Raw genomic sequence first — 72,089 nt, 5'->3', positions numbered from 1 at the left:
GACCGCTATAGCTAGGTTGGGATTTGTGAGCCACACTAAGCGAGAGGTAGACTTTGAGATCACGTTGGAAGTTTAGGGTACAGCTCTGTACCAAGCAACTAGAAGGGTCCTGCAGCGGGAACTGAGTACCGGCCGTCGTTTCTCGAGCGATTTGTATAAGATCCGATCATAGGAGAATTAGGCGGAGTGGAGGCTCTCGAGTGACTTATACGCACTTGGAGCTAGCGTCTAACTGAATTTTGAAGTTTTTCTCTTTTTATTACTCACGCACACTGCTAATCTTATGTAAATAAATGCATATAAAACCTCGTCGTTTCCCTACATCAAATCCAAAGGCCTGGAGTTCATCAATTCGGCCACCATCTCTGAGAACTGCAACAGGAGCGCACTTCGAGCCTCCTGTCAAATCAACCGGAGCCCGGGCAATCGGGTTTCTGATCAACACCAGATTTCGCGGAAACGAACATCCTTCAATCTTTACTGGTGTTGTTTGCCGTATTTGGCACAAGAAATCACCAGGCCACAGCCAAGGGCAGCAAGCAGAAGCAAGCCCGCCTTCATCGCCACCAGCCGAGCGAAGCGTGGACTGGAGAGGCCCAACCAAGCATCCCACGGGGCCAGCGATGAGGCAGCCGGCCACTGAATGTGCGGGTGAGTGGGATTGCTTGCACTTCGTCGTGGCGCGGTAGGCTGAGTCTTAGGGTTCCGGGTATTCACGAGGAACGTGCTGGTGGACAGGGTGAAAGAAGACGGAAAGTGTCAGACATGCGGCGCCACCTCGAGCAGGTACGATGGCAGAAGGGGTAGCCCAAGAGGAATCCGTGGCTCTCATTCTTTGACGAATACAACTAGAATTTCAAAAACTGAAGCTGCAAATGGAGGAGCGGGAAAAAAGAGAGGCGCACGAATCGAAGGAGCATATGCAAAAACTTCGCATCGAATTTGAACAGCGGTTGCGAAAGTGCGATTTGGAGCTGGAGGGGAGAAGGCAAAGCACTGCAGGCTCAGACGCCGGTGAGCAGAAACGAAGGGGCATAGACCCAGCCAGTCGTATAATGACAGCGATGTTGAATTGTGCTGGCTAATGTTCCGGAGTTGAACTTGGCCATGCCCAATTAAGCACTCGTGACTCCCTACACGAGGCTAACGTCTCCGCCGGGGTCGAACGCATGGAAACGGAAGCGAGCATGGGCAGCGTTCAAACCAACGCGTGCGCTGACATCAGATATTTGAAGTGTAACCCTGTTGCTCCAGCGGAAGTGGGCCAAATTGTCTTACCCCTAGAACCTGAGCTAGAACAGGCTGACCCCACTCGCCTGACTGGATTCTCAATTCCAGCGTTTGGACCGGAAGAGGAGGGAGGTGTCTGGGAGGAAAGCCGTAGGGCGAACGGCGCACTAAATCCCTTTCACAATTCGCAGGCGAGAGCGGGCTCTAAGTTAACTATTCACGCCCCCCTTGAACGGTCTGAGGAAAAGCAAGAGTTAAGGGTGGATAAGGGAGCTGAAAAGGTAGACCTGGTTGAGCCTGCAGAAAAGAGAAGAGAAAGTGAGAGAGAAAGCGAGAAGGCGCAGGGGAAAGAGCTGCGTGTGCTCAAATTCGTTGGACATTTCGAGCGCCAAAGGTCGCTTAAATTTTCCCCCAATTTTACGGCAACAGGAGCCGCCATTTGGAAGCTCTTACGTAGCATCAGGTCACTTCTGCGAAGGCTGCAGTTGCCAATGTGTGATGCAAGCGTGCCCACCAACTGGTTAATTTGCATCGTCTTCTCAGCCAGCCATAGTTAGGTCTATGTTATCATTTCTTCGTCATTGTGTCTGATTTTTTATTGGCCGCCAAGAGTTATGTGCTTTCAGTAGAGAAAAATAAGCCAACCTTTAATACTGGGGCTAGTAAACATCATAAAACGCCAAATTGAGTAAAACAAACAAAATCACTTACTCAACCTTAAGCACGTTACCGAAAGTGAAAGCCAATAAGAAGAGACTGTTGAAGAATTCACAGTTAACGATTAATTAATCAAGTATAGAATTGGGCATTTGGATAGGGTCCCAGCATCCACTGCATTGAAAAAAGTTGGGAGGAATTGACGTCATGTTTAATGAGCCCATAGACAGTGTTGCCTACTTTTCTACGGCTGCAGCGGCCAAATCTACCTAAATGCCACAGACAATTATTTACGGTGCTTAACTGTGTCTGCCTCTGGACAGTGACAACACAGGGCAGCCGCTACGGAGTCATAGTCGTGCTTCAGCATATGCTGCAGCGTTTATTCTACAGCCGTCCCCTTTGTGGTCTAATGATGCTTTAAAGGCAAGATCTGATGGGTAATTATTGGCCTCGTCATGAGAATGGTTGCCGGTCTCTTGTGGCAATATCTTCTGTATGCCACGCAGAGGTTTACCATGCTTATCGGTCTGCTAGGGAAAATATGTGTGTTGGGAGCGTCCCAAGCTTTGCCGTGTACGACCGGCAATACGGCACGAAACAGTAAGGCATCTTGCGAACCACTGCAGCCACTTGTCCAGATGAAATTAAATGCTTTGCAGCTGCGACGTAGCGCAAAACGACCGCCGTGCTGTACACTGCTCCCGTCGTATTCCGTTTTGCGAGCCGCCCGTACCGCGAAGATGTAAACAAACTGGAAACAGCAGAGGAGAATAGGAAAGTGTGCTGGACTTAGTGAGCTCATCGACATGGCCGGTGCGGCTCAACAAACGTGATGTAAGGGTCTGTCCTGCCAGTTTTGCTCCTTCTGTCCATGGCCTTCTCCAGGCCGCCACTTCATTTTCCGCATAGAGTTTTCAAGAAGCTTGAGAAGCGAAAGCTCTAAAAACAAAAACAAAACAAAGTGGTTTCCAAATTACACGCCCAAGTGAGACTCTTGAAACCGGTACTCTCCGGCGTTTCTGAAATCCGTTCGATTAGCCAGTTTGCCGGAGCAACGGAGCGTGTGCGCAGGCATGTGGGCGGGATGCTCTTTTGGTGTACCATGGCCGCGCTACGTAAGTACGCTGCATATGTCGGTGGTGTTGGCCAGTTCCCTCTAGAGGAGCTCAGAAATCAGTGCATGTCGTAAATGGGGCAATACTAACAAAATTCGCTTCACTTCTGAACGATACAGCATTCGGGGGTATAGCCCACGGTAGGTCTGAGTTCTCCAGTCTACGGTTCGGCGAGTGTTTACAAGAAAAGTTAAGCGTGGAGAAGGAGACGCAATATTTCTGTGTACTAAGTGATCGTAAATCAGCGCACTCAACCATTGAGATCTTGTGCTGACGTGAACTGAATCAAATGTGTATCTGTCACACAGAAACTGATACCGAAAGTATTTTATTGGCAACGGCTTTATCGCAGTAACATGAAGTAGTTATATACACTCCCCTCATTGCTTTCTCTTCATTGCCACACATGGTTGTCGCCTATATAGGTGCATTATTCTTCAACTCGCAAGCTAGAATCACCGATAAACCGTGTGTAAACTTGATTTATTGGTGTTTGGAAAATTTTCTACACTGCATTCACCATTTTTCGCTACAGCGTTCATTGTTCAACGAGAGATTCCGGAGAACAAATGCTGACTGACGCTGACGCGCTTGCCAGTTCTCGGTGGCGTGGTATTGCTAATAGCACCACCTGCTTGCGCGCCCAGTCCAGAATAATTCGACCCTTGGACCGGCGCGTACAAGCATCTTACAGTACAACAACGAGCCAGGCAAGCTCCAAGGTGTGGGGAAAGCACCCCGCTTTTGAGTGTCTCCTTGGCGCGAGGGTCTTCATTCCATTCCTTGATTCCAAGCCCTGCTGATATGCTTATCTGGTGCATGTTACAGGCGACAACCTAGAGCAAGCGAAATGTATCAACTTATAAACTACCGGTAATGCCCAGTTGACGACAAAATCTGATGTCAAGCGCTCTGTTTCACAGAACGAATACTGGTTTGAATTGTTTATTCGGGCATTGTCTAGTCACGTAGCACTTTGTTTGGGCGTCACTGCTTTATTTGGTGCGGACGCTGCAAAGCGCGGATAGTACATGTAAAGCAGAGCTTTATACCTCTTCCAGCCAACGATTTTGTTTTGTACGCCAGATTAAACTTCTAATCATGCTGAAATAAAACTACTGGCACTTCGAGGGGCCAAGCCTGCGGACGAACAGCCTGGGGACGAACAGACGAACGGAAGAACACGTGGAGACAAGGGACATAGACGGTGCTTTTGATTCAGAGGACACCTTTGGAGGCGACATATGAAACCAGAGGGAGGAGGATGTCGTAAGTGGCAAGATGGAGTAGCCACGCGTTCAGCCCTCTTATCACCCTGCGAACGACGGTCTTTCGTTTCTTTCTGCCTGCGGCGGCGTCCGCAGCTCTAGCCCAGCCGTGGCCGACGCTACTACGTTCGCAACGCCGCACGCGTGAATCCCAGGTATAGTCGGTGCAAGCGTAACTCTGCATCGGCGTTTCTCACGTCAAGGAGTTGTGCTCGCCTGCCACCAATGGCGTCTCGCCATTAGCGGGACGTCACTGACCAACGTTTGGAAGGAGAACAAATTCTAATATGGCCGCGCTCGCTGGCCAACCGCCGCTCTGCCACCGCGGCGTCCAGTGTCAACGACGTTAACGGAACCCAAGCGCTGTACATGAGTTGTGTTACGATCGTGCTGTAGAGCATCAAGAACGCGTTTCTTCAGTGATCGTCGTTTGTTCCGTGCGAATCTTTCTGGTCGTGACTGGTACATCAGGAAATTTTGGTGACCTGCGTTTGTGCGCAACATCGTCACCGATCAACCGAGAAAATTGAGGCAGCTCTATTTCTGGAGTGATGTTGGGAAATTCATTTGCGTGGCGCAGCCTTTCTTAGAGAATATAACGAGTGCTTCTTCCATGAGAGTAGCGGTGATAAGTTGCAAGTGTTCTTTTTTCGTGCTGGGCACTTAGGCTGCGCCCTACGTTGAGAGCTAGGCAACGTTTACATCGAATGCATAAGAAAAGCTGCTAAATGAAAGTCAAAAGCTATATTCAGAGGAAAGTATGAAAACACATTTCGGTAACATTACGCTATTAGAACCCTGTTCTTTATGAAAAACCCACCACCCGGTTCAAATTAAGGATGCCTAAATATAAGGTGGTGATATTCAGAGGGTTGTAGGATGAATGTTTCGGTAACATTAGCTATCAAAAGCCGGTTCTCTATTAAAGACCGAACACCCGATTCAAATTAAGTCATTTACCATGATAAATCCCTAATTACCCAATACTTGTCAAACTGGCAATTGTGTGAAAATGTAACAATCATACACAAGTTGAAGCTGTATACGCAAGTAGGCACACTACCATAACCTGTGGTAAGCCTGTGTGGCTCAGAATCATGTTGCCTTTACAGAAAGAAACGTCAGAGAAGTGGAAAATCCATTAGGCCTCCGTTCTTTTCAGAACACGCTTTAAGCGTCTTAATTTTCAAGCACGTGGGAATAACGAGGTTTTGGTCAGTGATGAGACATTTAGGCAGATGAACCTTTGCTTTAAAATTGGGCCTTGCTTTTCTGCTTGGCTTGTGACCACAACAAACAAGTGGTAAATGCGTAGGTTCCGTCTTATTTGCCGTGATAAATAATTTTGTTGTACAGGTGCTTGAGGCCTGAGTAATAAATTAATAGCCCTCCATCACTACGTTGTTTATGTTCAAACATATCTGTTTTCCTCATGAAGTGGCTGATAGATATAATGAGTGAACACAGGTCCGCGTGCACAGAAAGGGAATAACGGCGATGTCAACAGAACAAAGGTCAGCCAATTTTCGGATTTCTCAGCAGGATGACAACTTGCACTAAGGTCGCAGAATGACTGTTTTTATATATTTGTTACCTAAAACTCTTCCAACGAGACCTAACACCTGTTGTTCTGGCGTAAGTTGTGCCCTAAAATTATATAAGCTACAATGAGCTTACGAAATTATATGAGCTCGCGAATTGTCTGTGGCTGCTGTAAAATACTATTTTTGTTTAAAATTTCGAATTTGAGATTTCCACAAAACCTGTCTCACAAAAAACAGCGCGGAAGACCAAAATGTAACCTGAAAAAAAAGTAGTACAGGTACAACTTCAAAACAGACCTTTTAAAATCACCTATATTCTAGATGAGGAAAACGTCATTCCCTCCGCTGACTCTAGCGAGCCAATCCCGCACTTTTTGAGAGCAACACCGTCCTGTAAGTAGAAGGATAAAAACGTTGGCCACCATTTGATTCAGAAAGTTGAGTGAAGAGCAAACCTTTCTCAAGGCCTTCGCTGGGGCAAAGTTCCAGGGCAGTGCAGGCAGCTCTGGCTCTGCCCGTCGACTGTTGCACGGAGCCATCCGTGTACACCTGCAGAAGTACGGCAGCCTCGTCCTGTAGCAAGGCGGCTATCTCTTGGTCGGTGGCCTGGGGTGGAGTGGACCTCATGCCACGGACCCCCGGCAATGTGGTTGCGATGCGTAGAGCCTGCCCCTTGCCTTGTGGTGGTGGCTCTAGGCGGGACCGATGCGCCAGCTCGATATGGCTCTCGTAGGTACTAAGCAGCATGCCGATACGAGAGTTGGGCCGGCTGCGGTAGCGCTGGAGGAGTACCGCACCGTCCAATGTGACCTGCAGGCGGTGGATGTGGTGGAGCCCCACTTGCAGGGCCCGCATCTGGATAGGCCAGGAACCTTCCTCCGTGTACGTCGCCGCCACTGGGGATGTGCTCGGAAGGCCCAGGCAAAGGCGGATAGCCCGGCGCTGATTCACCTCCAGCTCCTCCCACCGGCGCGGCTTGAGTTGCACCAGAGGCAGAGCATTGAGGACAGCGGACGACACCATCCCGTGGAACCCCCGGAGGGCCACGGTGTGTGTGCTGCCCTGACCACGCGCCAACAACCTCCGCACGCCCTGGTGGACCCTCATTGTGCGTTGCCAGATCGCCTTCACAGCAGGTATCCAGGACAACTGGCAGTCTACCAGGAGCCCCAGATACTTAGCCGTGGTGGACCACGGAAGGGACTGGCCATTCAAGGTGAGCGGTGGTGTCGACTTGCATGCCCTGCTGCCCCTCGGGTGGAAGACCAAGGCCTGTGTTGTCGACTCGGACAGCTGCAGGCCATGGCTTGTCAGGGAGGCGGCAACTCCCCACAGCGCCCCCTGTAGGCACGCCTTCACCTTGTAGAGTAGTCTCGTTGGTCCGTGTGCCCTGATGGCGATGTCGTCAGCATAGACTGCCATCTCCACTGGAAACGCAACCCCAGCCGGGATGCAGTCCGGGAGTGGAGCTAGGACGACGTTGAAGAGGAATGGGCTGAGCACACTTCCCTGGAGAACCCCAGAGCTGAAGTCTCGTGGTCTGGTGGTTGCTCAGCCAAACTTGATTCGGAGGTTCCGGTTGGCAGGAACCCCTTCACATAACTCTGGAGGTGCACCCCAACTCCCATGCTGTCGAGGGCATCCCGGATGGCCATGTGGGGCACGGAGTCCAAGGCCGACCTCATGTCCAGCAGCACCAAGAAGGCCACCTCGATATCATGGCGGGCCTGCTCCAGCATAGACACCGCAACCACCAGCTAGTCCGCCGTGCCGCGGTGGCGCCTGAAGCCACTTTGCTGATCCTGGGAGACGCCCCGACGATCCGCAACCCACTGAAGGCGGGCCGGGACCATGCTCTCCGTTAGCTTCCCCGCTGCGGACGTCAGGGAAACCGGCCGGTACGATGCAGGCGCGGTGGGCGGCTTACCGACCTTCAGCATCGGCCTCAAAAATGCGACCCGCCAAGAAGGTGGATGGCTTCCTTCCCTCCACACCCGGTTGATGAGCTGCAGAAGTGGCTCCAGCTCGGTGACGCCCAGGTTCCAGAGAATCTTATACGCCAAGCCGTCAATGCCAGGGGCGTTTCGCCAATTGGGGATTCGATCCAGGGCTGCCGGAAGCTCTCTGAATGTGAAGTCGGCACCGCAAATGGCCACCACTTGCGGGTCCTGGGGGGACTCCGGCCATAGGTGTAGGTGAGCCGAAGTTGCAAGTGATGCCTGGGTGACCGGGTCGGCTAGCCGCTCTGCAAAGCCCTCCTCAGTGATGCCCAAAGAAATGGCGGAGGCCAGCAGAGGTTGCCGGTTGGTGATAGCCGGCTTAATCAAGGCCCGGAAGGCTCTCCAGGCTTTGGCTGGATCCCTACGTGTATCCATGGAGGAGCAGAGCGACTCCCAGCTCTGCCTCCGCCGCTGCTTAGCTCTCCTTCTGCACTGTGCATCCTGCCGGTACGCCGTCCAGTCTTCCGGACGCCTGCTCCGGATGGCGCGCCGTTGCAGCTGATTGCACCAGGCCCGGAGTCTCAGTAGCTCCAGTTCAGGCAGTGCGTGCAGAGGTGAACCTCCCCCCGTACCATGGCCTTGTTGGCGCTCCGCAAGACAGCTGTCAGGAAATCAGCTTCTGGGTCATCCATATACTTTGCCACCTCCTTGCGGTAGTTGACACAGTTGGTGACGGCGTAAACCCTGGTGCATGATCACCTGCGGTCGCTTCTGGGAGTGACCAGAATTGCGTAGGGGTCCGATCCCCAGGTGGTCGTAGTGGTTTTCCAGGTGTAGGCACACCGCTGTGACAACACTGTAACGTCATTATGGGATAGTTGAACCGTGCCAGCGGGGCCAGGGCGTGTGAGGGTGCGGCTGCTTGTATTGGCCACGAGCAGGCCACAGGCTCTGGCAGAATCCAGCAGCTCTCACTCCTGCGGGTGCTGCGGGGGCTGCCCCAGGCTGGGTTGTGCGCGGTAAAATCCCCGCACACGACAACGTCCTGGCCCAGGCGGGCCCGGAGCCGCCCCACTGTTGCGGCATCCCAGGGCCGCGTTGGACAAACGTCGACGCTGGCCACAGTGGTGTCCGTGGAGCCCATGAGCACAGTGACGGCGCCGCATTCCATGGGGCTATCCACGACCGAGCTCAGGACAACTGGAGCACTGTTGAGCCCGGCCCTATCGTAGACAGCTTGCTGGGACTTGCCTGGTGGGTGGCAGGCGTCTTGGCTCAGATGGCTGGGGCAGGAGCGCAGGGTGCAGCTGGTTGTACTGGCGTGGCACACGTCCCCCGGCTGGCGCAGGAAGCTGCTACAGAGTTTGGTCTCCTGTAGCGCCAGCACATCGTAGTGCTCCCAAAGCAGCTGCTCTGCCAGCTCGGCATGGCGTGGCCCCAGGTGATTGCAGTTCCACTGCAGGATGCGTGGCTGCTGGCCTGTCCTTCAGGGTCTGTTAGCCATGCTTGGGGGCGGGGGGTGGCTCAGATGTGCTAGGGCGGCAGTGGCCGCCTGGCGTGCGGGGTCATAAGCAGGCAGACGACCCACCAGGCTGTGCACCAGGGCCAGCAGGGCGGCGCCAGCTGGCCTGGACGGGTTGCAACTGAGGTCGGGGGCAGTTCCTCCACCACTGTCTGTGCGGAGGGCTGGGAACATGGGCGCCCGGCTGGCTAGAGTTGCTGCTGTTGGCGCCCCTGGGTAGCTGCAGGTTGCTGCTGCGCACATCCGGGGGTGGCAAGAGGCTGCTGTAGCTGGCGGCTGGCCTGCTGCTGCCAGGAGCGTCACCTCGCTACCTCCGCATAGCTTATTCGCTGCTGAGTGCGGACCGACGCTGCCGCCTCAGCTCGGGTCACTGGTTGCGGTGCGCGTGGTATAGCTTTGACAATCCTACGTTCGTGCTGTCATGGGGGCAGCTGGGGTCCGAAATCAGAAGCAGAAATCAGAAATATGATTATTACGTAAAAAACTGACACAGAAAATGGGTAAAGAGTCATTTGAATCCTTAGCCGACATGGCTAGTCATGAATTCATAACAGATAAACTACAATAAGCAAATAAACAATCCAAAGAAATTTGTACAATAATTACATATAATGTGAGCTAGGTAAATATATTTAGCTATGTGTTATAAGGGTGAGGTGTAATGTTCTCTTAAAGAACGAGTGTTATTTTGTTTTGTTTTTATATTCACTGGCACATTGTTCCATAGTCTGGCACTTAGGTAAGAAATAATGCGGCTACCAGACACATTATACATTTTTGGTAAATCAAGATCACATCTGTGGGCATGTCTGGTGTTTCGCGTAGGTTCAATTAAAACGGATGATCGATTGGATTTATTTAGTGGTCTTTGAACTAGTAATGTTGTTTTGTAGTCTCTTGCTACGTTAAATGGCATAATGTTAAGTTCTGAAAAGATTGGGGACGACGGCGCGGTGGTTGGGGCGCACGTCATTATTCTCATCGCCCTTTTTTGAAGTTTCACAATAACGAAGCAGTATGAAGGGAATTTATATTCCCAAGACTCTATACAATAACTAAGATGGCAGTGAAAAATGCTAAAGTATATAATTCTTAGTGTTTTAGCGTCAAAGTGTTTGCGCGCTTGAAGTAATGTATAGCATCCAAATGACAACTTTTTGCTCAGCTCTCTTATGGGAGGCGCCCAGTGCACTGACTTCTCTAAAGTTATTCCCAAATATTTATATTCCTCAACTTTACTAGGGGCTGTATTTTCTATGTATAACTTGCAGTCGTCTGTTAGTTGTTTTCAGTTAGAGCAGAAGACTATAAATTTTGTTTTTTGTAATATTTAGAACTAATTTATTACTGTTAAAAAAGTTTATATCTCACGTAATTCCAAATTTGCTAGAGTTTTGGCTTCTTTTAGATGGATATGACAGACGAGGGTCGGTGACTGGTAGGTGGTCGTAGGGTCGGTGATGAGAGAGTAGGTGACTGGGTGGGAGCCACGGCAGTTGGTGCAGCGGAGAGTAGAGGCAGGGAATTGCTGTGCGGTGTGGCCTCCACCGCAGCGAGCACACCTCTGTTTGTTCCTGCAGCAGGCAGTCACGTGGTCCAGGCGATCACAGCGCCCACACTGCGTGGTCCGCGGCCGATATCACCGCACAGTCAGCAGCAACTTGTACACAGCCACAAACAGAGGAGGGCAAGGGGCAGCAAACGTGAGCACCACAGACCCATCAGCCTTTCGTGCGACACCACTAACCGCTACCTCGCAGTCAATGTTCGCCTGTATCTCCTCGACGGTGAGTCGAAGGTCTACGCCAAATACACGTCCCCGGCTAGCTCGTCCGTCTCAGCGTCGACCGCAACCACATTCAGTCGGGTATTCACCTTCACGTTTGAGACACCAGGAGTTGCGGAGAGCTCATGAGCGATGGCCTCCTTCGATGCAGGGAGGAAGGTGGCAGCTCGGTTCGCCGGACGGAACAGGCAGGTGCCTGCGGCCGGCTACACGATCGGGAGCCGCGCGGCCAGTTTCCTCGCCTTCCTATGCCTCGCCTTGCACTGTTGGAGGGTTCACGGGCCCTCACGTTGCTCGGGACGAAGTTCCGAGGCCGAGCAGCCACCAGAAGGGACGCCACAGGTAGCTCTCCCAATGGGAAGCGACCCGCTAGGCGGTTTGTTTTTGTCCTGAGCGCCGCCATCTTGTGCGGTGACCGGAGGGGAGGCAGCAGCGGTGGTGCGAGTGGCGACCGAAGGCGCGCGGCCGTTCTTGGTTCCACTGGGCCAGTGTGTGGAGGCCAGTGGAAGAGAGGCGAGGAGGGTCGACGATGAGCCTTGAGGGCTTCCTCCTGCAGCACCACCCGAATAATTGACGTGGGGTAGCGCCGTAGCGGATGGCTCAAACTGGATGCACTGTGCAGCCACGCCGTGGCTTGCAGCGTTGGCTGGCTGAGGCACGCTCTTCGTGATCTGGCTCCGTTGGCTCGTGCCCGCAACCGTTTCAACAGTCAGGAGAGGAGAAAGCACTTCATGTGGGGCGATAGTCTCATGCGTGGACACCGCAGTTGACCCGGGTGCCGTGGCCTGGCTTGCATGTCGCTTGCGTGTGCGCTTGTGACGTGGAATAATGCGCGGATGGAGGGAGCGGTGCTAGCCAGTTGGAAATGTCGCGCGATGATTTTAAAACTGCACAGTTCATGGAACGCTGGTCACCATTAACATAAAATGATTACCGCTTTAGAAATGCACAAGTTCATGAAATGTACAGCCACGCCTTGCAGACGTACGATAAATACGAACAGTTAGGAACTCAACAAATAAAAACGGTAAAACAAATCGCAAATATAAAATATTTCTAGCAATCACATAAATTTATTAGGGGTGCAGTTCCACCACACAATATGGCACAATCCCCTCAAACTGCAAGGGCCATGGCCTTTCTGCAATTAGAGACCGTCGCACGCATAACACTCTGTCCATATTACAAATAAAATACAGAATCAAGAACACTAAAGGATCAGTGCAGTGGCTGCTAGGCTCCTCTTGTAATTACACACAAAACTGACCAAGTGCAGGGGTTAAAAAAAGCCAAAACACAGCGTGAATCACCGAACCGCAACATAGCGGCACGTCGGTCAACGTGCGCCGCTTCGGGATCTCCTCGGGCGGGGCACACCAGCGCCACGCGCAGCGGTTAACATGTTTGGCTTCAAGGGGGCCGTAGGGAGCAGCCGCCGCTTTTTCCGCTGCCCAAGTATTCTAGTTCACTGTAGTGATGTGGCTTCGTTGGCTCGTGCCCGTAACTGTTTCAACAGGCAGGAGAGGAGGAAACACTTCATGTGGGGCGATAGTCTCGTGCGTGGACACCGCAGTTAACGCGGGCGCCGTGGCCTGGCTTGCATGTCGTTGGCGCGTGCACTTGTGACGTGGTTTAAGGCGCGGAGGGAGGGAGCAGTGCTGGCCAGTTGGAACTGTCCACGTCACTGACGTCATCACCCGCACCGCATGTGTCATCCTCAGCCTTGCCACAGCTATACCTCGTGCGCTTACGTAGCTGGGTCAAATCCATTTCTAATTCATAAACGTCTTCCTGGGTATGATGAGGGCTCAAAATACACGCGTTTGTAGTAGAGGCGCTCAGGGACGCAGCCATACCATCGAGGGCATGCTCAGAGGCGGGCGTCTGTTGGGCGGTGGGGCAAGTGCGTGGCAGGTGGCTGGTGGCTGGAAGCCAGCCCCCAGTATTGTTCCTCCACGGTGATAGTCCCGCGAAAAGGCCGCTGCACGTTCCTGTTCCGTGATGATGCGGTCACAGGACTGGACGAGTAGCTGGAGGCTGTGTTCGGAGTCGGTGCAATGCAGTTTGGGGTGGATGTAACAGCTAAACTTGGCTTCCGAGTCGGGAGCCGGTGTGCAGTGCTTGTGCATGCCTTGCCCCCTGGCGGGAATTCCTGACCACTTCTTCTGCCTTCCACTTACCACTTCGACTGGTAGATATTCCTCTTAAAACATCTGCCCATTGACTACACCCCCGCAAGATACTTGAAAGCAACGAAGCCCCTAAGCGTTGGAACGAAAACTTGTGAAGCAGGCACCCCGCATTATGACAACCGAGTAGACGTCCCCGTATAAATATAATTCTCTGCCCCCAGGCTGTCTATACCGCATACCGTCCAGGGGATAATTTACTGTGCCAAATTGAAGCAGTGGCTTTAGTCAAGTACCTTCTTTTCCACGCACCACAATACCGCACACAACATAACCAACTCTACCCCGCAGTGTGTTTCCGACCCCCTTAACTCTTCTATGTTCTCAGCTAGCAAGAATACTGCTTACATAGACATAATCATACGCTCAGGCTTGTCCCGATTTGAGAGTGAAATAGGCCACAGTGGTCGATATACACGTTAATAGGTAAATAAAATGCACTGAGTGGTTGCAGAAGCAGCTGCAACGTGTATCGAAGACGCAGCCTGATTTCTGGCATTTTTTGTCAGTGAAATAAACATTTTCCTTCTTTGCAAAAATATTTTCCAAATACTTTTTCTGCAACCCTTCCTATATACTGGAATGTAACGCTGTAGTATAAAAGCCGATATACACACCAAGAGATGGATTTAAAATTAAGAATATTTTCAGAGAAGAAATGAGGCTACATAACAAGCATGATTGCGTTTCTCTTTAACACCATTCTATCTGAATGGGCCACCATTTTTCATAGCGTTTTGTAGTGGTGCTTGTGAAACCAACTCCTCCGCTTTCGGGGGTTTGAGCCTTTTGCCACATTCTATGTAGAGACATCAGCAATGCTAACTGGTATCATTATTCTGCGGACGCCCGTTTACATGTACACTACCAAAAAGATTCCTGATTTGCGGCAATGTATTTGATATGTTAACACAAACGATGGTTCTTTTTTCAAACAAGGCTACCAAATGTCGTGAGTAGGTTTTTGGTGCATCTAGGTTATTCAGTAAAGGTCTCATGAGAGAAAACGTAACTGCTCTACGAGTGCTCCGCAAGAAGTTTGGCCCTAATTTTCTTCGAGCAAACCTGTACAGGAACGCTAAGATATTTGACGTATTTGGACAAGGTAAATTGCAAACTTTACAAAACTCATTGCGATGGTTAAAAGCAGTAAAAGTATGACAAAATAAATGATCAGGTTAAGTCAGGTCACAAGCTCGGGAATTGAGCTCGAAATTTTATGGAGACATAGCAATCAGGGAAAGGACAAAAACGTCCACGCAGGCGAAGTTGTGAACATAAAAGTAATGAAAAGAAAACTGCAGGTGGAAGCTAGTTTTAATGCACATATTTAACGCACGAAGACAGCGTTGTTCGTTTACGCATTTTTGGTTACGGTACTTCAGCAACCAAACCACTACGTTCTGTGTCAAAAACTACAGGTAATCTCTTTGAGCATCATTTATATAACAGAGTTAGGTAACTAGCTTTGCCACTGTTTATACACACCCCTTCTCGCCTCCTTGCCATTTTGAGAAGAAGGACGGTGAAGATATTTAGCAAGGAGAAGAAAGTCTAAGAATTTTTTTTTGTGGAGGAACAGCGGAAACATACCATGTGTTTGGCAATCCAAAAAAAAGCAATATGATAATACGCTGCAGATTGTGCTGATTCGCCAACGTCTCTCATGATATCGCGGTGGTTGTAATTTGTGTTTGTGAATCTCTGAGTGGTGTAAATTGCATCACGGTAAATGGAGATTACACTTTGGATTGTAAATAACATGAACTCAAACGTTTTCTTGTATTGGTAGCTCGCAAAATCACCCTTTTCAGTAGTATAAACTGCTCCCGATGTAAACATGACCCAACACAAAGGTATGAAAGCCGTGATTGAAAGTAAAAACGTGAAGAAAATGTCCGGAGCTCAAAGCTGGCGAGGGTGTATTTTCCTTACTGGACTGGTAATGTCGCTTCTGAAATTGGGCTCCCGCGACGCCTATAAGGTTTTCTGGAGACATTCTGAGGATAAAACTGAAATCAACTCGGTTGTCTGGGCACAGACCCGTAAAGTTTGGCCTTTGAGGATCATGGCGGTGCTTGTGAGTTGGAGTGTTTACAGTCAGTTATTTATGAGAGCAGAGTAGGTAGCATAGACTCTATTTGAGAGGAGTGTTTTGTAGGCGTAAATACCACTTCCGCTATTTGTTGCTTACGCAAAACCAGGTGCCAAACAATTATTTTTATTTTGTCAGCATCGATGACATGACCTAGACCAAGAGTATTTTTTATGCGCTAATGTAATTAATAACCACACACCAGGGCTGGCTAGGTAAGGGAAGAAAGAAAAAGTAATTTCTGGGTGTGGCAGGCATAAATACGAAAGCGTGCGAAAAAAGTGAAAATTGAAATGGGCACTTTACTACAAATTAAGGATGGAACTCGTCCTTTAAATATCACGCAAAATTTGGAAGGTGTGACTAAAAACTGACGTTCATTTGAGGAACCTACGCACACGAATAAGAATGTCGGATCAAAGGTAAATAAACTTTTATCGCAAAGTTCGAATAAAAATACCTGAAATAGGAGAGAGACCTTTCTTTAATTGCTCCTGTGTAGACACGCATATAAACTTTTCTGAGCCTTTAAAGAAATACCTGACCTTCTAAACTTTGGTCTATTAACCAGTGGTTTCTAAGAGGCATTGGCCGGACGACGGTTCAGGCGGGATGATTGTTTGCGCGATCCGAGAACACCTAAAGATTGCCTGGCTACCCGCAAAAAAAAATGCGGTAGTAGACATGTATTTGTAGACATTTATACATGTACTGACATGTGCGGTCGTAGACACGTAGACAAGGCGTGCTCAGTCGTTTGAGGAATGTAGCCCAAGAACTCCCTCCGGCCCCCAAGCGTGCGAAGTTTGGCAGCAGGAATTAAGTTACGGATCCTAGACGTAGGTGCCCATTATTCCAAGAGGGATTTTCACTGTAGCATATCTGGTTTCAAATAAACCTGGCTGTGAAGTTTCAATGGTGAAATTGTGCTTGGTGTAGTAGATGATACTTTGAACAGTGACAAGTAGTGCGTGGATAAATACTATACATACCTATGCAAGTTGAAAAACGGAATCTCCTTGCGATGAAGCTACCAGCTCCAAGCGTTTAGCACACAATAGAATCATAGGTCGGTGAACGACACTCGTTTTACAAAATCAACACCGGCCAGCACCTCCGTTACCATTAAGTGAATCTAGTGTTGGTTTAAGTAGCACCCGCGACATCGCCCTGCTAGTCGCGTTTATAGCCCTTGTACTGCGATGAACGGATACCTGGATTATTTAGTTACAAGTACAACCCGTGGTGCACACGGCCAGAATGTAATTGCCGCATGCCACAGCACCGTTTCTTTAGGAACCTTTCTTTGGATGACTAGCCGGGGTCCTTACTCCTTGTGCTGAAATTCGGTCCGGTCAAAGAGCACTTGTTACGAGATGGCTCTTGGTATCCAGTATTAGTCCTGGAGTTACAGTGCCTGGTGTCATCACGAAGGCAATGATTGAAGGATAGGGTATTTGAACGCTCATTCGCTTTTACAGTTTTATATCCGGGGTACAGAGGATACGATATCCGCCAGGTATAGATTTTAAGGCATATAAATAAATGGCACCATAAGCAAAAAGAAGGGTTGTGGTTGGGGACGACGTCTCAGAGAGAACGACCCTTCCCAAGCTTTTAATATTATTTACAAGACAACCTAATTGTTGCAAACGGCCTAATTGAAAATAAATGCACCTCCTTCGTTTTTTAAAGCGCCAACAAAAACCATACCGCACGCAGTCCAAATTAATAGGAAGGAAAGGACAGCTCCCGGCAGGTTCTGCTGCTGGCGCATATGTGTTTTTTTAATTCAATCAGCGGAACAAAAAATACTGCTGTTTTTCATCCTTCTGTATCTTAGGCTCACAATTTGATTTTCAATAAGTGAGGGTTGCCTAGCACCTGGCGGTTCCTATCACATGATATACTAGGCGGTGACCAGAGGTGCCATTGTATGCAGGTACATTGAGGATGATGGGAACTTAACCTACTGAAAAGCAAACGAACAAAGAAAGCAAAGCAAACGAACAAAGAATACATGTCTAAAGATCTAGATGAGCACAACCACCAGACGACATTTGAATCCACCAGAAAGTACTCATGCGCATCGCAGCACAAAGCTTCTGAAGGGGCATGATAACAACACACTTTAAGCATACGTGGCCTCAAGCGTTGAAAAAGATTTTAAAGTATTTATCAATTAAAAGATGTGTCCTGATATTCTGAAACATCCCATAGGTTTCCAGGTCTTCGATCTAAAAAGCGGTCATTTTCTGTCTACAACCTGTAGGAGTCTTGTGAGTATTGGTAAATATTTGTAGGGAAAACTAAAGTGGCACGGTGTGTCGCTTTCAAGTACGTAGAAGCTGCGGCGCTAACCACCTTCATAACAAGGATTGGTGAAAGGGTAAATTGATTGCAGTGATTTACTGCATCAGGTTGCCTGTTGTTTGCTTGAGAGAATGCCTTGTGTTGAGCACCGACTCGGCCATTCAAGTCTATGTAGATATAAATATCGATGCTATTAAGGCGACATTTCTGGTGTGGGTGTCGGTGGAAGCGTGTGGGTCTTAAAACAATTTGTCGCTTTTCGCAAACTGTTCTTCGACGCGGGATCGGTGGTACGAAAGTTGCTATGAACAAATTGAAAGTGAAGATAGTGCATTACGCAAGGAAGAATAATTCGGTAGCCGTTTAACACTGGGACTGCGGTTCCAACACTATTTTATGAACACCGCACCACACGGGATGGTAAACTGTATGATATGAAAATAGAATAGAGTAGCCAGGCAAGTTATCCCTATATGTGTAACAGCAGAGACAGGGCTACGTATGTTGTTCCTATGATAAATGCTGCCACCAACGGTATCCATGACTGCCATTTACGTATTGGTGTGTAAGACGCCTTTATATGTAAAACTGGACTTCGAAGTGAGCTCTCCTTTTTCGGTGGGTGGAAATAGTGGCAAAATGCCATGCCTGGAAAGATAAACCAAACCTTTATTAGTCCGAACCAATACTGTTAAAGAGGAGTGGAAGTCTTTGGTTCACCGTTTCGCCAGGTATTCCAGCCACGTTCACCATTTCAGTCAGATATTGCTCCTTGTATCGACAGCTGAAAATTTCACTATTGTACTGTGCCTAAGCTGGCGCCTCAATCAATCTAAATATGATTTATTTTTTGCCACTCTTGAGCATGGTACACACCATTGGATTGGTACCACGCCGAGATGTAGAGTGATTGTGTTCCGTGTGGTCTCCAGGGGTGTGGGGCCATGTTTTCGTGTTGGAACATGTTACGGTAAAAACAATGTTTTTTTAAGGCCGAAGCTGAAGTTAGCAAAAAAAGAAAAATGTTGATCAGTTCGGTCGTCAGTCTCCAGCACGGCGCTGCTAAGAAATTTTCTGGTGCCCACTGAAACCCTTTTGTTGCTGAATAAAAAGCCGTACTTGAGATAGCCCATATTTTCCAGGTTTACTTTATTTTAGGCTAGGGCATGGATTCCCGCTTTTATATATACATTACATAATGCTCCCCTCGGCGCTCCGAATATGCCAGAAATTGATTACTCGAGTAACATCCGATGTGGAGCTGCCGTTTATTATAACCTAAAAACGTCGTGTACAATATTAAGGTGAAAACGTAATTGCGCTGTTAAGCGGAAGCACAGGGCTCATTGTCGGCGTGATTGACTAAAAAATAGTTTAACTGAGGGTTAATATCCGGTATCTTATAAAACGCGAGTTCAGTAGGCGCACCGGAGGCCATCAACTTTGGCAGCAGTCAAACACATTTTTCTGCGTGAATCCTTTCTGGCTTCCTATGTGCAACAAAACCCAGGTTACTGCATACGTTGAGGCCCACCCGAGTCATTTTTTCAAGCTAGTACCAAACAGTTACAAGCACGTTTATTATTTACGGATATTTAGAGCCCACACAAACGAATAAAACACAAAAGTATAGAAGAAAACAATTTCCCTTATAAATGTGTACCCACGCCTTAAAATAACAAAAAAGGGGTTATTTCAAGGCAATAACCAAGAGGCCTAAAAAGAAACAGGTGTTGACGGGAGTAATTAGAGGATAAAAGCACATCACTGGAGTTCCCCTAAGTATCTTGAGCGTGCTCCTGGGAAAAACCAGAATAATGTATATTTGATTAGTGTATGTGGGTTCCGTATACAGTGACTAAACTTCGCAGTCATGATAACCGTAAAAAAAAACGAAACTTTCTGATTAGTATAAAGACAATTGTAATGAGAGGACTTTCCCATCATAACAAACCTTGTAGTATTTGATGGATGCCTAAGTACAGTGATGGACTTGCAATAGTAGAGTGAGCAGAGGCTGTGGAAATCGTATAAGTGAAAAGTACACATAAAGGGAAGACGCAAGGAAACACAGATTGCCACACTGTGAGGAAATATTTTATCATCCCTTCCTATACAAAGCTGATAAAACTGCGAAATATAAGAGTTCCTCTACCTCACACTGAAAGTGCATCCAAATAATCGTCAAACCTTCAATGCCCGACATTTCAAAAGTAGAAGTAACTCACATGGCGATGTTTCAAACCCTCAGAAAACCCATCTCCGAACAATTTCAATGCATAGCGATATCTAGTTTACAACATAATGCTATGCTATTCTAATCTTTTTTCTTGATAAATGCTTGTTTAGTCTCAATTAGAACCGTTCCGGTTTTCTGGTTTCGAATGAACCATTATGACACAATATACACTGTTCTGCCCAGGGACCTTAGCAGACCATTTGGTCCACCAAGCGGAATTTCGGGAAACGAAGTAGGTGTTTTTCAGAATTTCATGGGACCCTAAGATGGCTTTTGCTTTAAAACACAGGCACCTTCAGTACCAAAACTCACATTAGCCGATGTAATTACAAGCGTTATAATCTCAAGATTACTCAGCGCACATGTAACACTCAAATGAACAAGCGAGTGTTTCAACAGAAAATGGCGCAACCACTACCACTATACGTCTATAAACGAAGGATCGCAAAGCTTGAAAAAGGTACTGCTTTCAAAATACCTAGCTGAATTGTCGGAATTTCACTTCTTCCGAGTGATTGTATTCACCAGGACTTGTGGAAATAGCAAGCACCTCTTTTTATTGCAAAATAATGGTGGCCAAGAGACAATCCTGAGTCGGAATATAATTTTTGTAGCACTTAGAATCAATCTCCTTGGTCTTCCCGCAAAAAAGTCGGAATGCCTTGCGGGTTTACGTTTCAATTAAATAAAGCAACCGCATAATTTTTGCACGAATGCAAAAAATGGCCACTTTCCTGCAATACCGTAAACAAATTCACACATGACCCAGCAGGCTTATAAATCTAAAAAGTATAAGTGACGTCAACCTCTGTTTACATGTTTCGTGTTTCTATTCTCAGCAAATTGGTTTCGCTTTGACAGCTTAGAGCATTCAAACAAAGTGTCAAAGTACGTTTATCTGGCAGGCACATGTCTTAGCTAATACAGATCAGTGACGTAACTTTCAAATTTAGAAAAAAAATTTATGACTGCCTGTTGACAATGGTCTTTAGCAAATAGGGGAGGGGGTAATGACACAAGCCACACAAATGAGCAAGTTCCATTTATACGTTTAAATTTTAGCGACATGAAGTCCACTTACTCATGGTCAATCTGAATCAATTCAGGCGTGACTTTGAGTGAGCGTGAGCTTGAAGCGCGCGTGACACGAGTGTGCCATCATGACTTTGAGCACGAGTGAGTTCTAGCCATGCTGAGTCCGAGTGAGCTTGAGCCGTATTAGCTTGTGTGAGGTTGAGCCCTATTGATCCCCATTAAGTTTCAGAACAACTGAGTTGGAGTAATTTCCATCAGAAGTGCCATCCGACTTAGTTTGAGTGTGCCTGAGCCCTAGTAAGTTTGAGCCCAAGTGATCACGACCGAGTTCCCGTTCACCCGGCCTTTTTCTATCGTTATGTATGTTGCAGTTATAGCGAGCATCAGTGTTACCGGTTGAGTTCTTGTCTTGTTTGCGGTGGTTACGGGCCCTGCAGACATTACCCAATTTCTTTTGAACGCGCATTTATGTTTTTAGATTATTGGTGTTTTTGGTTTGCTAAATTATTCCGTCCATTTTGAACGGCTAGTGAACAGGTGGTGTTTGTAATTGTGGTGAGAGAGAGTTCGGAATAACTGAACGGCAGAAATAGTAGGCGGCTCATTTGTAGTTACATCTAGCTTCTTCCAGGTGTTTTTTTTTCGCTATTATTGTTGAAGGGTAGATGAACCGAGTTGCAATTTTAAATTGTTTTCGGATTTACTTAACCAAGAGTTGCCGTAACCTTTTTAAAGGCGGGATTAGTAAGGTGCACTCATTCGGTCAGTGGCCAGGCCCTCCCGCCCACGCATGGGAAAGGAAAGTCCCCGCCGCTCGGTCTAGCGGCAAAGCAATTCCGACTCTAGGCTGTGGCCGTCGACAATTCGCTGCGGCGCGTTCGGGAGACGGCTTGTCTGGATACAGGAATGCCACAAGAATAATCCCTTTTAAGAAAGCAGACGGCCCCACCAAATAAAAAAAATTGTTGACGTAGCGGACAACAAAGGGGTAATTATCGTCATCTGCGCTCAACCCGAAGGCTGCTTTTCCACGAGATCCCATTGTTGCATGCCGCAGTCGGAACGGCTAGGTTTGGGCAGCCGCCGCGTTTCACCCCCACCCCTCTGAGTCGCGTGTACTTGCCACCGCGGCGTGCTTGCTCGCGCGCGTGCCGGCTTTTGACACGAAGGGGGTCGTACCTTATTGAATATTCCGCAGATGGCTGAGTGACAGCTGTCTACGGGAGTTTGGGCCCTCCCTAATTAACATGAGTACGGAAGCTAGAGGGGCGCGCCCGAGAGAGAGTAATACCGAGGTGTTATAAGGCTGAACTTGCCAGTTACAATTCGTTCTTGTCTGAGCTCTGAACTGGGCAGTTCCCGGCGAGACAAGGAGTCTCGACCGCTAAAGCTAGGTTGCGATTTGTGAGCCACACTAAGCGAGAGGTAGACTTTGAGATAACGTCGGAAGTTTAGGGTACAGCTCTGTACCAAGCAACTAGACGGGTCCTGCGGCGGGAACTGAGTCCCGGCCGTCGTTTCTCGAGCGCTTTGTGTACGATCCGGTTTTAGGAGAGTTAGTCGGAGCGGAGGCTCTCGAGTGAGGGACGTATAGGCACTTCGAGGTAGCGTCTAAGTGAAGTTTGAAGTTTTTCTCTTTTTATTACTCACGTCAACTGCTACTCTAATGTAAATAGTTGTATATAAAAGCTCGTCATTTACCTACATCAAATCCAAACGCCCGGAGTTTATCAATTTGGGCACCATCTCTGAGAACTGCAACAGCAGCGCACGGCGAGCCTCCTGTCAAATCAACCGGAGCCCGGGAGATTGGGTTCCTGATCAACACGAGACTTCGCGGAAATTAACATCCTTCAATCTTTACTGGTGCAGTTGGCAGTATTTGGCATAAGAAATCACCAGGCCACAGCCAAGGGCAGCAAGCGGAAGCAAGCCCGCCTTCATCGCCACTAGCCGAGCTTCGCGCGGAGTGGAGAGGCCGAACCAAGCCATCGCCTGGGGCCAGCGATGCAGCAGCCGACCACTGAATGTGCGGGTGAGTGGGATTGTTTGCGCTTCGTTGTGGCGATGTAGGCTGAGTCTTAAGGTTCCGGCTATTCACGAGGAACGTGCTGGTGGACAGGGTGAAATGAGACGGAAAGTGTCAGACACAATAGGCGCCACCTCGAGCAGGTACGATGGCAGAAGGGGTTGCCCAAGCGGAATCCGCGGCGATCATTCTTTGACGAATAGAACTAGAATTTCAAAAACTGGAGCTTGAAACGGAGGAGACGAGAGAGAAGAGAGGTGCACGAATCGAAGGAGCGAATGCAAAAACTTCGTATCGAATCTGAACAGCGGTTGCGAAGGTTCGATTTGGAGCTGAAGCGGACAAAGCAAAGCACTGCAGTGTCGGACGCCGGCGAGCAGAAGCAACGGGGCAACGACCCAGCAAAGTTGAATAACGACAGCGAAGTTGAATTGCGGCGGCCAATGTTTCGGAGTTGAACTTGGCCATGCCAAATTAAGCAGCCGTGTCTGCCTACACGAGGCTAGCGTCGCCCCCGGGGTCGAACGCACGGAATCGGAAGCGAGCATGGAGAGCGTTGAAGCCAACGCGTGCGCTGAAATCAGATAATTGAAGGGTAACCCTGTTGCTCCAGCGGATGTGGGCCAAATTGCGTTACCCCTAGAACCTGAGCTAGAACAAGCTGATCCCACTCGCCTGACTAGAATCCCAATTCCAGCGTTTGGACAGGAGGGGGAGGCAGGTGTCTTGGAGGAAAGCCGTTGGGCAAAAGGAGCACTAAATCCCTTTCACAATTCGAGCTCTAAGTTAACATTTCAGGCCCACCTTCAACAACTGAGGAAAAGCAGGGGCTAAGGGCGTATAAGGAAGCTGAGAACGTAGACCGGGTTGAGCTTGCAGAAAAGAGAAGAGAAAGTGAGAGAGAAAGCGAGAAGACGCTGCATAAAGAGCTGCGTCTGCTTCAAATTCGTGAGACATTTCGAGCGCAGAAGGTCGCTTAAATTTTTAACCAATTTTACGGCAACAGGAGCCGCCATTTGGAAGCTCTTACGTAGCATCAGGTGACTTCTGCGCATGCTGCAGTTACCAATGTGTGATGCAAGCGTCCCCACCAACTGTTTCATTTGCGTCGTCTTCTCAGCCAGCCACAGTTAGGGCTATGTTATCATTTCCTCTTGATTTTGTCTGATTTTTTATAGGCCGCCAAGAATTATGTGCTTTAGGCAGAGAAAAATAAGGCAACCTTTAATACTGGGGCTAGTAAATAGTAAACCTCAGAAAACGCCAAATTGAGAAAAACAAACAAAACCGCTTTGTCAACCTTAAGCACGTGACCGAAATTAAAAGCCAATAAGGAGAGACGGTTGAAGAATTCAGAGTTGCGGTTAGTTTAATCTGTATAGAATTGGGCCCTTGGAGAGGCCCCTAGCATCCACTGCATTGCAAAAGGTTGGGAGGAATTGACGTCATTTTTAATGAGCCCATGGATAGTGTTGCCTACTTTTTTACGGCTGCAGCGGCCAAATCTATCTAAATGCCACAGACAATTGTTTATGGTGCTTACCTCTGTCTGCCTCTCCACAGTGGCAACAGAGGGCAGCCTCTACGGTGTCGTTGTCGTACTAAAGCTGTTGCTGCAGAGTTTATTCTACAGCCGTCCCCTTTGTGGTGTAATTTTGCGTCAAAGGCAAGATCTGATGGGTAATTATTGGCGTCGTCATGAGAATAGTTGCCTTCTCTTGTGTCATTCCTTCCTCCAATTCAAACATATCCTGTCGTGGAGGGCGAAATGACTCCATCTCCTTCCTGTAACAGCACTGAGATGACGACAAGGACATACAAACGTCTCGGCCTGCACCAAAGACGGTGAACGAACAGCGCTTCATGCTGGGGCGGGGCAAAAAGTAAGCAGCCCGCCGTGTCATTGGCCCAAATAATACCTGAGTGTGCGCACGAACATTGGAAGTTCGTAAGGTACTTGAAATCGCTACAGGCTGGATAGTAAGCCGTTTGACTCTTGGGTACTAATTCATGGTCGTAGCCCAATGGATAAGACTACTGACATAACTCTGTCTTCCATTCCAGACACCGCCTCGAGACCTGCCAAGGCATGTGTGAGGTTTTGCGATGTAAATCTATGCGGCCGGACGCGGATGGACATTATGTGGTCCTAAGGTACTCCGCACCTATTATGATTACCGACTCCAACGCCTCCAATAAACCTGCCCTGTTTATCTGTCTAAAAAATAAAGATTTTAATTTTGGTGGCTTTTATGAGCCGTAGATACACTGGAGCCTTAGAAGCGCCGTTATTGAGGGCTACAGAACAATTTATAGCACCTGCACATATTTATCAAACGGCCTAAATGAATTCACACCTCTTCTCCGTTCCCGGTTGTGGCTTCCATGTACAAACAAATCAAAATTTAAATATTTATATACAGGTAAATTGACCTTTGTGGGTTATTGGAACTGTTAGAGTTACAAGAAGTGTACAAAACCCGTCTTTGCGGCAACTACCAACTCAGCCTTACTTCAGTTGCAATGTTACTGTTCGACATTGAGTACTTTTCAACCAGTACTCTTGCAACCTCCCGTTTTGTGAATATTTCTTCGCGAAAACGGAAACGTTAAATGACAACCAAAAACCCAATGCCGTTGACGGTGGCTGCTTAGAATTTCCCACAGTTGTGAGCAAGGTTCTTGAAGCGGATTATATGTGGCTGAGCTCCTGGCTGACATAATATTTGCTTGTATTTTATCTTCGCCATCGTCCAATCCTTGTCACCTGATCTTTCGGCACTTAAACGCGAACTGGGGTATTGTTACCAAAATACTCGGCTCTGAAGGAAAATAGTGTTTTTGAGCAGGAAGCTAGTGTTACGTCTTCATAAACATATTTGTGTGTGTGGTTAATGGTAAGAAAGTATTTACCTGTTTTCGTATTATTTCAAATTTTTGCGTACTTTTCTCGTTGGCTTGTATTGAAACATTTTTGTAGCGGTATATTAGAACGCTGTGCCATACACCCGGAAAGAATTCTTTGTTCTTATATAAGTGGAAAATTAAACAGGCTGTGCAAATCTGAGAAAAGAGGAGTAAAGCGTGTTTTTGGCGGAATGGCCGTGCGTACTATTCTGCCGACGAGCTGGTAGTTATCAACAGCTTTACTGTTTTGGTGGAAACATATTAGAAACTCTTGTTTGATTATTTTACCATTATAGCAATTATTAGTTTGTTCGAAGAGCTTGAAAGTGTTTTTAGCATTCCAGTGAAAACTTCGCCTTTGTGGCGGATCGGAAAGGCGACCCTGAGCTACAGTTGTAAAACCTGTTGCTTAGAGAGTTTTTAATACTTAAAGAAAAAGGAAATCGTGGCATAACAGCCCTGTGCAAGACAAGATAAAATAGATGCAGGTTCCCCTATCTGGCACATCTGGGCTTCGTCAAACACCGTTGAGTTTCTTTTTTCGTCAGCTACAACATTCACGGCGGCATATTAACCGTTCAGTCGTACATTCCTATCACTTCAGCATGACCAACGTTGTATACGATCGCAAAATGCCTGCTCTTTCACCAAACAAGCAGTTGCTACGGCTCATGGCTACCACAGAACACGGAGAATTTCGGCTACCTCGCCGCTCGCTCACATGTTAATGCCTAGTGACGAAAGGAAATTTCAAGCAACCACTTAACAATCCAATATGATTCTAAGTTCAAGACATAAGCAGTGGTCCTTCCATTACCCTCAACGATGACATGAATTTCCCGGTGCAGTTTGTGTCTAGTATAACTACTACGAATTTTTATGCCTGCAGCTGCTGGCCACTTTTGCAGGGCTCGGGGAGAAGTGGACGCCATTTTCGCACAATTCGGTGCTATAACGGGTTCTAATTTCACTCTGACCGCGGTCCCGGCACGTGCAGTGTCAGCAAAAGAACATCGAAACAGGAGTTACCACTACATCTTCTATATAGCACAGTTGCCCGCAAGCTTCGCTTTTGAGCTTACCCGGTACATTTAAAATCGTCAGAGCTCCGTGTCAGATTGGGCTATGGCGCAGCAAGAAAAGTTTGAGGTAAATTGGCTGAATAGGGCATTTGAGGTAAATTGGCTGAATAGGGCATTTTCTCGACATTTTGGAAAGCCAAAATATGTAATCTGCCTGACCACAGCAGAATGCCAAATGAAGCTTTCCTCACACGCACTTTCTGGCCGTATGTCCTCATTCTGCATCCTTGGACAACAGGAATACCAACCTGCACATAAAGGTTAGTTTTTTTTGTTTTTTTTCGGATAGAGTGTTATATACTTTAAAACTGAAACTGAGAAATTCGTGTTTAACTCGCACTAAACACCACTGGGGGGTGGGGGGACTCAGCAAACGCGCTTGGCCGACCATAACCGCATGTATCTGATACGCTGCAAGAGCAGCACGGAGATCAACTGAATCTCCATAAAAATTATGATACATCACCAATACAATTACAGAAAAATAACGTTAGAAAGACACCGTTTTAGCACTCGGCCAGAGGTCAACGTTAAAGCCGTGTAGGAAAGCTTGCTTTGTTTTCATAACGGCCAACATGTACTGAACACAACATGCAGAAAACTGAACTCTGTAAAACCTCAAAAAAGTTAGCATTTATTCTAATTTGAAAACAAAAAATGCTTTTTTCTGACATACCGCTCAGAAAGTAAGAAAATAGCTTTCCCTACACACCTGCGACTTCAATGCATTTAAGCATCTTTTTTTTCTTTTTTCTTGTTTTCATAAGTTTTATTGCAGCACCCCTTTTTTATTTTAGAGCTCGTGCTGCCGGAAAGCTGGTGTTTCTTTACATATCTTGTGAAACAGAGGGAAGAGGCCTTTGTTTCTACTTCGTAAGCCTCTGAGCATGGCAGCAATCCTGCATACAAATAACGAGCAATCTTTATACTGCCACTGTTTCTGTGCACCTGCTACAGGGGTTGAAGGAGATGTGTTAGGAAGCATGAGACCCTAGGTTCTATTGCTAGTTTGACTGGCGGTTTTCCTGCTGGTGTCCAAAAAACAACAATGCGCTAGTATGAAAGATTCCTTACCATAGTAGCGATTGTGGCCATGGTCGTAATTATTTCCTAGTCTTGCACTCAGTATTCCTCACTGGCTACCTTTCGCTGGCAGACATATAACGTTAATTTTTTTCTAGGTTTTTGGCTTTTCGGAATAGCTATACGGATTCTGATTCCGGGTTCTGGAAACTGCGTTTTTTTATCAGTTTTGTGTACAACCACGAAACACTTCAAAATTAGACTGGTTCAAACAGCAAGGGAGCCAGAATGTGTAAGCGCGCTATGTTCTGAAGCCCGTGGTAAAAGGTCCAAGTTTACCCGCCAATTCATTTCTGCTTGAGCTTCTTGAGCTCAGTGCTGCTTGAGCTGCTTGAGCTGCAAAACGATCTAATTTTTTTGTGCCAAATCGGCGAAGATAGGTCCGTTGGCGGCACTAGCGGCGCGCTGCTGCGGATAGAGAGGTAAATTTCCATCTTGTAGTAACGGCTTAGGGCTTTACTTCCCAAGCTGAGAATTTCGCTACGCAAGGTAGATCGGATAGGGCAGCTTCTGGTTTGCTCTATTTCTCCGCCTTTTTAAACCACCCTCCCACTGCCTTTAACAGAAACGACCTGTTCGTGTATGTTGCCGTTTTTTGTTGGTGTCTTGATGTCTCTCCATGCCAAAAATGTTTCGAATACCTTTTTTACCGCACTTTTGTTTCGCCATTTCTTTTTTACAGTAGCGTGGCGACATGCGGAGCTTCCTGATAGCGACATATGGAGCAGTGGTGTACGTTCAACTTAGAAGTACCTCGTGCAAGTGAAGCGCCGTTGTGCTGATAACGGCAGCTGCTGTGGAACCTACTGGAACAATACTCAATGTTGGGCATTTCTTTATTAACAAATTCCCTCCAGCCCTCCGAATTTGAGACATACCAACGTTCAGAGTGGAGTACGGTTAACTTCTGCTGTGTACGTTGCTGCCGCAGTGCTGCAATAAAAGCTTGAAAGTGTCATTTTGTTCGGGGTGAATATTTTAGGTGGAAAAGATGTATTGTTTTTTGTCTCTGATGTTTACGTTTGCTTTATGCTGCAAGAGCAGCTGTGATGGAAATAGTTTAATGAAGCATCACTTACCATGCAGAATTGTTTTCCATGGACCATAATATTATCTTTTACTATGTACGGCTAATCCCGAAGGCAGGATTTGCACTGATCTACGTTTATTTTACTTAGAGCAGCGATTTGTTTTAGAGTATAAACAGAATAATAATGATTGATTCTTAGACAACCAACTGTAGGTCTCCAGTGGACTAACTGGCGAGACTAGCACTTGATCTGCAAGGGAACAACATGTAATTTTCGTGGAAGACAAACAGTTGAACCGTGAAGGGGAAAGCGCAGAGTGACGAGCAAGGGGTACACTTTCCATTCACCCGAAAAGGAAGTCATTTTTGTGGAAAACAAAAAGTCCCCTAGAGGACTATTTCTGATACTCCTCAAGTCATTTTTGGATTAGGTGTAAATAACCTCCCAATAATACGCCAATTAACCCACGGCCCTCTGTCTCCAGCTGCTACGAGGAAACTGACCACGGTGGCGGTATGACCTGTAACGCAGCAGAGGATGCTAAGAATACCTGGACTCGGACCTGCCTTCATTGGAATCTGAAGCTGGCAACGTTTAACACGAGAACATTATCTAGTAAAGATAGTCTAGAGGTGTTGTTCGAGGAATATAAGGGCAATAATTGGGATTTCATAGGGCTTGGTGAGGTGAGGAGGACAGGTGAAGCCTTTACGGGGCTGAAAAAAAGACACGTCATATGTTACCGTGGTTTAGTAGACAGAAGAGAACTGGGAGTGGGATTTGTAGTCAATAAAAGTATAGCTGGCCACATAGAAGAATACTATAGCATTAACGAAAGGGCAGCACGACTCGTAATTAGGCTCAATAAGAGGTAAAACCTCGACGTGGTACAGTGCTACGTGCCCACTTCCAGGCACGACTACTAGGTAGTGGAAAGCTTCTATGAAGATGTGGAATCGGTCATGGCTAAAGTAAAAATTCCAGCCATTTCCACGATGTTAAAGATGATGAGAGGATGGGTTGGAGTGCATACGGTAGACATTGTCAGATAATGAATGGCAGCCTACCATTGTCCCTGAAGGAGAAAGTCTATGACAGCTGCATCTCAGCGGTACCCACCCACGGGGTAGAAACCTGGAGGCTCACTATGAGGGTTCAACTGAAATTGAGAACGACTCAGCGGGAAATGGAGCGGAAGATGATAGTTGTAACATTAAGGAACAAGAAGAGAGCTTAGAGGGTCAGGAAACAAACGCGTGTTAAGAACATCTTAGCAGAAATTAAGAAGAAGAAATGGACGTGGACTGGACATGTAATGCGAACGCAGGATAACAGTTGGTAATAAAGGGTAATAGAGTAGATCCTTACCGAAGTAAAGCATTGCAGGGGGCGGCAGAACGTTCCATGGGCAGATGAGATCAACAAATTTGTGGGGATAAATTGGTCGCCGTTAGCACAGGACCGGGGTAATTGGAGATCAAATGGAGAGGACTTTGCCCTGAAGTTGGCGTAGATAGGCTTGGGATGATGAACCGAAAAAAAATTCAATGATACTATCAAATGGGTGAATGATCTAAATAGCTTGTGTATTCAAGTTCGTATGTGTATGTGTATGTCTTGTGTATGTAACCACGTTGATTGAGCATTTGGATTGCACATTGGCGACTCTGGTTTAAATTCAACAAGAATGCTTAGGTGTTTTCATTTTTATTTTCTCTTTGCAGCGACGACCTTCTTGTCATTGTCCATGTTGACGCCCACAAGGACGGGGACTAATAATTTTTCCACTTTTCTTGACACATGAGCCTTCGGTATTTTAAAGTAAAATCTGTAACGCAGCAATAACTGACACCAATCATATCACGTGCCTATGGAGAGAGTGGTGCTAGCGGTAAGCACTCTGAGTAGAAGATGCTATAATTTCTGGATTGTGTGTTTACTTTCTGATGGCTAACACATTCTGTAGAAGAATGTCTTTATTACCCCTTGTATTACTTGTTTTAAAGCCAGAAAATTGAACTGTATATGTGATAGAGCAACATGGGCAGTGTTCACAGATACGCCAACAAGAATATATTCGTCCTCTCCGAAATTTAGCTCTTGCAGCAACAAAAAATTGCTGGCATGTTAATACACACGTGTCTTGTGACAGGTCTCTTACCCGTTTTATGACCTATATTATTATTTGTAACGCACATTGCTCTAGAAATCCGTACAAGATATAGAATGTTTGCGGTTGCCTAACTGTACACTTAGGCAACGGCAAAATGCATTATCTCCACTTTCTCGTAGCAAGTGTATACGAGATACGCTGCGGCAATGCAAGAATCTGGAATAATACGAAGGCAGGCACATAATTTCTTCCACATCATCCCACACACGAGTCCGTTTATGAAAACGTAACACTCAGACATGTGCGTACGCAACAATGTGAAATATTGCGAAAGCAGTTAAATACGTTTTTTCCCATAAACCACACACACAAATCTGTTTATGAAGACGAAACTCTAAGCTATCTGCTCAAAAAGAATATGTGCACTCAGTGCCCCAGTATTTTGGTTACAATAGCCGCGTCCGATAATAGATGCCGAAGGATCAGGCGACAAGGATTGGATGATGACGAAATAGAATCCCAGTAAATGGTGTGTCAGCGAGAAGCTCGGTCACATATAATGAGCTCCAAGAACGGAGCTCCTCACAGCGAGTGATTCTCAATGCTTTTGCGGCAGCATTCAGCAACAGCATCGTATTTTTTGTCGTCTTTTCACCTTTCTCTTTCGTGAACAAACATTGACAAAATGGGTCGTGCAAGAATACTGATTTACGAGTACTGAATGTAGATCAGTAACACTGCAACTGAAGTATGGCTGTGTTTGCAGTTGCCGCAAAGGACGGGTTTAGTACACTTCTTCCGACGCAAACATTTCAAATAAACCCTAGTGTGGACAATTTACATGTCGGTAAATATTTACTTTTGGTTGGTTTGCGCATGGAAGCCACAAGCGGGCTATTAGGTATGTAACACATAAGAGCTTTAAATTTATAATTCCAGCTGATAAAGTTCTGCAGGTGCTATATTTCAAAGCCCCAGTGTATCTACGGCTCTTAAAACCACCATAATTGAAATGTTTATTTTATGGACAGATAAACAAGGAACGTTTACAGGAGGCGCTAGCTTCGGTAATCATATTGAATTTTATTGAAGGAAGACGGAATCGTGGCCACGAACATCCGAAAAACTGTGCATAGATGGAGCACCGTAGCGTCAGCCGTATCATTCCCTTGGAGCCTTGGAGTTTAGCGGATCTCGGAGTACGTGTGATTTGGATAACAGGTAGCGCTGGAATTCTTTAACGATTTAGCAACAAATCAGGTAGTTACGGTTTTCTCGTCAGGAATGGGTTATAAGTGGTCCTGGTGAAGCCTGGCATTGCTTTGGTGGCAATAAGTGACTTGATCCCCGCAATGACACCCAAGGGAAGAAGATTGAAGAAATAGAAAAGGCTGTGAGATCCATGCAGGGGCAACGAGAAGACGTCCGTAACACAACAGCCAGGGATGACATGACCCAAGGCACCGACGTCATTACAAAAGACATGGCAGGAGCGGGCCAAAGACGAATCGGCTCCAGTCTCCCGACGCACCGCTGACCTTCGCTTTGGTGGCGCCAGTGGCAACAGGCGCGTATTTTCGTTCAGCGGCATCGAATCCTTGTCCTATGCTACGACGCACCCACGACGGAAATGTTCGAGGAATCGAGTCGCACGTCAAGAAAACATGGGTTTACTACCCACAATGACGACGTTCCTGAACAGGGTCGCACTGCGTCGGTTGCAAAACGTCACGACAGCATGAGGGCAACTGTTTTTTATTGCCCCACTGTGACTCCCTCAACTTAGTACCAATGACATAGGTAGGCCTCGCCCCTAATTGATCCCCTTTTCACGACATTTAGATGTTAAAGGTAAATTTGCCACAGGACATTGTGGTTAATTTATTGTAGAGTGTTGGGCAGTTTATTTTTTGCGTGGAACTGTTTGCTGTGTTTGGTGTGTACAGGTGTGTGCAAGCTATAACTGCTTTGCGAAGCCTGCCTCTGCTTCCGGTTTCATTTTTTTGGCCGATAGCGATACGTGAGAAGTTGTATGAGGTCTTGCTCAATGGTGGTAGTAGTTGCACGGGCGACCTATCAGCCGGCGAAAATGTCACAAAGCTGTTTGTATTTCGTTTTATCTTCCGTCTTAACAGTGAAATAAAATACCTCGCCTAGTCAATGGGAATACAAAAACCCGTGGCTTTGACGCGTGAAGGAAAATGAGCGTACATAAATATTTATTTGTATCACAGAAATATCATTCAAAAACTTCTCTTAGGTGCGTGTAACGAATTATTGTGGGAGCTGTTATCCAAAACCAGCCGCTGGGAGTCGACGTGTACTTTTCCATGGTGTCCTGTAGAAGTTTTGAGCTGTAAATTAGAACGGGATGTTAGCTTGCATTAACAACATAAATCCACAACCGTGAAGAAATATTTCGAGCATTCTCACCCATTTTGAGGGATCGTCCACCTCAAGGAAGTTACATTAGCATGCTAAAGAATCCCTGAAGACTGCTTATCAGAAGGGGTGTGGTCGGTAAAACAAATTTGCTGCTTGAATTTTTTTTAGAATACAGTTTTCTGGGTAGTATAATTTGTGTTGTCAAAAATTACGCAAGTTTGGCAAACGTTTTTTTTACCCCCCCCCCCCCCCCATTTATGACATGAGCAGCAAGAACACATCAACAAACCGCAAAGAAAGGCGGCTGGTGTATGCAGCATCTGCAAAAAACGAACGTTTTTCTCTTACAATAATGTTAGCTCGTTCTATTAGCCCTTTAATCAATTTGAACGTCTTTTTTAAAAGACAAAACGAAGCTTCATTTTTAAGTTGTTCATTTCAAACTTACTTCAAGCCAACGTTTGAGGTAACCGTCTTAGTTGTACCAAAACGCGCGATGTTTTTGATAACCTATTCAGGTACAAGTTATTGTTGCAAAATGTAACCGGTGACATACTCTTGGTAGTCTTATGTAGTAAAAAGTACATTTACCTTATTGGGTACATTTCGATTGAAAACTGCCGTCCCTTCTTCAGTAAGACTGAAGCGCAACATAGCTCTCTGCCGGATTAGTTTTGCGTTATATTGTAATTTATGTATTCGTCAGGAACCAGGTTTGTTTACAAATCTAACGAAACTTCCTTCTGGGTACAACTCGTGGTTATTTCTGGGACTGCAATTAAAAAAATTGGGAGCCCAAGTTAGTCCGGACAGCGACCTTCAATATTATCCCCGAATACGCGTACAAACACAAGCCAGGAATCCCATGCTTGCACACTTTCACTAATTGCCACCCATGAACCCACTTAAACTTGCGTCCACAAACACATGCGTACACCCAATTGCATCCACGCGAACAGGCACACGGGCACGCAGGCGTCCAGAAAATGACAGTTCTGATACGCAAACGGCCCTTAGAAAAGTGCTACTTTTCCTCTGTTGACCATATTGGTATTTCACGGACTTTAAAGCTTGTTTTGGCATGCACGAAAAGTTTTACTTTAAAACAACAAATTAATTGAAAGCACTGGTGTTGCGGCTCATCATCCGTTTTTGTAACTAGAAGGCAATATAGATGACGAAACACTGAGTGTTCGTTATCTCGGTAACGGTAATGGTAGCCTTTATCTGTGGTTCGGAGAACAACTACAGAACCAAAATTCGGCGCATAAAACACAAGCACGGTGAACGGACAAGGCGGTAGGTATTTTGTACTATCTCATTTCTGTAATATGAACCAACTCGCCCTACAATACGCCTTACTCAGGTCAAGTACACTCATAACGCGCTTTTAATCTCCCATCAACGGGAAATGTTATGTGAGTTTGTAAATGCTTAAGTTTACAACACTGCTACTGGCCAAAAACCCACAGATAAAATCAACGCCTGAAACGGGACCGAAGTTCTTGGCGTTCTCCACGTTTTGATTTGTTGTGCGCGGATTTTGAAGCATTCTTACACACCAGGTCTACACTGGTCGCGCGGACCTCATCGGGGTTGATGGAGCCCCGTTAAGTTTACGTAGGCTACACCTCTGCACTCTGTAGTGGAGGGACTCGTATATTTGTGTAAAAAAGTCCTTACGCGTTTGAAATCGAAATTCGGCTAACTGGCAGAACTGAATATGGGAAAAGGACGCATAGTCTTACCCCATCTTTCTCATAAACGTTTTTGGTAAAACACTGGGTGAAATGAAACTTTCTTACGAGTATTGAAAAATGACCTTCAAGAGCATTTGTTGACCTCCCATATATTATCCGGTTACGTTTGTATGTAGGCAGATTTGAATCCTATATTTCAATAACTACAATCAGAAGGGCTGAAGGACTGCTTTGCTGGGCTTGTTGCGAGAAATTAGGAGCAAACATAAAGCGTCGCACCTTGGTCACATCTATAGTAGCATTGAGACATATGAAAAACAGAATTGTTTTAATGCTGTTGGATCAGCAAAAAATATCCTGTTCTTGTTCGCGCATTCCCCTTTATACGAGAAAACAGACAATAAAAAGCGGCACCAAATAATACAATTAAACAATTGGCGTAAAGTGGGGAGCACAGTTTTACAGAATATTTTTGTTTTTCACTTGTGTTTCCGCTAACATAGTACTGGTAATATAAACAATATATTACCGAAAATACATGTGACTGAAACCTGGCAAGCCTTCATCGGAACGGCCTACAACAAAAAGGTTATACATATTTGCTGCGAATTATCGCTGGTATTTTGTATATTATATACGCGCGAACTATTGGGCCTTTTTTACAGATAACACGATTAGCTTCGAGGAGAAACTTTTTGCTGAGATTTTTCATGTCTTTCAAAGATTGATTCTTCGATCGACAGATAGATAGGGTGGTCGTTTGGGATGTCACTGGTGTGTCACCACTAGGCCGTTTTCGGTTGAGTCATGGGCTACTCTTTGGGGGGTAACTCAGGCCTGCGTCACTTAACCTACTGCTGAACCACGGGTGAAGGTGTAACTAGTCAACACCAATACATAGCGATCTAACCACCAACATCCAATAAGACAGCAATCTGACACCTAGCAGGCCCACCGCAAACGATTTCGGCTTAATCGGGTGGCGCACACGAAGGTAAAATATTTCTCATTACCTATCCAATAAGACAGCAATCTGACACCTAGCAGGCCCACCGCAAACGATTTCGGCTTAATCGGGTGGCGCACACGAAGGTAAAATATTTCTCATTGGCAGGCTGCACTCTGCTAATCAATCCCACTTCCACAGAAAACCACGGGGCACTGCTTTGAAACATTCCGGCTTGTCATTCATGAACGAGTTAGGAATACAATGTGCAATGTCACCTTATCGGTCAAAGACGACTTGAAAGCTATACAGACTTCACCACTCGAGGTCTAGCCGCCAGACTGAGGTCATGGTGCTTGGAATTTTTCGCTAATATGTGGCATTATCAAATCAACAGAAAACAGAGCCCAGAAATAGGCTCTTGAAAAGAAAGCAACCGCGCTTGCTCAATTCAGTATATAATAATTAAAATAAACTCCCGACACTGTAGAAAACCTTATAAAGGCGAGAATGCCCCTGCAGTCAGATAGTGATTGTTGAACCTAAATTTGTATGAAAATGCTAAGTTATATACCCCTTTTCAGCATAGTGGTAACCTGGGTTGATGCGGCAGGCTCAACCTGCAATCAGCGTGACACGAAGACTGGAAAGAAGACAAGACAATGGTGTCTCACAATATCCATTTGCATCATTACTATGCCAGCTCCCTGTTTTGTGCATATTATGTCCAAAGCTGTTTCAGTATTCCTTGACGTAAGATGTACGTACACGCACTGAGCTCATTGCATACCAGCAGGGGTGGTATTACTAATTACCGTGATATTTTTCTATGCGCCGTTTAAAAATAGTTTTGAATACACGCTGAAAATAGTTTACAACAATTTTCTTGTATTCTCCGAGGTGGCTTTACAATTTTTTGTGGTATTAGTAGCAGTAAGTATGCGTCGGTCTAAATACAAGAAAGAATAATATACTAAGGACACATATAGTCTCATGGTTTAATTCGAAGGGGCTATTGTTAAGTTCACTGAGAAGTAATGATATTGTTAGAAACAAATAGGAAAAAACATCGCGGGAAGGGCTACGGCAACAGCTAAAACGTGCAAATGCATTCACTGGGTTTTGGTTACAGTTGGTTACAAAGACCGCAAATTTGAAGCCACTCTAGACAGAAGGTTGTCAAGCTAGCAAAGGGGATAAAGTAGTTGTATTTAGTAGGTATACCGAGTGTTGCCTGACATGTCATCTCTCGTTTAAGTGTCCTGGGGACAAATAAAAGAGCTTCTGCTTACATACCTCACCAATGTCCTCGAAGAACCACTTGAAGGGTCGCTGAAATTATAAAAAAGAAGTATTTTGGCCCTAAATCGAAGCGTGGTTAAATACATGGGAAAGCCAAGGTTTAATTAGGCAATAAAAATGTTGCAACTGTTTCAAAGACTATACTGGTTTTCTCTGCATTGCACACGCGCCAACGTTTCTCTGTCTTCCGACAAACGTTTCAGACGCGAGGGCATAAGTTGAAAGAAATATTGAACAAAGACCATAAAAATATCATCAACTTCCAACCAATAAAAGTGAATGCTTGCCATGCAGAACTTAGCCTTGTTCCCCACAAAACTTCATTCATTAGGAAACAAAACCTAATTAATGTTCGGAACTTACCTTGCGCACAAGTTCACTTTAACTAGGTACGTCTGAACACTGCGGAGACAACATTTTTACAAACATTTTAGGGAGAAAAGTGGTGGGCTTAGACCTCTGAACGCCGCAGCAGTTTTAGGAAATTTCATTCGGGCAAGGCATCAAATACTAAACCTGGGGTACACGCAAGCATGTTGCCCATATACAAATGTGGCGGCAGCTTCTTTTTTAATATGAATATTCGGGGGAATTCTCCTTGCGATAGTAAATAGGAGCATCTCGAGAAGCGTATTGACAAAATTGTAAGGGTGCTGTGGATAGGCTGATGTCCTCAAGGGTTTTCTGTAGAAAACATGCTGTCTTTTTGCTCGACAGGCCGTACGAGACGAATTTTAGAAGACAAACCTTCCGTCCAAAATATTGCGAAAGATTCATCGCGAAAAACTCGCGTTCGCTCCAGAGTAGCGTAAAATAATTTTTTAATTTAAAAACATCTTTTTCGTGGGAACGATAATTGAAAACACATGGCAACGGCTAGCTACAAATACCCGACTTTAAGCCTTCTCTTCCATTTATGTGCTCAACATGGTAAATTAGGCATTAATTTGATACATTTAAGGCATGATGCTGAAAGCTTCTTTCTTTGTCTGTAAAGCACTCGCCAATATATATTAACACAGTATAAAGTTTTCACTGTTAGGGTAAAACTTACCTTTCGTTTAGCGCTCCACTTTTCACAGGGTTTGTACCTGACGGCGGCCGTTGCAAGTGCCTGCAAACCCACAACTGGGCATTACACACAAGGCAAAACAAGGCTTTAGTGTGGAGTGTATGGCAAGACAATCCCGAAACGTAACAAAAATTGTAGAGGGCGCATTTCAGGTTCATCGAAATGGCAGTAGCTAAACACGAGGAAATGATAGAGAAATGATATAGAAAAACAGCGCGCCGCTCCACCCTGTGAAGGTGGCTAGAAAGCAAAGCTCTACATGACATCCAAAACAATTACCCGTGCGACGTCGCTTGAAATAACACACGTAGCTCTACAAAGAGTGAAACCAGAGCCACGTTAAACGCCCGTAACCACCTAAATTGAAATAGGTATATTTTGCTCAGGATAAATCAATTCATGATTCTTCGAATGTGGTTGGTTGAGTTATATTGGTGAAGTACATAAGTGGAAACTCTTTGTTTATAAAATAAAGCAAGCTAAATCCCGGTGTAAGACAATCTCCCTTTTCCTCCGTTTCTGCACCACCAACTAAGCTGACGAGGTCGGCGGCAGAGACAAAAAAGTGTGATGCCATGAGCTGCTATGCAGAAGGTGCTCACACGAGTGCTACACATGCCCTGGGCAGAACGCACAGTGGTGCGAGAGGTCGCGTGTCGCTTCACGTGGCATTTAGCAAGAACGCACGGGGTGGGGGAGTGGGTGGGGGTTTTGGGGCGATTGAAAGACGTCGACAGTAAACTGAAATAGTCACGTGAGGGCAATAAAATAGTTGCACGGCCAATTTTCCCACTTGGTTTTGTTGCTCCGAGATACATGACCGTACAATTGATTTTTATGCCTAGTACAAATCATCCTGTAAAGAGTCGAGATTACGGATCGAATGCGAGTTACCTAAAACGAGTAATCTTTCCCAGTAACAATATAATTCGGGCAGAAAAGTTGGTTCACTAAGGCAACGTGAATTTATCACAAGCAGAAAGTCAAATTTAGGAAAACTTTAGGGCTTCCTATGAGTTATGACTGCGAAAGGACTATTGCTCGTTTGAGCGCCGTTGAGTGTTCAATACATTTTTTTTGCTGCAAGTAACTGCAATTCGCGTCGCTGTGCCTTGGCGGTGTAGCCCATAATTGATTATCCGTGGAAGGCAGCCGTCACCCGCAGAGCTGTAACTGTCATCTTTGTAGGTGGTTCAGCGTTGCCAAGGAGCGCGGTGCAGACCTTGTGTTTTCTTTTCGTTTTGAAGGGCCCGCCATACATAGCTTTCAGTTACAACATGACGGCTCTTTCTGGTGCATAGCTCCGGCTTTTGCATCTCAATTTAAGATAACAGCGCAAGTGCGTTCACTCTCTTTTTCGGCTGAAGCATTGGGCAAACGCGCCAGGTACGCTGATGTCACGGGAAAATATTTAAAACATGCAACTCTTCCACGCGTGCCTTTGAACCCTTCTCAAGGAGTACTTTTGTCTGCCGTAGAGGAGAGTGTGACACGGCAACGCATTTTCAAACCATTAAGCATGCAATGTTGAACTAAAAAGCACAAGAGGCTTACAGTAGAAAAGGTAAAAAGCGCGACTTGGACAACGACAGTAGAGAAGGACGACGGGACAAGCGCTCCCGTCGTCCTTCTCTACTGTCGTTGTCCAAGTCGCGCTTTTTACCTTTTCAAGCATAATGCACCAACTTGCCCAACAGATTTGTTTAAGGAGGCTTACAGTACACCGGGCTAAAATATGCAAAACTTGCGGAAAGTTGTCAGGCGGTCAAAATTAGGAGCAGGAAATTCAATACGTGCATTAGTACCATTCGGCAGTATACGACAATGTATCTTAATATGCTGCTTTACCACATGATCGACGTTTTGTTTGAGGTCCCGGTAGGGTTCCCCTACATTCTAATTGTACGGATTACGCTAGGGCGTTGGCCAAGGATCAACGAGTGAGCGAAAAAAATAGAGCGCAACAGCTTCTCCGTGCGAATTAACCAAGTTTTCGCCCACAGCTTTCTATGTCGGCTCTTCTTGCGACAAACGCGAAGCGCGAATCTAGCATATAACTAGCAAAAAAACAGCCCTCAACGGCAAAGTTCTGTTTTTGTTGCCTACAGCCTATACCGAAACGGCTTGTGCAATGGTGTAATGTATTTTTGTTGTGCAAGGCTGAGTTCACGCCTACCTTTGCATCAATTGATTGTTTCGTGCCCGCTGTGCTTCCTTAGGAAAAGAATAAACATTTACTGCTTATTTTGCTTTTCTGATATACTTTGGAAGAAAAAAAGGCTGCTAAGTTTAATGATATTAAATTTTTTGTGGCCGGTGGATCAGTAACCATTCATTTGCTCTTAGCAAAAAAAGTTGTCATGGTCATCGCATAAGTACGACCATCAGTCAATCAATCAATCAATCAATCAATCAATCAATCAATCAATCAATCAATCAATCAATCAATCAATCAATCAACCCACCATTCAATCAAGCATTACAAAATTATTACACAACTGAAAATCAATTGAACGCCATTGGGCTTCTTAAAATCCTTTCGGTACTTCAAGTCGCCAATAACTGGTTAGTGTGCTTACGTTTTTAAGCTCTTTTTTCAGTTCGTCCTCATAGAAATCCAAAGTTTCTAGCAGCAGAGTCGGCTGATCCTGAAAAAAAAAAATAGAATGACTATATTCCCGCAAACATCGCGTGTTGTACGGATTTGTGGTCCTTCATTGGATCTTACCGTGAAGTCGGCACTCAATTTTTTCAGATGAGAAATTCGGTTTTCGCAGCAAATTTGTACCTATGACAAGCAAACGTCTAAATTTTATTGAATGACTCCAGTGTAATTTACCAGAATGTGCTTATAATTAGGATTGCCTACTTCGTGGCATTGTCTTTTCCTGTTATAATTTATAGTGCTACGACCATAGTATACCGATTTGGAACTACACATGATAGCACTGTTTGACTTAAAAGAGATATCTCTACAGACAGAAAATTTTCAGACAGAAGGTTTGAGACTTCTGGTACACATAACAATGTTACCTTTATTGTGTAGTTACCCAAGGAGTGGCTAAGCCGTACAGGTTATAAGAAAGCGGCACCATGATGTATCGATATGAAGTAGTATAAACACAGTTGCGCTTTTACAACTGGGGTATATCTACGCGCCCCGTAAAGTTAGTCTAAACCAAGCCATCTTGTGCTATGATTGAGCCCCCTACACTACTCTTTGGCATTGCAAACAGAAAAGCATATCGCGATGTAACTGGAGTAGGATGAATCCAGCCTGACACAAAGAGGAAATTGAAGTTTATATCCGTTTGCAAAAAAGTCGGAACCTGCACAGACAGACGAATTTGTGTGCTCTGAACACACATCCCTCCAGCGCTTGTTCAGAACTTTCCTCCACTTTACTTTTACACGCTTCGACTGATACAATTGAAGTGTCACCATGCCTCTCCTGAGAAAACACCTCTAAAATAATGACAAACAGACGATGATGGTCTGCTCGTCAGTTTAAACCATTGTAGTGAACAGGATGCGGAACGACACAAAGGCAAGACAGCGAAGTTTTATTCGGGTAGGCGAACGAGGCACTCTACGATAAAATTTGTCAACTTTTGTTAATGCAGTACTATTTTTAAAGGTAAGCAGGAAGCAGGTTATGCACTGTGGGTGTTACTATAAAGCAGGTTATATGCGAATCTGAAGAAATACAGGGGGTACACAGTTGGTATTGCCAAGTACAGCTCAAGATTGGCGAATGCTTGTCAGAACCAAACTCCTGAGGCCTCCTTTAAGTCCAATCCTGCCGAAGAGGTTAAAACATTTTCCGATCTTCTGGTTTAGTGCAGCACGGAACAATGTCCCCCCGTAGCAGTGTTAGAATATTCAAAATACACTTCTGGCAGCAGCACCATAATTGTACCTGCAGCAACTGCAGGAAGTCAAGAAAAAATTGCGTGCTTCTTACACTTCTGATGTCCTCTCGAAATGCGGAGAGGGCCGTCTTCAGTAATTGGATGTCATCCTAAAAAATAAAACGTGTTAACTTTGCGAGTTCCATGGCTGTACCCGAAACACTGCGAACTTCAAAGAAGGCGCTTACATTTATTTTGAGGATCGTGTGCTGCAGCTGGAAAACAAAAAAACCTAATTGTAAGTTTGGGGGCGCTCACTTTTCAAGGTACCTAGTATTGATTGAAACCATAAGCAGTCCATTGCAATTACAAAAACAGGAATTGCGAGCAAACCTTCACGGCAATGTTCGGGTATACGATCGGCTGCAGCGTGCATACAATAACTATAGATAATGTGTCGAGAGCGCAATCTTGGCTTCTCACAGATGCAAATTGGCGGATAGGTACCTCCCCATGCTTTAGTTAGGAATTCGCGTTGGGAACGAAGAACTCTCCAAGGCGGGGCTAATTTTGGCGCATGTGCTAAAAAGACAACGTTGAGGCTTAATTTTTCAAAAATATGTTTTCTGACATTGGGTGGTCCTATTGTTAAGAATATCAGACAAACGCGCACTAATTTAGAAACTTCGCTTGGTTAGAAAAGTGAGCTGCTAGTTTCGGTTTAGTGAACTTTGGTCAATCGGACTAGAGAGCACTTTGAGTAGGCTATATAAATTAGGTTTTATTATAAGCACACTCGAAGGTTCATGCTTGTAAGATGGAATATTTTCGTGAGTAGAGTGCTCAAATAACAAAGAAACGCAGTTTGAGCACCAGTTTACGGCGAGCTCATTATAACTCATGCAGAAAGATACGCTGGAATATACACTGTAGCCAACCAACACATCCCTCAAATACCATCTATAAAACGTCGATGCAGGTCTTTCCTGCCAAACAAACACTTGAATATTCCAGCATCATTTGCCCGGACTGTAGAAGTGTTCCATAGATCAAAGCTCCTAGGCTTTAGGCAACGCGACGAAAGGTCGGGCACTGAGCAACCGGTCGTGGTATTCAAAGTCCAAACCTAGTAATATTAAGCACACCACGGCCAAGTAGAAAAACAACCGTGAATAATGTCGCAAGATTGTCGTTTTCCTTACACTTTTCATGTCCTCTTCCTGCGCAGGGATAGTTCCTTTCAGATGTTTTATTCCATTCTACAAAATAAAAAAATGAGATCAAAGTTAGAAAACGTTGGGTCAAATAAGGGTCCATATGAAGGAATTCTTGATAATATGCATCAGCTTACATCCTTGTCGATGAATCGTCGCTGCAGCTGCAAAAGATCAAAAATACAATTGTCTTTTACCTCAGCAACTCTGGAAATGGAAGTGAGGGTATCAATTCATTAATAAAAATCGTCTGTCACTTACCCTAATTTTAATAATTGCGGTGCAAATTGTGGCAGCACCAATGGCGATGGGCCTTGAACTACACGCCCTCTTTGTTAGCTACATTTCAATTATCATATAACAACTGCAGAATACAATATTGTACTCAATTAGCAAAGCTTTCTTCCAAAAGTTGTATCACTGAGTCACACATCAAGCCACTTTCATGAAAATTAAAGCCGCTCCACTCAATGTGCAAGCTGTCGGAAGTGCAGAGCAGTGATTCACCATAATGGGCTGTAGCGCCTGTAGCGCCGTTCTCCACTCACTGTAATCACCAAATGCAATTCCAATTTTCCGCCTTCGTAGTGCTCGCACGCCCCCTGCCTGAAACTGCGCCAACGGTAGTTCTGTTCTTTTCGTGCTTTTCTCCCCCCACGTGCCGGCTTGCACTCCCACATCTTGCGTTTACTATTACAAAAACCAACCCAACGGGCGTCCTTACCTAAACGAATGCGGGCGCTGCCGGTAATACGTATATTTTTCCTCAAATGTACATGTAGTTTTCTTTGCGGGAAACAACTAAAAGATGCATGACAAGCGCCAGCGTTTCGCGAGTTTCGAACGTTCATGACTATATGAACCGGTGGGCTTTCGTAGCCCTGGGGTACGCCACGAACAAAAGCGTTGTGCTCTGCACTTAAAATTGCATCGCTAACGCCATCTTCTCGACGACTCCTATTCTGCACAAACAATGCTGCTGATTTTGTTCGCCCAAGGTTTGTGGAAATATTTACTGTTTTAATTTCAAAGCACTTTAGGCGCTCGCCTTGTCGTCCTAGCTCACTCGCTCGACCTAAGTATACAGAGCACCAATACGGTGTCCCGGGGGTACGCTGCTGTTCGCAGCGTACCCCTGAGGCTTGGCAAGCCAAGTGGTTTATTTAGACATAACCATTCGAAACTCGTCAAACACGGGCGCTTGTCGTACATCATCCCGTTGTTCAGCGCCAAAAAAACTGTAGGTACATTTGAGGAACATTATACGCTATTAACCGGCAGCGCCCACGTTCCTTCAGGTAAGGACATCCGTTGGGATAGCTTTTTCAATAGTGAACGCAAAATGTCGCAGTGCAACACCGGCACGGGCGGCCAGAAAAGCGCAAAGAGAACTGAACTCCCACTGGCACAGTTTCAGGCAGGGGGTGCACGAGCACTGCGAAGGCGGGAAATTTTAATTTCAATGGGGTGGTAGCAATAAGAGGATAACGGCAATAAAGCGAATTATGGCGAATCACTGCTCAGCACTTCCGACTTTTCGCATTCACTGTAACTGCTTTAATTTTTTGAACTTGCACTCCAGTGAAACCACAACAAAGCCGTGATATCAGGTAATACCCCGGGTAAACTTTTGCAGCTAGAGTGATTATTTTGAGCTGATGTCGCTCCTGCATGCTGTCGCAAATTTCAAGAAGGGCCATTAGATCTAACACGAATCCACTCTCACACCTCACTTTGTTGTGATCCATTCTTTCCATGATCAATACATTCAGTAAAAGAAAAACGGTGTGTCAGATTTTTCAAGAATTCAAAGTCCCACAAGAGCTCTATTGAAATCGTGATGTCTTAACGAGGATTCACTCTTTTTTGCGTACAGTCACTGGCTGCTGTTTGAAGGCCTGTAGCTATGTAGGCACGACGGGATATTATGTAAACGGCGATCAGCATGTATGCTTCATGACCTTCAGACAAACGCCTCATGAGAAAAGCTTTTGTTGATCTTACCTCACGGACTTCGATAAGAAGGTCGTTTACCAACTGGTACATGGAGATTGGATTTGCAGCCACCTGGTTTAAAACAAATTCTATCAGATAACCTTAAAAGTACAGAGCGCATGCAGAAGTGTTTGAAAACAATACTCCTATACCACTTGCATCAGGATATTTTACAGGAGGCGTCTCCTCCCCAGTAGCACGGTCCTTGAGTGCAGCCGAAGAAAATTTTAGTGGACAAGGGAAACACCAAAAATGTTTTGGTTCTTATAGTTAGTTGAGTTATTCCGCTGGGGCACACGCTGCGCAATAATTTACTGGATTCTTTCAGAAATTCTTGCGTTGTGCTGAATACAAGGGCACCGAGTATTTACGCATATTTAGACAGGGCATAAACAGGAATCTGGACAGATTAGCACGTAATCTAAGCCGACTGAAACAATGACTAAACTCTTCATAACCAAAAGATCTATTACAGCATAAATGTACGTCTCGACGCTAAAATAAGACAGCACACCGTGATGAAAATAAGGAATTCAGAATTCCTTGAAAACAGAATAGGGATGCAGAATACCTTGGAAAACCTGGGAAATAGCTAATACTTACTATTTTGAACAAACAAATGTTGATGTCATCAAATGCCAGAGTGCCTGCCTCCATTCTCGAGTGTTTCATATAATAATGACTACAGAATGATTCACTATTGCACATCGCATGGAAGCGCAACAGCACGCCTTTTCGGATGTCTTCATTAAAATCCTGGCGCTAACGCGGCCGCAATATTTTGGTCACAGGTAACCCTAAAAAGAAGGCGCCATGCACTATTTAGTTTGTCTCACCCACTCTAATTTGTGCTGGGGCGCTGTTCGCTCAAGTAAAAAAACTAATAAAATGTGCAAAAATGCGTCGCCCAAATGTACGTGCCTAATGCAGCTTTGTTCATTCAAAGAAAAAGAGGCATCCTCGAAAACGCAAGACAAATAAATGGAAAAACGATGCGCGTACCAATAATGTAAGGGTACGTGGAATCACTGAGATTTCTCTGAAGGCTTAGAGACATACAATAGTGCCTTTACGTAAGCGTGACACAAACATTCGTAAATAAATTAGAGTTATCCTAACACAGGTCGATTTTATGTGCCAATTGCACCATTCCGACATGGTTTACAAAGCAAATGCAATCAATTACGATGTCTAAAGATATTAGGCCTCGCTTACAAGTTATCTGTTCTAATATTAAATGTTTATCGTATTTCTATGTACCTTTGCGTTTACACGGACTGCAGCAAAGGCATCTGATGTGGTATGTAACAAACCCAGTGTTTTCCTCTTATCTCACACATTCTGCCTACGGCAAATACTTGCAATCTTCGCTCTTACCCGCCAGCTGCTACTCTTGCAAAAATGCGTTGTTTAGGCTACCTCGGGTGCACTAAAACTCAATGCCACGAGGCATCGCATGGCCGTGCTCTACTAGGCTGAAGATACCACCTGTCCTTGTTTTTTTGAACGGTTACTCTGTTTCCTTTAACTCCGCGCGGTCACACCTGGCTTCCGTAGATGGAATACATATTCTGCCACATGGCTGTCCCAAAAGCAGGGTGTCGAACCGGAACCGGAACCGAACCGAAAACCGGAACCGAACCCGAATTTTTGCCCGGAACCGGAACTGAACCGGAACCATATTTTTTCCGCCCTTTTGGAACTGAACCCGAACCGGAACGAATTGAAGGAACCGTTCCGAACCGGTTCCGGGGCCTCAAAACTGTGATTTCTAGTTTTCCAACCCGGTACCCTACCTTGCATCCGAAGATATTTTTACCATTCGCCAGACAGCACCACGCAATATTTTGCATAGTCTGCAGTTCCCAAGGCCCATCATGTTCTCTTCTAACTACTGCCCTCAATTTAATGTAAAGTTGTCCGTATATACTATCAGTTTGCGTTAGGTACTGCCCATCTCCCCAAATTATCTTTTTGCATTTACAATAACTTAATTTAGAACGCATATTCCCTGGCAACGTATCAATGGGTATTCTTTATGATTTCTATCTGCAGCGTGGTCGCGGGTTCGATTCCCGGCCGCGGCGGCTGCTTTTCTGATGGAGGCGAAAAGCAAAAACACCCGTGTGTACGAGATTTCGGCGCACGATAAAGATCCCCAGGTGGTCAAAATTAATCCGGAGCCCTCCACTACGGCGCGCCTCATCGCCTGCGTTGCGTCGGCGCGTTAAACCCCCAATCAATCAATTCTATCTGCAGCGTGTTCAAAATCGTGAGAAATTTTCATGTTGTTAATTACAATGCATCCGTGTCCGCTTGCGAAGGCCTTCAGGGACACCATCAACAATAAATCCGTATCTTCCACTTATATTAGTTTGATTGGGCACTTATAGAAAAACAGCACTGAGACACAAACACTCACAGTTCTCTACATCACCATCACTTTCTCTTGTACAGTGCCGTTGTGTCCTTTGGTTACTGCCCTAGGAGAACATGAGAACTGAGAAAAAAATTGGGGCCTTTTCATTTTCACTTTTAAAGTAAATGCGATAGCATTTCGATGCATGGATTTAAGTCGATCAACGCGGATTAGCGGGTAGACTAGGGTGGTTTAGTGAGATGAGTGAATGAACTAATGTGAATTACTGGGACTCTGGTGTTGATTAATATGGATTAGAGGAATTAGCGAGTCAGTTAAGGCGGATTAGAAGGTTGGACCAAACATGATAGATTTAGGGTCCTTGGCATTTGTAAATTTTGCAGCGTTATCTTTCTCGACCAATCAGGAAATATAGTTACGCACAAAATAGGCGGAACGTTATGTGTCGACCACCTGAATGCTATAAAATGCCTTTTTTTATGCACGTATTATGCTCTTATGGTATTTCTCGCGTAAGATATACATCTCGCAATGAAGTTAAAAAATTATTGCCTAATGCATGTCTTATATTCACCAAAAGGTTCTCAAAATGTGTATATATATGAGGTAAGACTAGGAAGAAACTAAACTGAAAGAAAAAAAAGGAATAATCAACTGGTGTGATGCGAAGACACCCCATAGCATTCTCCGATACCTTCTCTTTCTTCGTGCTACCGTTCGGCAGCCTTACGCAGGTGTAGCAACTCAACCCCCGAACACAGCCCCTTCCAAGCTGAGGAAGAGGCGATAGCACGTGCGCTTAGCCTAAGGCCCTCCAAATGTATAATAACAGACTTATATCAGGTGTGGCGCAACTTTGCCAAAAGTATATATTGCATGTTACAACACTTCGAATGAAGAAGCAGAGACCACCAACGAGACCAGCCAGGATTGTATGGGCATCAGCTCATACTGGCATCGCCGGCAGACAAGATCACCAACCTAATGGCTGGACATTTGACCCCCTTAGCAAGCGCTGATGAAGCCGAGCCCGAGCGCATGCATCCTGTATACATACCAGGAAATTAATTAGCACTATAAGCTCTCCCGTAGAACGTATTCCTTCCCGCACAATTGCTAGCGAATAACCAGGAAAGATTATTCCGTGCACTGCGGATTAACACCTTCCCACACATCACCAGTCTTCACCTCTTTGGCGGGACACAATTCTCTCCATTTCGTCGCTTCTGTGGGGAGCCTTGGAACCTCATACACACAGTAGGCGGCTGCGACAAGTCCACCCTAGATCCACCCAACCTACACGTTTCCATAGAGATTTGGGAGAAAGCCTTGGCCAGCTCCGGCCTGGAAGATCAGTTTCTCTTGATGGAAACGACTGTCGACTCTACCCCTTGAATGAGGATGCCTCTCTGAAACTTTTACTATATTTATTTAAAGTTCATTTTCCCTCTCTCAGCGAGGGATAATTACTGCTGCTTGTGACTTCACTCAGCTATTATCTTTCATAGAGCCCAACTGCTCTCACCTGTCGCTGAAGTGCCATTTAGCAAGTTCTTATCTCCGGTGGTTCCCTATCCAATGGCGTCCTGTACACGGCGTCCAATGAGTCATTAAAGCCGTTCTTTCTTTCTAACTGGTACGTTAGCATATGAAAGATGAGCAGAAGGAAATCGCTTTAAACGCCACCAGCCACGCTTGACAGTCGCAGGTTGACGCCGACGCCGGACTGTTTTCGACTTCTAGCAGTGCTAATGATTTAGTATTAAAGCTAAAGCGCCCTTGAAACAAGGGGTACATGAAAAGCGTAGCAGACCAATCAATTTATTCAAATGCAAAATTATTTGCCTCATTGTGCGAAAACAGGGGTGCATGCGCGCGCGCATGCCTAGACATTTGGTGGAACCAAGGAAGATGTTGGGCGCTCAGGCTCTCCTGCGCGCCAAAAAGACTTCCCGCTCGCCAGTAAACTACCTGCCTGCCTGGCTCCCTGCCAGGCAGGCGATTGCTGCGAGGATGCGTGATTTCGGGACGAGGGGCAACCCGCCACGAGACGCCCGGACGGAGAGAGGAGGCGGCGGAGACGCAAAATACTGTACCATGGCGACACTCCAGGGTACTAAAAAAATTCTGCAGAAATTCAAACAATTATCTACTAATGCGTAGCATTCCTACGCCGCTTGTCCTCAGTGTGAGTTTTTACAGCATATTTTCTGGTTTTTATAAATCCTGTCCGACCAATTATCTCAATTGACGCTGCTATAATTACAAATAGAATATTCGCGAATCCATTATTTTGAAAAGGCAGGCAGTTATACGGTTTCCCATTTTCCTTAATTGCTTAATATTTTTCATATTTTATAATTTTTCAAAATTTCGTTCGACCAATTATTTCCATTTGCGCTATTATAACGATTACATTTGTAACTCGCGAAATCTGCCTTATTGTGGAAATGCAGGATGTTACACGGTTCGCCAGTTTCCGCAATTATTTTACATTTTTTTTATTTTTGACATTTATAAATTTTGTTCGACTAATTATCTACATTTACCCTGTAAAACGATTACAGGTGGAAATTTCCCTGAATCCTCATTATTGTGGAAATGCAGGGTGCCACACGGTTTGCCAGTTTCGGTGATTACTTTTTTTTATTTTTTACTTTTTCAGAACTTTTGTGCGACCAGTTATTCTCCATTTACGCTATTATAACACGATTACAGGTGGAACTCCCGCGAAATCGGTATTCTTGCGGAAATGAAGGGGGCTAGACGGTCCTTGCTGTGGGCAAAGAATGCTGCGCATTAAAACGATTGTGGACGGACGGGTCGACTGCTTAGTAGGACGGGGCAATAGGCAGTCTGCAGGGATGCTGCCCATTACCAGAAGCTTCTGGCGGAGATGCACCGAGGGGGAGGCGTCGGAGGCACCCGTGTGCTGCCTACTGGTCAGGAGGATACCTGTTTGCCTTCCAGAAGACTGTGGCGAGAACGCATTATTTGGAGACGATGTGCGGCCCGTCACTTGTCGGCGAAGGGAGTGGATCACATGGCTGCACAGCGGCTACGTAGAGCCATGCGCTAGAGCGCAGCCCTTAAGCACCCGCTCCTGTGGTTTCGCGTTATCCCTCAGCGTCGGACTCGTAACCGAGAGAACGAAGACGCCACCGAAGATAGAAATGGCAGGAAAACGGAGGTTGCAAGTATGACGAAAGAGTAAGGGGGAGGGCATAATTCCGTGACCGTGCGAGACGTGCTTCACAGTGGCGACCCCTTACGAGATAACGACAGAGTATGCAGCGCGCCGTCGTGCATTAGCTGATGACCCGATCACTTCCTGAGGCACAGCATCTATGCGCCGTCTCCAAGAAGACCACAGTTCGCGCTGCACTCAAACTTCGCATTACCGAGTGTTGTAATCGTCCGTCATTTTATTTTTCAAGAAAACAACTACGGGGTATAAAGCTGCCGTGTTATGATCCAAGAAAAAATTAAATTAAATTATAAAAATGAAAGAAAATATATCAATAAAAATAAACTTCGGCCATAAAAAGCAGGGCTTTCAAATTCATACAAATACGCATTCTTGTGTGTCCGCACGAATTTTTCATTTCGCTTCAGTTAATTTTGTAATCGTGGACCTACTATAGAAAACATTTTGCAGTACATTTTACAGTTAAAGGAACTCTTCAACACTTTAGATCAACGCTCTCGCTCTTATCTTCGCATCTGGAAGCACTGCAAAAGTTATAGCTATTGCCAGCACAGAAGAGCAGTGCGGGATTTGCTCGTCCCAGCAGATACGCCTTCCGTTTCTCCTTCGCTGTTGTGGTTTCATTTTAATGTCGCAACTTAAGGAAAGCCGGCAAATAGCCGCTACATCGCTGTAATGACGTCATTCCAGCGGTAGAAGAACGCTAAGGCTGGGGAAGAGAGAAAAATATTTCAAGCAAGTTTGTAAGTTATCTGATGGGGACAGAGCAATACTTTTTGTCTGAGGGACTTTCCGACTCCCTGATCTAAGTACTGGATGTGTTGGTTGACTACTTTCTGCAAGCATTCAAGATTTCGAACAAAGTTGAAAAAAGTGTTGAGGGTTGCTTATTTTTGGCCAAAACAAAACATTTGCACCAAAAAAACTACATTATGGCTTCGTTTTTAACAAGAAAACCTGACAAGGAAATGAAAACCGAGCACAAAAAAAATTAACAAAAAAAAACACGCCTGCTTTTTTTTTCTCCGAACCCGTTCGAACCCGTTTGAACCGGTTCGAACCGGTTCGAACCGGAACGGAATGGTGCGCCGGAACTGAACCCGAACCGAACCCGAAAGGCCTGAACCTGAACCCGAACCGAACCCGAAAAAATTCCGGTTCGACACCCTGCCCAAAAGCTTTACACGCTAACGTTATTCCACACAATGTTGTGATGGATCCCCTGCTAAAGTTGCCCACTCATTCATCAGACATGCTCTCAATGCCGCAATGCATAGCATTCTTCGGAGCATTGCATCTGGAGGAGGCTATGTATCAACACGCTTTGCCAACACCTACAAGACATTGAAGTCATGTAATTCGAGTGCCCACTTGGGCGTTTTCTATGCTTAGACCTCAGTAATAAGGCAATCCTTTAGAGATATTTCAAAGGAATGCTCTTCGTCGTTCTTTTTCAGTTCACGGAGAAACACCAAGAATATGGCTGTGGTCAACCTTGCCTCTTGCCACTTCAACCTCCATGTGCTGCCCTCGCTCACTTCAGCCGTACCCTGTTCTCACCAGGTGCAGCGAAAACTGTTCCTCTTGTGCATCCGGCGGCGGCTAGCAGCTGCCAATCCGCTTTCTCAATAAGCACCATGCTTATTCTTTCCGATGGTGAAAATTGATTTGATTGTGGGGTTTAACGCGCCGACGCAACGCAGGCGATGAAGCGCGCCGTAGTGGAGGGCTCCGGATTAATTTTGACCACCTGGGGATCTTTATCGTGCGCCGAAATCTCGTACACACGGGAGTTTTTGCTTTTCGCCTCCATCAGAAAAGCGACCGCCGCGGCCGGGAATCGAGCCCGCGACCTCGTGCTCAGCAGCGCAAAGCCTTAGCCACTGAGCCACCGCGGCGGGTCCGATGGTGAAAATACCTGGAAGGCTTTGCCTTTAGAATATACGAGCTTCCCTTGTACTGCACCGTAATAGTGACGCATTCTAGCCCACCTAACATTAGAGACTGCCCTTTGTGGCCCTGCGTCATTCTGCCCAGAAATGGCTACGCAGTGAAAATAGCCGATCCATGGGGCACCGAATATTACCTTTTCCTTAATTTCGTACAATTCGGGTTGCAACTGGGCCACGCGCGTATTTTATTTCTCTTGACCTTGTTCTCACAGGATCCAACACTGATGTCCATTCTTGCGCTTTCCTGGGACCAAAATTCCGTTCCCGATATGTGCAAGGCGGACACTTCAGAAGCAATTTAGGACATAATTGATGTTTTGATATGCCTTCATTGCACGTTATCAATTCAAACACACCAAACCTTTATTTCAAGAAGTGCTGCTAAAACGGAGCAGTAAACTTTTTATAGTAACACGCATCGTCTTCAAGAAATTACACACGTCTTCTATGCCAAAACCCCACTATAAAAAACTCCACTACTCAGGCCCAAAAGCGGCCTTCATCGGGCACTTTCTCTAAAGAACACAATGCCGCATCCCGTGTGGAAACCTGGAACTGCCTCGCTTGAACTTATGTGCGAACAGAACGTCGCATCCCGACAAGTCACAAGTTGACAACCCACGCGACGCTAATGTTGATTGCCGTGCAATGCCCCACAATCCGGCAGGTTGTGCGTAACGCAATCTACAAAAGGAATGTAGTCAAGTTCAACAAATGTTTTTTGCCTTTCAGTGGAGACCTACAACCTCCCTTGAAGAAATGGATAAACCTATGCTGTGCACCTTGATCCTATCGATCGCACCACAGAAGATTAGTAACTTCGTGTGGCCGACGGAAAGTATGCTCATCGTTTCTTGAATGTTGCTGTTTGCGACAACCATCTGTCTTTCTGCTTTCTTCATGCCTTGCGATTCACAGCTTTATGAAGATGAGTGGTGTATTTTTTATTAAAAAGAATTTTTGTAGCGGTGCTTCTTCAAGAACATGCGCTCACATACATGTCATCAATGGGCAAAACATTGGTATGTGAAAGTGGTACAACATTTTCAAAGCCACCCCTTGTGAATTCTGTATTAAATTATTGCTGAAAACGGTGGTTAATAGGGAAGAAGACTATGGGGATAGCTGGGTTAGTTCATTTTACCTTAACCACCAATATAAGCATCCGTAAGGTTTATTCTAACTTACAAAGAATCACAAGTTTTACTTAGCGGAGATTATTTTTTGTGTGTAACATAAAAGGCACAAAATTACCGTTGCACGATCTTCTGCAAACTATTATATCTTGTATGCTAACAGGAAAATTGTAATAGATAAGATCAGTACTTAACATCGGTCGCCGTTGCTCTAAATAGATTTCACGTGCTATACTAAGTATTGGTGCTGCTACGTTACAACTGGGCGGATAGAGTTCAACATTTTCCTGAAAGCTTAGCAAGTGAAAACTCTAGGTGCCCTATTTTGCAAAAAAGTGCGGTTTTTGTCCTTTCAGTAAAAAGGCCATCGCTTTAAAGAAAAAAATAAATAAAGAACACGTGTTATCCACTTGGACCTGAAGACTCACCTTCAGAGCACAAGCCCGAAGCCCTATCGACAAGGGGAAGCTACCACAAGAACTTTTAGGCAAATCCTGTTCATGTGAAATGGTACAGTACCTTGGAGCTCGTGTACATCAGATTCAAAACTGTGTACCCATTGGTCTTGTGCACTTTATGTTTGTTTATTTACTTAGTTATTTTACCATAATGGCAAACAGCATTGTAGAGGGCCGGGGCCTACATAGAAAAGCAGAAAAACAACAGCAAATTGCACTCGACCAGTGTATCTGACTGTACACAGACAGAAATACAGTAATGTGCTTTGCTGTTTCGTAAGCGCTTTGCACTTACTGTTTTGAAGCGTAAAACGCAGGCATGTACTGTGCGGGACCTAGCCATTTGCGCAGTCACAACTGTGTAATGTATTTTGTGTTCGCAAACTTGTATATAAAATGAAGACTCTTAGATGGCACGAAACAGGGCTCTACGGTTTGTAGACTGTTGGCTGCTTTTGTACGGTGGTCTAGTTGGTAGCCCATTGGGTGCGGTGTATGTTTCCTCCCGTCAAAGTGGCACGGTGTCACAAGGGTGACTTTTTTGTACATCTACCCGTATCACTTTTCTCCCTCTTAAGGTCCCTCACTAACCCTTTTGTAAACTTAAATTCACACTAAATGTAGTACTGGTCTGCCGTGTTCCTTTGTCCTTAACAACACATAAAATCCCTCCTCACCCGTGAGCCTTTTTTTATAAAGGTCGCTGGCACTTTCATGTTATTTTGTATTTTTAAGTAACTACGTGCCCGTTTCTTTAGGGAGGAATTTACCTGCGTTTTGATTGCAACCTTGTTTGCAGTGATTGTTTTTTAGGCGGTAGACTGTGTTACTGCGAGTCAAGAGAACGGGCATTCAGGCAGCTGCAAAACCTTAAGTAGCAGACTTATGTAGAATACTTGTTAAATAGCAGACACCTCTGAGCCCGCGAAAACAAGCCTAAAAGGTAGGGGTATTTTTGTTGTGGGTCTGTTGACGGTCGCTTGTCTAACGCACCCAAGACAGTTCGATTCGGTATTGTTTTGTGCCAGGATTTGTGGGGTTTTTTGGGATGCTCAACAAAAAAATCTTAAAAACGAATAATGCAACACCTGTACAGAAATGGTTCTTCCCCGCTGACATATATACGTTCTGTGCCGTACTACCTTTTTGTGCTAATCACCTTGTTTAGTCTGTAGCAGTGTCGCATGATTTTCCGCAATGCCGGTGAACCTGGAAGGACCAGGTCATATTTGGCGAACAGTGTGGTCATGCCTATAGTATTTTTTGCGGCTCGCCGCAGCCGCCACACGGGGGGCATCTTCTTGAGAAGTCCGTCTGTCTTCCTTACTTTTAAAATGTGTCAGTGAAAATAACGTTATTGTAGAGGGGACTATAAAACATCTGTAAGGGGTTCGTGCAAAAAAATAAGACTGTTATCCCACAGTGATGCAAACCGAAGTGTTCGTTCGTGTTGTTCCTTTCTTCGTACTACAACCCAACGTGGGGGATTGGCCTGGGTAATTGTACCTTTGCGAGGCTAATGTGCCAGATTTGTTTACGTTTTTAGAAACTGAACTATAAACGCTAGAATTGTAGAATAATGCGTGCCCTGTAAAGCCGACATGTGGTGCCACCGAGATACAACCACTGCTCACCAGCCGCGCAAAACGTTATGGAGTGGCGTGTGCCCATCTGCGTGCTGGCGCTACTTGCTCATAAGGACGTATTAATGAAGGAACCAGATGCAAACACGACGTAGCTAAAATAATTTGAACAAGTATTTTAGGAGAAAAAAAAGGTATCCAAAACGATGAAAGAGACGCCAATCTAATGAAGCGGAGAAAACTTCTGAAGATTGCTCCTAATCTTTTCCCTTCAAAGCCCATGAGAAGAAGTAGTTTCCTGAGAATTTTTTTCAGGCCTTACAAATAAAACTAGCCGGTCTTTTTCGTGATCTTCTTGGCCCCGCTGAAAACAATCTTCGCACTCTATTGTGTAAATCCACGAACAACTTGTGGTGCTTGTGGCTCTGTTTGAGGGACGTGTTTGTCCAGCAATATAAATCATGTGATTTGTTTTATATTGTATCTAGCGAGCGTCGACCAGCAGACAGGTAAGCGACTTGTCAGGGTGTACAGCGGCGAAATGATCGAGAAGCATTCTCATGCGTAAATATACGACTGTGCAACCGTCGTCTTCTAGGCGGTTGCTGTAAGGACGACAGAACCCATTTCCGATGGTAGTGAGCCGGCTATCGTCATTGTTGGGATGCGAGAGCGATTTCGTGGGTGCGCTGTTCGCGGTAGCGAAGGTAAGTGGCTGAATAACGGCGAGAGATGGTTCTGGTGTGTTTGTAGGAACAGCTTAGAAGACAACATTAGCAAGACGGGATATTGTGCGCATTCAGACTACTACTAATTTCGGCGCCATCTATCGTGGCGAGGCGCGTTGACCCGCCCACTGGTCGACGTGCTCGGGACATCCTAAATTCCCCCGGCTGTACCGCACGATAAACTAGCCCTACTAGCCATACCCTAGAGGCCCTTAATGTATATAAATAAATAAATATTTAAATGCAAGTTGAAAAATTGTGGGAAGCAGTTCTTATTGGTCTATCCATAATTCCCTTATATGCACCGTGAACTGGAAACAAGCTGCTGGGAGCGCAGGAATTTTCGTAATGAAGTTGCCTGTAGCGCACGATAGGGTATCGACAAAGGAGTAGTGATTTTGCGACACTTAATCACCCACTCACTGACTGCAGCATGCCATGCCAATGGTCTACAGGGCTGACACTGGGACACATCGTAAATGCGACCAAAGTAAATGCATCGATTCCTCCTTTCGTTTTTTTTACGTACGATCTCATTGGTCGGTTCCACTAGTAGCGGCTGATGTCTTGCCACGTGCGCCGTTTAAAATGTTCGTTCGTCTTGGAATTTGTTGTGACATTACCGTGAGCCTTCTGTGTGGGTTCCCGTGGCTTCACTTGTAATAGTCACAGGTGTTAATATCTCGGTCAGGGAGGTGTCACGTAAATAAATGGAATGTTAGTAACAGAGGTGGTACTGACCATGGCGTCTTTCACACTGCAAATGACGCCAAGAACCACCATGACATAAAAAATGGCACTGCTGCTAGTAAACAAAAGCGCACTGTGCCTATTATGATCACGAATATGCGAATGGGGCTTGTTAAGTATGGGTGAACGACCAAGGAGGTGGAGGGACGAACGCTGATGACTATATTACCAGGATGAAGGACGAGCACAGGACGTGAGCATAATACGCTACCGGACGTTACGGACAGTACGGTTTACGGAAAGCACAGCTAATAGTTCAAAAGGGACAGCAGAGCCTGGAAGTTCCGAAAGTCCGAGAGCAATGTCCTATAAGCAAGTGGGCGCCCGTTCCGTTGCGATGTTTTCTAGAGGCCCCAACAGAAGAAACGGCAGTTCCCAACAGCCAGAATTTACACACCACCCGCACATTGACGGTGCCTACATGCGCTCTCGTGCCTTAGCGGAGGGTACCGACGGTCTTGTTGAAGGCGGCCCGTGGACCAGGCGTCCCACGGGGTCGTTGCCACGCATTGATTTTGTTATTAAGTATTATAGAGAGGAAACTTGAATTAGCCATCGTGGGGTGAGGAAAACGCCGGTGCACGAGACGTTTATGGGACAAAAAACTAAACTTATTTACACTGACGTAGCATTTATTGACTTATTAGTTCCTAAAGGACACCGAGTTGGGGCATTACGGGAGGGGTAATCATACACACGGCATATGGTAGGTGCATGACAATGTCACGAATCATCATGGGCGTGCTTCAATAGTTCGCTTAAATCCTGCCAATCGATGATAATGGAATTTTTAGCAGGCAAGTCATTCCACTCACGAGCAGTGCACAGAAAAAAAACGATTGCTGAACAGTAGTGGTGCGGGCAGGCTTAGGATACACTGCATTAAGATCTCTGGTGGGAGAAATGCGATGGGCTTTTTTGATGGTCTGGTTTTTTATGAAAAAAAAATGAAAAAACTCAAGGGAACGACAAAGACGTGAGATATAACGGAGGGGAACAAGAGTGTGAAGGTTGAGCTGCGTATTGAGGGCGGAAAAGCTAAAACCACGGGAGTACACGGAAAGCATTAACCTTGTTGCGCGGTTTTGTAGAGATTCTGACACTTCGGCTCTTCAAAATGACCCTAAACGAATACAACAATGGTGTAACACTTGGCTGATATTTCTGAATGTCTCTAAAACTAAGCTTATGTCCTTTCACCATAACTTTAATTACGTTCTATCGAAATACACTAATAATAGTATTCTTATCGACAGTACCGATTCAATAAAATGTCTTGGCCTGCAAAACATTGCTTCGACTCCAGCATGACCAAAAGCCATATCGTGAAATGTGGACGTAAAAACTGCGTTTTACGCAGTTCGGTTGGCTGAGACGTGAAATGACGTCATTCTTCAAAGCTATTACAACAGTTGTGGTGAAAGGCTGAACCCGGCCTCACCCCTGCGTGGGGTGGGGAAAACCCCTGCGTTGGGAAAACCCCTGCGTCTGGCTTGATCTTGGCATGACAATCCTTTTCTTAGGCGGTTTTAGGGGTTTGCTTTCTTCACTATGCATTAGTACGTCTACGAGCTACAAAGTTGCCGAAATTCTTTTTATTCAGTGGTAGCCGTGACCCGTGGCCACCGCGTGTTCGGCGAAGGAGCAGGCAGTCCGCGATCGTACCTGAGGCCGGGTGCAGCCTTTCACCACAACTGTTGTAATAGCTTTAAAGAATGACGTCATTTCACGTCTCAGCCAACCGAATTGTGTAAAACGCAGTTTTTACGTCCAAATCCCACGATATGGCTTTTGGTCATGCCGGAGTCGAAGCAATGTATGACCAGAGTCCTTCAATGCTTGTCTGGTCATGAAACTCTGCCGTCGCGCTATGGGAAAGCTTCGTGCGATGCCCAGTGAGACCGCACCGTGGCGCTGGCGTTGATCGAAGGGCAGCAGGGAAGTGGTCAGAGCGCGTTTGGCAGAGAATGCACGCTCGGCGCCTTATCAGCAGTGCGCTTTCAGTTCACGTGTCGTGGGCCGCTGAAATGGACTTATTTTGTAAGTGCCGAAACAATTTGGCGTGAACAGGCATGCTGCTACTGCGTTTCTACCTTCCGGTCTGGGTACGGAGCAGCGGCGGCCGCGCCCGATGCCCTCCGATCTGCGGTTGCGCCCCTCGCGGTAGCCTTTGTCTCCGTACAAAACTTGACCGGGAGTTTCATGACCAGAGAAGCATTGAAGGACTCTGGTATGACTGAGCGGGTAATTACCTCCGCGGAAGATGTAGCTGACGAAAAGGAAGAAACCAAACGTACTTCGACAAAAACAAGACACGACAAATACGGGCGCATGCAGCCGTATATCTTCTCTTCGTCCGTGACTGTTTACGCCACGTTCTCTTTTTTTCTTTAATTATGAAGTTTTGCTAAACTGTAGTTGACGTATTGCTGGGCGTGTTGGTTGACGTCTACAAACATACTCAGCGGTCGTTGCAACTACCGCAACGTACAAACATGTACGTTGCAGTCGTTGCCAATAAATTGTTGGAAGTGTAGCGCCTGTCAGTGTCTTCATTCTTTTGTTGTGTATTTGCGGCGCTCAGTATGTTTGTAGTTGACGGTCTGGGCTCCGGTTGACTATGAAGGCGAAGTTTTCGTAGCCGTGCTCAAAACGCTTTTAAGCTATTCAAACAACCTATCGGAAATAATGTTAAAATATTAAAATAAGTGTCTCTGATTGGTTCCCCCAAAATAAAAACAATGTTGTTAACCCCCAGCTTGCTCTGCGGGATAGTGCGCACAACGGTTCCGCAAAGATACGCGTTACGCCTTTTTTTTTCTTAGCTTTAAAACAGGCGGTTTTGTATTCCACTTACATTAAAACACCATTCTTTGCATTTTTGTGTCACTGTCTTCGAATATACGGCGGCAAGAACGCTTATATTTCAGTCAATAAAGATACTAAGGCAAGGGCATGGTATAATGGAGGCCCATGGCAACACAGAGGGCCTTGTTGCGAGTCACATAGGCCCTAGCGCCAGATTCCTCTCTAGTGTATATTGTAACAAACTATAGTTTCCACATAACTGCGCCCTGTTCCGCCGCTTGGCTTTCAGACGTCGCCGTTCGAGCTTCCGCGATCCCTCACGAGCATCCCCTTTTCCTTGTCATCGCCGCTGTCGTTCTCGGTGGCTGAATTGCGCAGCCAATTTCTAGCATGGCCATTAATCGCAGGACTTGCCGATTTGTTGTGGAGTTTATGCGAGAAACATTTGCTCCTGATCAACTAAGCTCTTGCTGGTACATTACCATGCAAAAACAGCATGAACAAAACGAATGGGGAACAATTTACATTGCAACTCTCGATAATAACGTTATATTCCCCGTGCATGAGACATTTAGGGGACAAAAAACTAAATATATTTACACTGACGTAGCATTTGTTGACTTATTACCTAGTGGGAAGGTTAAGCTGCGTATTGAGGGCGGAAATGCTAAAATCACGGGAGTACCCGGAAAGTATAACCTTGTTGCGCGGTTTTGTAGAGATTCAAGGATATTGAACAAGTTAATTTGGTGTGGATCAAAGAATGCAGTCGCATACTCAAGCTTGGGTAGGACAAATGTTCTGTAAGCGAGTGGCTTAACAGAAGGAGACATCTAGGAAAGATTTCGGCGAAGATATCAAGGCACCCGTTTAACGGCATTGGCTATGGTATTAGTGTGAGTGCACCAACCTAAATCACATAAGATATGCACTCCAAGATATTTTATTGAATCGGTACTGTCGATAAGAATAATAATATTAGTATATTTCGATAGAACGTAATAAAGTTACGGTGAAAGTACATAAGCTTAGTTTTAGAGCCATTCAGAAAGATCAGCCAAGTGTTACACCATTGTTGTATGCGTTTAGGGTCATTTTGAAGAGCCTAAGTGTTAGAACTATTTGTGATTTCACGATAAATCACACAATCGTCTGCAAATAGACGGATAGAAGACGAAATGTAATTGATGACAAATTGCTAATATATACCAAAAACAGAAGTGGTCCCAGGGCCGTACCTTGTGGTACGCCTGAGATAACCGGTGCAAAAGATAACCAGTAAGAATTAACGTAGACGAAGTTCTACGGCCTTGTGGAAAATTTTGAATCCTGTTAACGCACATAAGTGGAGGTTAAGGGATGATACTTTGTGCAGTAGGCGAGCATGGGGATCTTTCTCGACATTGCGTCGGTAGTGATGTTCCGATCGAGGCTTCAGTGAATGTGAAAGAGGAAAAAAAGCGAGTTGCGTGTCACACGAATGACCTTTCCGGAAGCCGCGCTGATTTGGGTCAAAGAATTCCACAGATATCTGAACGTAGCAATCTGCGAGTCTAAAATAGGCTCCATTATTTTCCAGCAAACACTAGAGAGTGGTTGGGTGAATATTGACCGGGCATGATCGGCTTCCGGCTTTATGGACTGGAACAACCTTACCTGCCCGCCAGTCGCGTGGTACATATCCATTATTTAATGAATATATAAAAATGAGTGACCATAAAAGGCTGCAAATTTATTTAGTGTCTTTTAATACCTTAGCATTAATCCCGTCTACGCCAATACGTGATCAATTTTTATTGACACAATAACCTTTATATACCGTGCGAATAATTATAGGGCATAGGAGGGTTCGCAAAGGCCGGTGCATTTGGAATGTTTTGCATAGCTTCATTCGTTAAAAAATGTGCTAAGAGTTGGGTTCACAATATCGGGCACATCCAGGTGAGGAACCGGTATTATTGCAAAGTGATAGGAAGTTAGACTTATTTGGATTTATAGCTTTCCAAAAGCGCGTAGGGTCACTTTGAAGCATAGTAGGTAGAGTAGCACAAAAAATACTCTTCAGCATTAGCATTAGGCTGTCGAACTCTTTGGCTTTGCTTTAATACCTTACCCATGTGGACCTTTGCTTAGCCAGTTTGGCTTCTCGGAACAAAAACTTCTGATTTAAACGTCTTAGTTGAGCAATAAACCATTGGGAGCCCGAACGCTCTGTTACTCTGATGCCATGAATTGGAAGCTTTATTAGGCGCTGTAACTCAGTCTTAAATAGAAACCAATTCGCGTCAAGAGAACATTCAGGTATACCATAGGGAAAGCTAGCAAAAAAATGTCGGACCATCGTTTATACTGTCGTAATCACATTTGTCATAGAGTGTGGGAATCTTTTTCGTTTTCCTGTTTTTGAATAACTCGCAAGTAAATGTTGCGTGTACAGCCAGGTGATCGCTAAGGCCTCACAGGCAGGTGACCGGAAAAACGTTTTCAGAGTAGTAGTTAAGACGAGATTGAGAATGATTGAGGAATGATCAGCGAGGTGGGTTGCTTGTGTCACCAGCTGCGATAAACCAAATGTAAGGTGTACATTTAAAAATTCGCTGGCGGCCCAATTTTTAGATAACGCGAAAGAAGGATCGCACCAGTCAACTGAGAGGAAGTTAAAGTCTTCAAAAAGAAGAATCGGGCTGTTTAGCTATCGCGCTTTTATTGTGCTTAACGCATCATGAAGTAGCAGCGTGAAAGCGGTGTCGCTGTTGGTGGCCCGATAACAGACACCGATGAGGACAGACGGGCCAGCAGCATCGCAACTGAGCCAGATCATTTCGAATGCAGACAATATTTTTATGGCGTTACAGCGCAGATTGCGTTTCCTGGCGATAAGTACACCGCCGCCACGGGAGGTTCCGGGTCTGTCTTCTTGAAGTTTATCGAATTTGGTGATCCACGATAGAACTTCACCTTCATTTACTCACGAATTTAACCACGTTTCGGTCAGTAAAAAAATGTCAAATGAGGATGAGCTTACCAAGCTGCCTAAAGAGTCACGCTTGCTTCTGCTTGCTAATGCGCACATCAGCAAGCAGAAAGGGCAACGTAGTACATCGTTTCGGTGCAGTTGTTTGACGCTTAGGTTTAGGGCCTTGCTGTAAGATTTGTTCCCCGCAGGATAAATTTCATGGTCGAATACAAAGGTTTTGTTATTCGTGACAATATTTCATGGAACAGCTGAAACGAAAGGTTTCGGGCGTTTCCAATCTCAATGAGGCGTTTCAGAGCATTGGTTTGAGGCGTACAGGGGAGCTAAGCAACAGAAAAGAGGAGTAGTACGGGTAGCGTGATTGAGACGATGTCAATGATTAGCGACTGGTTCACCTGTCGCTGATGTTTGTTCAACCTGTATGATATATTTGGTTTCTGGTAATGAAGTTCTACTTCGAAACTCTGCTTATAGAAACACATTCTGTGACATATTGCGCAGTAGAAGACAAAAATATATGTTACCCTTCCAGAGTACATAACCGTTTAGTGGACGCAAAAAACTATAAGTGACATACTCCCGTACGTACTAGCCTGAAAATCTTATAAATAAACAAAGAATGTTTCGCAATTTGATTGGTGTGGTCTGTTAAAAAAACTGTCGCTAGCGTCAGTGCTGAGTTATTTGAAATCATAAAGCATTGGATTTATTAAGGGCGTATTAGACTTCCGTGCAACGCTTACGCAAATTGCATTCGCTTACCGGCACAGAGCACTGTTGAGCTGCTGCCGAGTTCACTCCATTACTCTGTGCGCCTTCGTCGTGTTCGATGGTGTTTGAAGCTTGTAAACCAGACTCACAACGGCAAACTTTGAGGTGGGCCTATAATAAGTATTGAAAATACATAATTAGACACCCAAATCCGCTTTATATTTTTACCTGCCAAGTAAATTACTTGGCAACGAGGAGAACTCGAGGACAACACTCATGTACTGTGCCAGAAGTGGGCGAAAGCCCTTAGAGGAATCCTGGCATTTAATGTCATGAAAAACGTGTAGCACTTTGCACGTGAGTGAAACGCTGTTTAAAGAAGGAAAATGGATTGTGCACGCGGGAAAGAAAGCTTTTTGTTCAGTTTGAAATTGAGAAATGTGTCGGGTATTTTTGATCAGCTTACGTGATAGTGTAAAGAAGATACTTTACCTTGAGTTCGTGGAAGGGCATATCTATCTGTTCTGTTTTGTTGCTGTTTGGGCAAATTACCGTTTGTTTATTGATGAGGCTTCGTATAGTCCAATCTAAGAGGAGCTTGAAGACAATAAAAGAAGTCAATAAAATGAGAATCGGATGGTTTCCAAAAATAGAAGATGTATAGAAGCCCAAGCTGAAAAACTATGCGCATCAAATTTTTGAAGGCGCGGTATCCATGCCGCTTGATTAATAAATTACACTTATGACATAAAGGTTTCGCCTAATACCACCGTAGGAAATGCAAAAACAACGATGTGTCAATGCAGACATTTTCATAGATGGCGAAATGGCAGAGGCGACGCTGGTTCATTTATGACAAAAGAAAACATCCGAAAAAACCATAATAAAATAAACGAAAAAGAGTTGGGAGTAGTATTTAAAGCTGGGACATAATAGATAAGACAGCGTAGGCTACGCAAAATTATTTAGGCAATCCTAATACTCTGGTGTTACGAACATGCACCTACGTTGTTCAATTGCTATTTTGGAATCAATTTTTCGCCAGTGCCGATATTTTATTGAACTCTTTTGTGCAATTTGACTGATTGTAGTGTTTAACACGCCGACGCTACACAGGCGCGCCGTAGTGTAAGCACCCGATTAATTTTTGACCACAAGGGGATCTCTTGCATAATTTATTCTATACCTCATTTTGCAAGGCTTTGGAGTTATCCAGTAAGTGTAGGTGGCGTCAGAAGTAACTGGAGCACGGGAGCTGTGACCGAAACACACAGGACCGCCATGAAGCTTCATCGGCAGTAAACTAAAGGAGCAGAACACGGAAGCCCGCCTGCTGACGGTGATAGCCCATCTATACGTCTTAACCCACTTCCTTTAATGCGGGTTCGAGCAGATCATTCGCAGCATATTTGTCGCTGCATAGGGCTGACAGCAGCGGACCTATCTGACGGCGTCGCTCACACACTTTCAGCGAACGCGAGCTCCTGGAGAAGCGTCACAAGGACAGGGTGCTGCAGTGACACTTTTTCTTTGTCATTTTGTGGTGGGTAATCTATCAACGCCATCGCTGAGACCCTTATGCTGCAAATAATGTTCGGCCGAGTTTCGGCCATTTGAAGCGTGAACTAGTTTACAGAAAGGAACTTGAAAGGAATGTGTAAGCTAAGAAAAGTCATTTTATACATTAAAGTACAGATATAGGCTCAAACTTTGAATAACAATGTATGGACAGAATAAATTATTCCTCGATGTATTTGTTTCCCTTAGTTCATGCTCATATGTCAAGTAGATTTGATAAGGACTCGAAAAATAAAATCCGCGTTTTTTTAATGTTCCAGTCTTTATTGATAAGAATTTCAATGTGAGGAAGGAAGATTAGAAACTAACAGTGATTCTTGCTTTTAAATACCAAATGGCTGTCTTGTTGGTTGGAAATATTGTGTTTTTGTGGTATTTACTACTACATATTCATTTCTAGGCGGTAACAATCACTTGAAACACATTTGGCCGAACGTTTACATAGAAATTAGGCACATTTTTTTTTACTTGCTGTGGTAATGTCCAAACTTTACATACACGTATTGTTAAATTGAGAAAGGGTGCACAGCACGCATTTTGTTAAAGTTGTTTCTGTTTTGTGTCAAGCCTGCAGTTCGTCGGGTGTGTGAGAACAATTTTTTAATTAATCCTCTGCTATGAACATACAAAACAGAACCTCTAAGGAACAATGAAGGTTAAGTGTGGACACCACTGGTTGTAGCGCTGTCTCGTCAGGTATAAATGACATCGCAATTTAAACATAGGAATTCCACTTTTTTGTTCTTGTCGAATACCAGTGTTCTTTGCTTTCGTTTGCAGAAACTTGTTATTCTAAACGAGATAAATTTTAGAACTCGCAACTTAAGAAATTGTGTGGTGCAATTAGCGGAGTTATTGATGAGCAATTTGTAATACACCATTATTTATGTTCCAGAAGCAGCACTTACATCTTCCATGCTGGATGTTTCCCCACACGTAGAACATTCGAGGCCGTCCTCCACAGTCATGCACATAGCCAAGCAAAGGGCGCAGTATCCATGGTCGTTGGCGTCTCTGTACAACTCGGCTGATACACTGCCACACTGGACGCACACTACGGACGCCGGCAACGAGTCCTTGAAGGTCACTGGCTTATCTTTGGGAATGCCTGGTGCAAAACCTCGGAGAAGGACTTTGACCCGCATATCTCTGCGCAGTTTTGTGGCCATGTACACTAGAGACGCGGTAACATGTGCGAGTGCAAAAATATCGTCGCTAAAACAGTAGCACCGGTGCATTATTTCTTCTCATGCCACATTTTGAACTTGCTAAATACACCGACTTGGGATTTGCACTCGAAGGGAATCGTAATACCGTAAAAATTTTGAAACTCCTAAATACCCGTAGGTAAAAGAAGAAATATTTCTATAAAAACACGGCAACCTGCATGAGTAGCAGAAAGGCTCTGAAAAGCTAACGGACTAAAATATTTGCGAAACGGATTTGCGGTAACGCATGAACCAATCATAAATGGCTTCAGAAAAGAAACTTCCGGGAGAAATAACAGCGGCCATATGCAAAACCCTGCTCTTGGTTACAAGGGCTACTTACCCTCAGTGGAAAGATAGCATAATATCTAAGTGGTACCACAAGGTGTGCCTCAAAAGTACCCTACCTATGACCTGTTAATGGGATAGAAAAACTGCTTCAACAGTGCTGAAGAAGATATACACCTTTTTCTGAAGATGTCAAGAATTCTATTGTCTTGTCTAAGTGGTACCACAAGGTGCTCCCCAAAAGCACCCTATGTAAGACCTGTTGATGGGATAGAAAAGGTGCTTCAACAGTGCTGAAGAAGATATACACCGTTTTTTGAAGAATTCAAGAATTCTATTGTGTTATCTAAGTGGTACCACAAAGTGCGCCTCAAAAGCACCCTATGGTGGGATAGAAAAGCTAGAAAAAATTGATGGGATAGAAAAGCTTCTTCAACAGTGCTGAAGAAGATATACACCTTTTTCTGAAGATGTCAAGAATTCTACTGTCTCAAAATGCATGCAATCAACCCAAGAAATAGTAAAAAAGTACGCTAATTGCTCTTGCATTACAGAATCCACAAGGACCGCGGTGCCGATGTGTAAAACATCACGATGTAACTCACGTAGAGAAGAGCCTACACTTCCAAAAATAACCTGCATAAGGGTACTTAGCTGGCGAAATTATCCCCCGTATTTAGGATATGACTACAAAACTGGGGGCATTGAAGCGCCCGATTTCGCTATTAAAGCGGCCTACCTTGTTGCGATGTCCGCCCCTGCTTCGCAGTGTGCATGCGGCCAGGCGAAAAGCTGGTGCGTTACTGGATCAGTTGCCTTAGAAACATACCGATACGCCCCGCTTATCGTTATGTTTCCAACACTGGCTTATCGCTCCTTTCATATATAGTAACGGAAAATTTAAATACAAACCGCGGAACGCACGGGCGAAGATACCGGAGCCATCAACTGGCAGCAGCCGTGGAAAGGACACGGACATGCGCAGTTGATATGTCATGAGTGACGGCGCGTGTCCCGCTGCGATGTCACCCTCTCCTCGCACGCATGCTTGCGCTGCCGCCATGCCGCATGAGAGCTGCTGAAAACAACTGTTAGCCATGCGGCGTGAGATAACCGCATGCTCGACGCACACGGGCGTCCGCTCCTTGCCTGTGCCTGCGTCACATTACCGACTTAGCTTGGCAGGTGCTGATGATGATGATTGTAGGGTTTAACGCGCCGACGCAACGTAGGCGATGAGGCGCGCCGTAGTGGAGGGCTCCGGATTAATTTTGACCACCTGGGGATCTTTAACGTGCGCCGGAATCTCGTACACACGGGCGTTTTTGCTTTTCGCCTCCATCAGAAAAGCGGCCGCCGCGGCCGGGAATTGAACCCGCGACCTCGTGCTCAGCAGCGAAACGCCTTAGCCACTGAGCCAGCGCGGCGGGTAGCTTGGCAGGTGCGGTGCAGTAGCTTGAGTTATTAACGATGGGGACCCTGGTCCTGCCGAAGAAACTGTTCAGTGCTGCAATGAGGTGCCTACAAAAAAAATGAAAAATCTCGGGCCGCCAACATTCTTCGGCAAAGGAAACTGGGATATAGAATGGTCGGCGCTGCCTAATTTCTTAATTTTCGTGAATATTTGAATTCCGCCTGTAATTATTCTAGGCATGCAGTGCTTGCAGTTATATGTATCATTGGAGACGAATACGGGTTGTATATGTATTGTTTGCTACAAGCACCGAAGTTTCGAAATTGGGCACCTGACTGAGTCAAACAAAGTCGTGTTCTTGGTGACCAGCTTATAGTTTATTTCTCGAGACCATGTATGACGAACACAAAACAATACAGTGTCATCATAGGTGATGTACATGATCCCTTTTTCTCCTTTTCTGGGCCCTGTTTTTGTTCAACAAACCACGACTCACTCCACAGTTTGCCTTCGGAGAGCGTGCACGCGTTTCTCAAAAAAGCACTGGCCGCAGCTGCAAGCAATTACGCGCCCCATTGCTCTCAGCCCATTCAACATCCTCAACTGCGTTGGTAGTGGTACTTGCAGGGCTTACAGCGCTATTGCGGCCTGGCGACAAGGCAAGCATGCAAGCGAGGACAGCGAAACATAACCAAAACATGCCGGATAAGAAGTGCCGTTAATATTTCCCGTTGGTGCAGGCGGCACTCAGCCCGTCTTCCTCCAAAAGCGAAACTTCGGCTTTATTGAATTCAACGGGTTCCTGTAACCTCCACATTTGCTAAAGCAGCGGCTTCAAGATGTAAAAATGGCCATGAAACAGCCCTTAAACATTACCTCTTGTTCGAATGATTGCCAGATTTTCCATAACTGCAAGTGCGTTCTTAAGACAGGAGGTTGTACAAAGGTACTCCTTTGATTGTTTAACGGATTGGTGCCGACGTGCTCGTCCCCGCACCCACCTAATTCGAGAAATCTTATTCACGTTCAGAATAGGACTCGCTCAGCTATCACTTTCCGAAATAGGTTCAGTTGCTACCGCTACACACTGTGCACACAAAGAACACATAAAAATGCCTAGACAAAGTATTACCGCTGTTTTTGCCTTATCCGCGTACCTCTTCGGGCCAACACAGCTTCATTGTCGTGCAATTTGTTTGAGAAGAGCTGCATAGTGGTAAGACTAAGGTAAGTGTGGCCGGCCGCCAGTAAAGGGCAGATGAGGGTGTGAATCGAAACGCCAACGTGTTTTAGATCGAGTTTGCACTTTGAATTCTTCCGAGCTCACAAGTCTGAAATTCATGTCTATATACATCATTTTACTGTGTCAGGCGATTACGTTCAGCCCCGGAAGCGGATACCAATATGCCGTGTCATGCGTGAACCCTTTCGCGAGCGTTGGGCTAAGCTTAGTGTTGATGCTTAGCACCCCGAACAGTACAACACAGGGTCGCCTAGTTAATCTCCGTGTCGTGGCAGAGAAGCACTGCCTCCAACGGCTCAAAGTAGTGGTGCTCAATGTCGTAGCTACACGTATGAGGCCATTTGGGGGGTGTGGGCAAGCAAACAGATGGGGTAGAGATTGTTTTCACTGTAAAATCATTGCCGAGTTGTTTTCAAAGGATCAGAATTGTAGCGGTTGTAGACGACATGGTTGGGAGGTGTGTTAGGCTTTTGAAAGTCTGCGTGCCGCATACCACCTAGTGAAAGCGTGATGTGAAGCTGGCTCCTACAGTTGCCGAAACTTTAGTGATTCGTTATTTCTTTATAAGTCACTAGCTCATGCTGCCGCCTGATTAGGAAAAACGCTCACAAGAGTCGTAGTTGTTGGGCAAACGAACCCAGCACCACCTCTTGAACGTGATTGTTTACTGGCTTTCTGTCGATGTCACAACGTCTTATTCTAACTGCCGTCACAGGGTGAAGGAACGAAGAAAATCCTCATCCCACAGATCACTTCGCTCCATTTTCCCCATAATACAGTTTAGTCATCATCGTCATCATTACCATCATCATCATGATAATCGTCGTAATCGGCGGCGGCGGCAGCGGCGTCGTTATTATCATCATCATCGGTGAGATTTTACGTTAGCCATCGGCAACATGGTCGTATGTGTAGCCTACCAACTGAGCAACGCTTTAAGCTTTGCTTCAACTTGACCGAAGTTTGGAGGCCCGTTTATGTGACTTTAAGAGGTCTCCTACTCTATACCGCATTCCCGATTGTAGCACTGGGGATTCAGCTGGGCCAATAAAATTGCGTCCTTAGAACGCTCTCAGATGGACTACTCTTGTATCCCCTTTCAAGGGACCCTGTTCTCAACTCAGTGGCATGTCGCATTTACACGAAACGGTAACGTAAGACGGCTTAAGTAGCAGATTTTACAACTTTGCGTTATTCGGTTTAGTTTAACACAGTATTCTTGCATTCTCCGCATTCTATGCTAGCCTCAGAGGCGCCTTGACTGGCCGCTAGAAATATTTTATATACTCTAACTCTCCCTTGTCGTTATTTAAAGCCCCTATTGTCGTTCTTTAGTGCAGCTGTTAGGCGTGGTATCTTCTGGACGTGCCCTCTTGCACAGCTAGCACGTGAACTTTTGGCTGTTGGTCAAGTATGGCACGGGCAGTGTCAAATATAGCCGGGGCGGATTACCAAAGCCTCGACGATGCGCTAGTGGCAGTTCCGAAAAAGGCGCTAATGGCCTACCGTCATTCAATACGCGCACGACATGAAACAGACGGTCACACTATTGGCGGTTAGATGCTTGGGTGGCGCCCCCTGACTGTGTCTTCAGCTTAGGAACTCACGCCGCTGTCATGCGCTCGTGAGTGCCACCAGTGTCCGGTTTAAAAATCGCTCGATTATTGTGCGTATTTTTTGCGTATTAAAAGGCTTTTTGTGAGTTTTTCACTGACTTTTTTCAGCTTTTGACACCTCTGAATAATTTGAAATTTTATCACTCACAAGTTTGCAACCAACAAGGAGAGAGACCAACTTTCTTCAGAACATCAGTCAGATGATCGTGTGTAACTCTTCCTTGCTAGCCTATTTGCCAGGTTCCGTGCTCAGTGCTCCTCGTTAATGATTCACAATGCGTAGAACGCCTTAAAGTATTTTTGAGGTGCTCTTATGGAGACTCAACAGTATAATCCTACGCACCAAGCAGCGGGTCCCTACAGGCGCATCGCTCAGCAAGAAAATAAAACAAGTGGCTTCTATTT

The 72,089-nt window shown here is 45.5% G+C and overlaps 1 protein-coding gene across 1 annotated transcript; it reads right to left on the bottom strand.

Moving 5' to 3' along the window:
• Nucleotides 1-37,454: 37,454 nt before the first annotated feature.
• Nucleotides 37,455-68,101, bottom strand: LOC144143224 (uncharacterized). Its single transcript, XM_077675010.1, has 13 exons — nt 68,017-68,101; nt 66,824-67,064; nt 64,830-64,934; nt 64,389-64,508; nt 45,656-45,718; nt 43,789-43,815; nt 43,640-43,696; nt 42,686-42,712; nt 42,551-42,607; nt 41,315-41,374; nt 41,166-41,234; nt 38,569-38,628; nt 37,455-37,544 (listed from the first exon to the last, which is right to left on the bottom strand). Exons 2-13 carry the CDS (start codon nt 67,058-67,060, stop codon nt 37,455-37,457), a joined length of 972 nt encoding a protein of 323 aa, XP_077531136.1. The 5' UTR covers nt 67,061-67,064; nt 68,017-68,101.
• Nucleotides 68,102-72,089: the final 3,988 nt, after the last annotated feature.

This window comes from Haemaphysalis longicornis, unplaced genomic scaffold (assembly GCF_048455015.1).
Source record: "Haemaphysalis longicornis isolate Haplotype H1 unplaced genomic scaffold, Haemaphysalis longicornis Haplotype H1 scaffold_6, whole genome shotgun sequence".
In the NCBI taxonomy this organism is placed as follows: domain Eukaryota; kingdom Metazoa; phylum Arthropoda; class Arachnida; order Ixodida; family Ixodidae; genus Haemaphysalis; species Haemaphysalis longicornis.
This window is presented reverse-complemented; position numbering and strand designations above follow the sequence as displayed.

What these genes read in the sequence shown, in the direction of transcription:
- LOC144143224 (XM_077675010.1), bottom strand. Translation starts at nt 67,060, where the DNA reads ATGCGGGTCAAAGTCCTTCTCCGAGGTTTTGCACCAGGCATTCCCAAA. An exon ending in CTCAACAGTGCTCTGTGCCG is followed by an intron (nt 45,719 to 64,388) that starts GTAAGCGAATGC and finishes GTTTTAAACCAG; the next exon opens with GTGGCTGCAAATCCAATCTC. An exon ending in ACACGATCCTCAAAATAAAT is followed by an intron (nt 42,608 to 42,685) that starts GTAAGCGCCTTC and finishes TTTATTTTTTAG; the next exon opens with GATGACATCCAATTACTGAA.